Source organism: Tenrec ecaudatus, chromosome 10, assembly GCF_050624435.1.
Source record: "Tenrec ecaudatus isolate mTenEca1 chromosome 10, mTenEca1.hap1, whole genome shotgun sequence".
NCBI lineage: Eukaryota > Metazoa > Chordata > Mammalia > Afrosoricida > Tenrecidae > Tenrec > Tenrec ecaudatus.
In genome coordinates, this window is record NC_134539.1 from 111,666,857 (window position 1) to 111,719,832 (window position 52,976).

Genomic DNA, 52,976 nt, shown 5'->3' on the forward strand with positions numbered 1-52,976 from the left:
CGGGTGGTTTTCTATCTGCTCCCATAAAGATTTGCAGTCCTCAGAAACCCTGCATAGGATCACTATGCGCTGGAATTAACCAGGTAGCAGTGGGTCCTGGGGGCCGTGTGCTGTGTGAACTTCTACAGGCACTCCCAATGAATATACAGGTTACACATAAGCAGTGTGTTCACTCTGGAAACACAATTTCTGCATGACACCTCTTTCCAACCAGAGGGCTGCATCCTTGAGCTGCCCCGGTTTGTTCCAAAGGTGAGCATTTAGCGATGAAGCTCTATGCCTCCTCATCGCCGCGGAGGGTCAACAGGTAAGGAAGACAGGGGTGGAGGCACATCTCCAGGGTGGCCAGCGAGTAGCTTAGTGAAAGACTGGGGCAGATTCTAAAAAGCTGATAAGAATGGAAAGCCCTTGTAAGGAGCATCTATGTGTATGCACATGCAAGTACAAGTAGATCTTACATGGAAGCATATGTATATTCTGTGCTCTAGAAATTTCACATGGATGATGTCAGAGTTCTGTTTTTCTACAAGGTAAACCATTACTTCTGACTGTTTTGCAAGTCTGGGTCAGAGTACAAAGGATCCCCACAATTTGACAATATGTAGAAAAAGTCTTATTGATATGTTGACCCAGTAATACCAGTTCTGGAAACTTACCCTCAGCTGCAGAAGCCAGACAACTAGAGTTGATCCACTAAATTGGAAATCGTGTAGCATGGGGCATGGGGGTGGGGGGTGAGCACTGGCTTTGAAATAGTACTAATGTATAAGGTCTGTCAATCATTACACAGGTAGTTCCCAGCTTTTTCCTTTTATGAGGGGAGTTAGTGGAAGAGGCAGATTGTTGATTCAATCCCTGTTGCAAATTTTCCGCATTGGGCTTGTTAACCAGTATTCTTTAAAACAGTTGTTCCCCATAATATGTTAAGCGATCTATAGATTTCATAAACTTAAAATGCAAGATGAATCATACTTGCACCTCATTCAGTTTCCCTCAGGGCACTCATTACATTTGTAAAGGATATCCAAGCTCTGGAAGGACTACACTGAATTTGTTTCAACATTCAATTCATAGGCTGAATTTGCTTTGGGCTTACATCTTTCAGGTCATTTGCATGGCCTTGGTCTTTCTTAGTGGACATTTTTGGTCTAACTATAAAACATGACTGAAAAAATAACCACAACAAAGACTAAAGAAGACTGAAACAAATGGAAAGACATCCCATACTCAGGGTTCAGAAAACTTAATATTGTTTAGACGGCAATACACCCTGAATTGATCTATAGATTCCTTGCAATTCCTATAAAAATTTTATCTGCCTTTTTGCAGAAATTGATAAGCTGATTATAGCATGTATATGCTAGGGACACAGAAGAGGCAAGATAAACTTGTAAAAAAAGAACAATATTTCTATTTATATATGAGGATGGGGAAATAGATCTATGTGCACATATTTATAGGTTTAGTATTAAAGTAGCAGATGGACATTGGGCCTCCACTCAAGTACTCCCTGAATACAAGAACACTTTGTTCTATTAAACTGGCATTCCATGATGCTCACCGGACACAATCGCTGAAGACAAAGTGGGTGCATAAGAAAATGTAGCGAAGAAAGCTGATGGTGCCCTGCTATCAAAAGATATAGCACCTGGGGTTTTAAAGGCTTGAAGGTAAGCAAGTAGCCATCTAGCTCAGAAGCAACAAAGCCCACATGGAAGAAGCACACCAGCCTGTGTGACCACGAGATGTCAAAGGTATCAGGTATCAGGCATCAAATCATTGTGAATGAGGGGGAGTGCAGAGTGGGGACCCAAACCCCATCTATAGGCAACTGGATATCCCCTTCCAGAAGGGTCGCAGGGAGGAGACAAGCCAGTCAGGGTGCAGTGTAGCAATGATGAAACATACAACTTTCCTCTAGTTCCTAAATGCTTTCTCCTCCCCAACCCACTCCCAATATCATGATCCCAATTCTACCTTACAAATCTGACTAGCCCAGAGGATGTACACTGGTACAGATAGGAACTGGAAACACAGGGAATCCAGGACGGGTGATCCCTTCAGGACCAGTGGTGAGAGTGGCCATACCAGAAGGGTGGAGGGAGGGTGGGGTAGAAAGGGGGAACCTATTACAGAGATCTACATACAACCCCCTCCCTAGGGGACGGTCAACAGAAAAGTGGGTGAAGGGAGACGTCAGTCAGTGTAAGACGTGACAAAATAATAATTTATAAATTATCAAGGGTTCATGAACAGGGGAGAGGGAGTGGTGAGGGAGGGGGGGAATGAGGAGCTGGTGCCAGGGCCTTAAGTGGAGAGTAAATGCTTTGAGAATGATAAGGGCAATGAATGTACAAATGTTCTTTACACAATTTATGTATGTATGGATTGTAGTAAGAGTTGTATGAGCCCCCAATAAAATGATTTTTAAAAACATACAATATTTCAAAAGCTACAGTGATTGAAACATGTGGTAACAGTATAAAGACAGACATACAGATGAACAAAATAGAATTACTCATTGCCGCTGAGTCCATGCCAACCATAGCGACCTTGTAGAAGCAGAAATCAACCCTCCCACTGATGCTCATATGATTTCCAACGGGGGTGCCACGACCATTCAATAGAGAAAGTGTAATCTTATTTTAACAAACAGTGCTGGAACAATTGCATAGTTATATGCAAAAGAACTCATTTGAACCCCGACTTCTCACCATATATAAAAAAACTAACCAAGACTGGTAGCGACTCGAGGAACCCTGAGATGTTTGTCCTCACATGCCCTTTCAACTGGAACGCAAACCACTTCCAGTGGCCACCTCTCAGTCACAAGACAGAGTAACTCAAAATACATCCTTCTGCCCGTAAGTACTGTCCTCCTGTCCATCATCATCTAAGTGGGACCTTCCAGTCAGCATTGACCCCGGACCAAAGGTCAGAAGGCAGCTGAGTGCAGGGGTCGGGTAAGGAAGCAGGGTAAGGGAGACAGGCAGCCAAAAGTGAGAAAAATGAGTATCCTGAGAACCTTGCGAGGCGTGTAATTAAAGCCACGGAATGATATATACATATAGAAGTTTGTTAAATGAGAGTCTAATTGCTATGTAAATATTCTCCAAAGTCACAGTAAGACATATATACTAAAAATTAACTCAAAATAGATGTCAGGCCTAAACATAAGAGCTAAACCTAAATTCTTAGAAGATAACATAGGAGGAAATCTCTGTGACTTTCGATCAGGCAATCCTTTTCTACATCAGGCACCAGAAACACAAGCGGTGAAAGGGAAAACAGTTAAATTAAGCTCCTTAAAATGAGAGACTCTTGAGCTTCAAAGGACGCCATGACAATCCACGGAACAATGAACTGTGTGCATGTCACATCGTGTTTAGAACATGTAAAGCACTCTTACAACTCAACAATAAAAAGACAAATGACCCAATTAGAAAATGAGTGCAGGATTTAAATGGACATTTCTCCAGAGATGATATACAAATAATGAGTAAGCACAGGAAAGGATATTCCACCTCATTCGTCATCATTGTTGTGTGCCACTGAGTCTGTTCCAGCTCGCAGAGACCCCGTGTGCACCAGAGCCAAACACGACCTCCCCTGAGCCACCTCCCCATCATTCCTCCGCTTGCGCCCATCGATGCAGCAGCCCTTGTGCCAATCCATCCGGTCCAAGGTCTTCCTCTTCTCCGCTGCCCGACTTTACCAGACATGATGGCCTTGTGCAGGGATTGGTCTCCCCTAATACCATGTCCAAAATATGGGAGATGGAGTCTCACCATCCTTGTCTCTAAGAAGCATTCTGATGCACTTTTACCAAGACAGATTTGCTTATTCTTTTGACGGTCCACGGTTCTTTAATATTCTTCGCCAACACCAGAATTCAAAAGCAGCGATTCTTCTCCAGTCTTCCTTTTTCTCACTGTCCAACTCTCACACGCATAGGAGGCCATTGGACATACCGTGACTCGGAGCAGGTGGACCTGGGTCCTCCAAGTGTAGATTTTCAGCATTTTAAAGCAGTCTGTGCAATAGACTGACCCATCATTTGATCTCTTGACTGCTGCTTCCATGAGCATCGACTGTGGATCTAAGCAAGAGTACATCCTCGACAACTTCAATCGTTTTCTCCATTTATCATGATGTTACCACTGACCCAATTGTGGGGATTTTTGTTTTCTTTTACATCGAATGTAATCCTTCCTCCAGGCTGCAATCCTTGATGCTCATCAGCAAGTACTTCAAGTCCTCCTCACTTTCGGCAAACAGGGTGGGGTCACCTGCCTATTGAAGGCTGCTAATAAGCCCGTCTCCAGTCCTGATGCTGCATCCTTCTTTTATAAGCCAGATTCTCTCAAGAGTCGTCAGGGAAATGGAGAAAGCACAATGAGATTACTAACAGGTACAAGGTGTATTTTAAAGGTGATGAAAATGTTCTAAACCTGTTTGGGGGTGATGACTGCGTAACTGTGGGTCTACTTAGAGACTATGAATTGTATGGTGTGTGAAGTATAGTTCAACAAGGCTGTTAAAAAATGAAATGCCACTTTATACTCAGAGTTCCACTCACCAAAATCTTGTCATTGAGTCGATGCTGAATCATAGCATTGAATGCCTGACTCTCCGAGCATTACCGAGTAGAAGTGCTTCATAGGGTTTTCTTAGCTATAATCTTTATGGCAGCAGGCCATCAACCTTCCTTTCATGGAGCTTCTGGGTGCGAAGCTGTTTGCACCACCTGGAGTCTTTTTACACTCATTAATCCCCCCACGCACACACCCAAACATTGCTGAAGAGTGGGTTACAGCTCATAGTGACCCTATAGGTCAGAATCAAGCTGCTCTACAGAGTTTCCAAGGCTGTAAATATTTATAGAACCTAGACTGCCACATCTTTCTTCTTCAGAGTCATTGTGGGTTTGAACCGCCGACCTTTTAGGTTAGCACGTGACAGCTAAACCACAGCCCTATCAGGACTTCTCTTACACCCCCTAGGAAGGCTCAAAGAGAATATGTATATATATATATATATATATATATATATATATATATATATATATATATATACACACATATATATATACATATATACATATATACCCTAGTAAGTGTTAGTGAGGAAGTGGAGGAGTTGGAACCGTTGTATGTTGCTGCTGGGATTATGAAGTGGTACCACTGATTTGGAAAATAGTTTGGCAGTTCCTTAAGACATTATAGACCCCGGAGATGGGTGGAGGGTGAAGAAGGGGCCGGCCTTCCAGCGACAGCAACGCAAGATGGCAGCCATCATGGGCTCGGACAACTTATGAAAACCAGATATACAGCCTTAAAATAGAATGTGGACCTAAATATCCAGAAGCACCCCCCTTTGTAAGATTTGTAACAAAAATTAACATGAATGGAGCTAATAGTTCTAATAGAGTGGTGGACCCAAGAGCCCTGTCAGTGCCAGCAAAATGGCAGAATTCCTACAGCATCAAAGTTGTCCTGCAAGAGCTCCGGCCCCTAATGATGTCTAAAGAAAAGATGAAGCTCCCTCAGCCGCCCGAAGGACAGTGTGACAGCAATTAATCACCAAGAGAAACCACTGGCCTTCCCCTCCCCCATTCGATTGAAGCAGTCTTCATTTTCCATGGTAGTACATTTTTTAGATAACATCTTGTAGACCTCAACGTACTGGACAGGAAGCTGCCATTCAAGGGCCAGTTATCTTAAGACACTGTACATGATACTAATGTTTTGTCCATTTGAAATATATAAGTTGTGCTCTAAAAAAAAAAAAGACATTATAGAGCTACCATATGACCCAGTAATCCTGTGCATAGGTACAGGGGGCTTCAAAGAGGCTATGAAAAATGGAATTAAAGAAAGGATTCACCAAAACAATGGAATTAAAAGATCATGGCAATCTACAAATGTTTTGAAGCCCTTTCATATATACCTGATAGAAATGAAAACAGATGTCCACACAAACATGTACATGAATGCTCTTAACAGCCTTTTCCATAAGAGCCCAAATGTTCATGAACCGATGACTGAATAAACAAAATATGCCATATATACCTAATAGAATAGCATTTAGCCCTAAATACTAATACAAAATGGTTTAGTCTTGAAAACATTATGCTAAGTGAAAGAAATCCAGCACACGAGATCACTGTGGTGAAGTGCATTTCCTTATGTGACCTTTTGCCTTGGTTCTTTGAAAAAACCTCTTGCGAGAATTGCCCCTGTGCATTGAGCAATTGCTCTTGCTCTGATATTCTACTCTAGAGGGCCGGTTCCTTCCGTCTGGGTTGATTACTGTTTCCTGGTTGTGCTGTAAAAAAGTTGAGGTTTGATATTTTCATTGGGCCCTAGGTTGCCGCCTACTCTATACCTGGTTTGCGTCTTGCAGGGACTGGTCAATATACATTGCATGCATTGAGGGAGTGTTTGAGTAGAGGCCCAAGGTCCTTCCGCCACCTTAATACTTGACCTATAAATATAGACACATAGATCTATTTCCCCATCCTCCTATATATATTTGCATGTACATGTCTTTGTCTAGACCTCCATGAATGCCCTTTGACTCCTAGCTCTTTCCTCCATCTCCCTTGACTTTCCTCCTGCCCTACTACCATGCTTCATCGCCACCTGGGCTAGAGTATACCTCTTCTCTAAGCAACCTTACCCTTGATCATTTCCCACCAGGCCTGCCACTCCCCCTTCTCTACCATTTGGGGTCCCATGTTTTTCCCTTGTCCCTGGGTTTGTTAACACAACTTCCTTACCCCCCCTACCCCCCCACCCCAAGTCCCCCCAGAACTGTCGGTCCCGTTGTTTTTCCTCCAGATAGTTCATCCAGCCTGTCCTATTCAGACAGACCTGTGGAGTCACTAACATGCACGAAAACTAGACAGAGGAAAACAAAGCAACAGTATACAACCAGACAACAAAACAACAAAAACAAACCACTGACAAAGAACAGAACAAAACAGTTCACAAGAGAAAAGCTTGTAGTTAGTTCAGGGATCGTTTGCTGGCCCTTAGGAGCGTTTTCCAGTCCAGTCTGTTGGGGCACCACGCCCTGGCCCCAAAGTCCACTTTCAGCATTCCCTGGGGACCTTGCCACTCCATTCCCTTGCTGTTCCGCTGCACTCCCCCAGTGCTTTGCCTCGGTGTGGTGGGATCAGGTCAGGTGCAATTCCCACACTGTGTCTCCGGTGCTGTCCCCTGTATCGCCCTTAGTCACTGAGGGGCATCATGTCTCATAGTGTGGCCAGCCATGTTGTTCTCTCTGTGGACTGGCTGCTCTACTCAGGAACATCAATATCACGGCCTGGTGGGCCAGGCTGTGCTCCACTCTCTCCTCCTGCCCCTTCATCTGCTCCTGTGTGCTCTGGTCAAATATGTCCATCTCCCAGAGCTGCAGAGTCAATGTCGTCCTTTGGAACAAATTCTTTTTGGGGGAGGGGCAGGAATCCACTTAATTTATGGTGCTGGGGCCAGCCTCCCAGACCTCTCCACAGGTTCCCTCCTCCACGCCGGGATATTGCATTCACACCTTGCGACACTGGGTTGAAGTCTGGTCCCACTTTCCCTGTGGAGATATAAACAATACCCTCCCCTTGGGTGGATTAATGCCCCATGACCCCACTACCCTTTTCTTCCTTGTATTCATCCTTGGGCCTCTACTCAAACACTCCCTCAATGCATGAATACCTTCTTTTATTAAATTGGAACTCTATGATGCTCACTCTCCCGACACAACGGCTGGAGCCAAAGTGGGTGAACAAGTAAATGTGGTGAAGAAAGCTGATGGTGCCCGGCTATCAAAAGAGATAGTGACTGGGGTCTTAAAGGCTTGAAGATAAACAAGCGGCCATCTAGCTCAGAAGCAACAAAGTCCACATGGAAGAACACACCAGCCTGTGTGATCGAGTGGTCCCAAAGGGATCAGTTACCAGGCATCAAAGAACAAAAAATCATATCATTGACTGCACACCTCCATGATAGGATCGCTGAAGACAAATGGGTGCATAAGCAAATGTGGTGAAGAAAGCTGATGGTGCCCGGCTATCAAAAGAGATAGTGTCTGGGGTCTTAAAGGCTTGAAGGTGAACAAGCGGCCATCAAGCTCAGAAGCAAATAAGCCCACATGGAAGAAGCACACCGGCCAGTGCGATCACGAGGTGCCCAAGGGACCAGGTATAAGGCATCATAAAAAAAAAAGATATAAGTGTGTGTATGTATGTGTATATGTATGTGTATATATGTATATATATATCATATTAAATGAAGGGGGAAGTGCAGAGTGGAGACCCAAGGCCCAAGTGTCGACCAATGGAGATCCCCTCATAGAGGGGTTTAGGAGAGGAGATGGGTTAATTAGGGTGTGAGGTAGTACCGATGAAGAACACAGCTTTCCCCCAGATCCTGGATGCTTCCTCCCCCCAACTACCATGATCCGAATTCTACCTTGCAGGGCTGGATAGGACAGAGGCTGTACACTGGTGCATATGAGGGTTGGAGGTACAGGGAATCCAGGGTGGATGATACCTTCAGGACCAAGGGTGTGAGGGACGATGCTGGGAGAGTGGAGGGTGAGTGGGTTGGAAAGGGGGAACTGATTACAAGGATCCACATGTGACCTCTTCCCTGGGAGAGGGACAGCAGAGAAGGGGGGAAGGGAGACTCCGGATAGGGCAAGATATGACAAAATAACGATGTATAAATTACCAAGGGCACATGAGGGAGGGGGGAATGGGGAGGGAGGGGGAAAAAAAAAAGAGGACCTGATGCAAGGGGCTTAAGTGGAGAGCAAATGCCTTGAGAATGATTGGGGCAGGGAATGTATGGATGTGCTTTATACAATTGATGTATGTATATGTATGGATTGTGGTAAGAGTTGTATGAGTCCCTAATAAAATGTAAAAGAAGAAAAGAGAAAAAAATGATTAGGGCAAAGACTGTACAGATGTGCTTTATACAATTGATGTATGTATATGTATGAACTGTGAAAAGAATTGTATGAGCCCCAATAAATTGTTAAAATAAATAAATAAAATATATATACATTGCAAACAAAGTGACTACTATGCAAATGAACTACCCATGACCTAATGAGAGGGGCTTGGTCTGTCTGTGGCCCTGGGAAAGGCGATGCCCTGAAATTGATGAGGAGTTGGTTTATATGAGGTTAAGCCCAAAAGTATTTCTACAAAACCACAGACAGCTTTATTAAACAAAAATCTTTTTAAAATGGAAGCTATTGATTTTCAGCAGATCCTCTATCTAGGTTATACACTTCTGTAGGCAATGTTTCCAGCTCTGTATTCCTTTCCCAAAGGATGCTGGATTTTATATCCACACCGTGCCAAAAGAGCAGTGTGAACTCTCTTGAAGAACTCAGATTATATTCTTTCTAAATGTCTTTGAGTCCAGGGAACAAAATAAAGTCTGAAGGGGCAAAATGAGGGCTGTGTTAGTTACATAATCGGGTGTCAATCTGAGACTATTAAGCGTGAAGGGGTGGAGTTTAATTTGTCAATCCGGTCTCAGCTTGATGACCTCATCCGGAGGTGCTATGGAGATAAAAAGCAGACTGGAGGCTAGATACACACAGTTTCCTTGCAAGACATTCCTGTTGGCAAGCCACATGGAGCTAACTAAGCTGATGGAGCCAGAGCCCTGGAGCTGGAGGAGCCATGTGGAGACCCAGCCAGTGCTGAGATGCTTCCACTGCCACTGGATCCACAAGACTTTCCACCCACTGGCCTGGGATCTTCCATTGCATGTGTTGTGTGAGGAATTTATGGACTGGTACCAGATATATGGGCTAATATCACATTTATGGACTTGATCTGGACTGGGCTAGGATGTTTTCTTAATATACAATTACTCTTTGATATAAAATTCTTTTTACACATATATGAGTGTCAATGAATTTGTTTCTCTAGTCTACCTGGACTAACACAAGGCCTGTAGGTGGATGAGATAAAGCTTCCCAATGAAATTTTCATAGGTCAGCCCTTGTTGCCCTCAAAGAAGCAAATGCACTGTCCTGAGGGTGGGGGTGGGGGGTGGGGATTCTTGAAACTTCTCTGCCTTTTTCCTCAAAAATGCAGCTTTCAATTTTTCTTCCCGATAAGCGTCCCATGGTCCTGCTGTATTCTTCCAGAACCCTTATCTAGATTCCCTCTTTAGAATCCCAAAACGCAGTCATCAAAATCTGGGCTGACTTCGCTGCCGTGAATTTAACTGGCTCAGCAGATCCCCACGGCAACCACTGTTTCAGATCACACCTCGCTCTCTGTATTGTATTGATAAATCCAAGCCTCATCCCTGGTTATCATTCATTCCACAAAATTGTCTTCATTCGCTTTCATCTTGCTTCAAAGATCAGCTCTTTGAGCGATCTTCTTGATCTTTTTATAATAGTGATTTCATATAATATCGGTCCTTTTGTGATTGAGTCATTGCACTCATACTTCGCAAAGGGGAGGGGCAGAGAAAGGCGGGAGACCCCTGACAAGCTGTCTGGACCGTGTCTGTACCGATGGGCTCAGACACAGCACATAGGATTGCGGTGCATGGGATTTCACAATGATTTCACTCAGCATGAGGTCCTCCAGGCTCACCCATGGAGCCAGGTGTTATGATGACCCCTCACTCTCCTTTACCAGTGGGTACGCGTCCGTTGTGTGTATTCACCAAAGTTTATTTATCTGCTGTTCCTCTTTTACTTCTTTAGCATCGACCTCAAGTAGAGGGCCTGCTGGGTCAGACATGTATTTCTGGCCCCAGCTTTTGGAGGAAGCGCCAGACCACTTTGCACCATGGCAGCCTCATTTTATAGGCTTACCCATGGTGAATGCAGGGTCTCCACACACCCTTGCCAGCACCTCTTGTCTTCTGTTTTAACTTTGCTATTCATGCTTGGGTGAAGTGGTATCTCCTTGTTGTTTACATTTGCATATCTTGAATGGCTAATGACCACAGACATTCCTTTATACACTTGTTGGCCCCCTACATGTCTTCTTTGGTGAACCGCCTGTCCATACCCTCTACCTATTTTTAATTGGAAGGTGCACGTATTGGGAGGGTAAGAGCTGGCATCAGAATTGTTCAAAAGTACGGGAATCAGCTCTGGGCTGGTCTGGAGTCTCATGATTCTGCCCGTAGTCAGACAGGCACCCAGCCTTTCACAACAGCAGAGTGTGGGACTTCAGTGACATCACTGTCCAGCAAATGGGCTGGTGATTCCCAGGGATGGAAGGCAAAAGAGGATGGAAGGTGACTACCAATGGACACAATGTTTCCTCCTGGGATTATGGGATATTCTACCATTATATAGTTGTGATGGTGATGTAACTAGGATGATACTATAAGTCACCTAACTGTGTAGTTTGCTTATTTACTGATTTATCTTTAATTGTATAATTTACAAGGGTGGACTTCATTTTGGAGAATTATATCTCAATACACTTGTTAGTGATTTTTTTTTAAAATCATGAGCATGATGAGATAAATACCCCAGACCAGAGTAGCACTGTACGTGTAAACCCCAGGAGGAACGGGACTCGCTTGTAAATGCAGTGAGACTACAAATATGTTCATGGCCAAGCATCTGAAAATTGGACTATTTGGTGCAAGTAGTTCAAAAAATTATACTGCAAATAGTAAAAGGTGTGATAAATCCATGTTATGGAGTGATTTTGACCCATCTCGACCCCTAGGACAGAGGAGAACCGGGCCAGAGGGTTTCCAAGGCTGCCTCTTACAGACACCGACTGCCACAGCTTTCTCTCCACGGGCTGGCTGGTGGCTTGGACCCACACGCCTTTCGGTTAGCAGCCAAGCACTTAATCACCAGGGCTCTTTATAAGAAGGATAATCCGTGTCTGAAAGTCGGGCTTTCCTGCGCTAGCTATGTGTTCACCCCTCACCTTCAGTACATGTGTGTTATGAAAATTGCTTTACACATGAGAATAAAGCTTTCTATGCGTTCGTGGCATTTTGAAACAAAACACAGTGGCCTCTGTAATAGAAGAATCATAGCTTCCCGGAGTACGAGCCCAAAGAACAGTTTCCAGTTGACGAATTCGCTTTCTAAAGGTAGCGAAAATACCAACGCGAGCGGAGCGTCATTCAAATTGCTCTTCTTCGGCAGAACAGGTTTCGAAGCCACTCACTCTACTGCCCAAAATATAGACATCCAATCACAAAGCGAATGGCACATGGCATGCTCGAAGAGAAGGCCAACCACAGCACTGGGCTGCTGCAAACTTCAACAGCAAACAACGTAGAAGAGCAATTCCTCTCCCACGTTCCTGCCAGCAGACGTTTCCCTTGACAGATGAGAGAAGGGGCTGGCGTGTGCAGTGTAAGTCATTTTCAGGGGCGGGAGGCAAAGGGAGTGGGAAAGAACCTTGGCACCTGGGTGGTACATGTGTGCTACATACATGAGGGGAAAGTGACCTGTCGTTGCAGACTCGTGTTACAGGAGAAGAGAATTTTCATCCGCAACCATTCGTCTGTGAGAGCAATACATGCTGGGGTTGGTTCTGGGGTCCTATCTTTAGCAAAGAAAGGCGTTACTCTAGAAATCGAAGATATCACACCGGAGCACCGAGGTCCCCAGTGCCTCAGACCCAGAGACCATACAGCCACCACGTGCATCTCGACCTTGACTCGAGGTGGAAGGAGATGGTGAAGACGGCAAACATGGCAAGGGAGTGGATGTCTTTTCAGTGTGCCGGAAGGAAAAAGAAGCAGGGAGTCTGAGACTGTGTTTCTAAACCCAGGAAGCGATGCGTGGGGTTTCTTTGGGACACTCGGAACGCCTGTAAGGACATACTTTTGTTTGTCAGGAAGCATATCTCGGCTCTGTGCTCACGGATAGAGCAACAAAAATTTTAAAAGTTGAGACAAAGACTAAGTTAGCCGAATGTCCTAAGCAGATAGGATTCTATGTTCATCATCTGTTGCTGCCTAGGGAATTACCCTAAACGTTTAACAGCTGAAAGTTAGAAAGCACCTTCGTTACCTCGGTTTCTGTGGGTCAAGAAGGTGGGCACAGGTAAGCTGGGTGGGCACCTCTGGCTTTAGGTCTCTCATGGGGTTGTAATCAAGTCAATGAATGGCTGGGGCTGTGTGGCTGGGGGAAGGTCCTCTTCCAAGGTCACTCATGGGGCTCTTGGGGGGCATCCGTCTTACCTAGTTGTTGGCCAAAGAAGTCCATTCCAGACCACGTGGGGCTCTTCTAGGGCATCTCCCCACGGGGCAGCTGGCTTCCCCCAGAGCAAGCCAGCAAGAGCATGGAAGAGGGTGGGCAAGGCGGAAGCCACAATCATTTTTGTTTTTCTTTCCCCCAAACCATTTTTATTGGGAGCTAATATGTGGCATGTGAGGGACTTCTGGGGGCCTCTCCCATGGTCTCTACATGTCAGGCAAACAGTCATGGCCAACTGGACATGGGGGAGGACCTAGGATGGGCTGATCAGCCTGTGGGGCAAACCGGAGGGAAAAGGAAGCTCCAGGCTGGGGTTGGGGCAGGGGGAGGGGCAGGGGTAGGGGCAGGGGCAGGGCAGAGGCTGGTCCTGGGGGTGGAGATGGGGAATGTGCTTTCAGTAAGCAGCATCAGCTGGAGGCGGTTCAGCCCCAGCCCCAGGCATCTGCCCTGGGTCCAAAGACCTGACAGGTCACGTGACACCTGCAGGTCAAAGCTCTCACCAGATCTGCAGAGCCAGCAGGTACCTTTAAGAACCAGAAGTAGGGGTGGCCAGGGAGGAGGAAGTGCAGATAAAAGACAACAGTAGCCGTCTTCTGGAAGCAAGCAGGGATTAAGACCAAAAAAAAAAAAAAAATCTGCATACAGTGCCAACGTGGACAGTGTTTGCTTTGTGTGTGTACCGCCAGCCGGAGGCCCCTGGGGAACAAAGGGCACGTCTGTGTCTGCTCCGGCCTCAGCTCGGGGCTGTCGTTGACTTTCCCTAGTGAAATTCACACCGGCTCCGCTCCACCTTTTCACAGCCTGCCAAGGAAACAGCCCGCCTCGGGGCACACACAGGGCACCTTTCTGGGCTCTTTGGAACCGATGGTAATAGTGGCCAACCTGGGGTACTCCCCAGTTGTCGGGCCCCCAACAACTCCTGTTGTAAAATTCAAGACCGGAATTGCAGTAAGAACAGGAATTCTTGTCGGGGAACAGAGATTTTTTTTTTCTCATAAAAAATCTGGACGATGGACATTTTGTTTTGGTAAATGTCTGAACTACAATTAACTTTAATTTGACAAACTAGCTAAGGCTCGCTCGTCTGTTTTCCCTTGGTTTGTAGAGATGCCGGACTCATCATCAGAACAAAACATCATATCATTGTGAATGAGGGGGAGTGCAGAGTGGGGACCCAAAGCCCATTTGTAGGCACTGGACATCCTCTATGGAAGGGTCGTGGAGAGGAGACGAGCCAGTCAGGGTGCAGTGTAGCAATGATGAAGCATACATCTTTCCTCTAGTTCCTAAATGCTTCCTCCTCCCCCACTATTGTTAGGTTTCTCTCTCCGGCCTAAATTTCATCCTCAGTTCTTGGCTCCGAGCGAGAAAGATTTCACGCCGAAGCCGGGCTTGTGATCCAAGTGAATTTAATGAAAGTTCAAAGAAGCATCAGGTTTTACGCGGCACCCATAGGATTCCTTTGACCATGCGGCCTGGCAGAGACTGCTCGGGGACACGCAAGGATCTCTCCCCTCCCACGAAGATGACCAGACCACCCAAGCAAGACAAGACCAAGAGCCCCTCTCCCTTCAGGTCCCTGCCTTTTCAAGGGTTCCTGGGGGAGGTGTGGTGAACGACCCCAGGTCGATCCCATTGGCTGGATTGCAATCACCCGGCCCAGTTGGGCTGCTCCAGGTGTAACGCCCATCCAAGCCCACAGGCGGGAAAATCCAGCTTTTGTCTTTTGCTGGCTCTCCTGGGCATGCGTAAATGGACTTCCCAATTCCCTAGGCTAAGCTACCTAACATTATCACAATTCCAATTCTACTGTACAAATCTGGCTAGACCAGAGGATGTACACTGGTACAGAGAGGAACTGGAAACACAGGGAATCCAGGGCGGATGATCCCTTCAGGACCAGTGATGAGAGTGGTGATACAGGGAGGGTATAGAGAGGTTGGGGTGGAAAGGGAGAACCGATTACAAAGATCTACATGTGACCTTCTCCCTGGGGGACGGACAACAGAAAAGTGGGTGAAGGGAGATGTCGGACAGGGCAAGATATGAAAAAATAATAATTTATAAATTATCAAGGGTTCATGAGGGAGGGGGGAGCAGGGAAGGGAGGGGGAAAATGAGGACCTGATGCCAGGGGCTTAAGTGAAGAGCAAATGTTTTGAGAATGATGATGGCAACAAATGTACAAATGTGCTTTATACAATTGATGTATGTATAGATTGCTATAAGAGTTGTATGAGCCCCTAATAAAACGATTTTTTTAAAAAACACACCTAAAAAGAAAATACCGCAACCTTTTAAAATAAAACTCTATGGAATTCCAAAACAGAGAGAGAGAGAGATGCCCGTCTCAAGAAGTCCTCTAACTCAAAAAACAGTTCCCAGTACCTATGATTTAAAAACTTATTTCACCAAATCAGGCAGAGGGATATGTGTTCTCGAAGTGGCCTGGGAGTGGCCTGTGTGGGCAGCTTGGTCCACATGGAGTGGAAGGACATGTCTTAGAGCTGAGCACACCCACGTGAAAATCAATATTATCTGTAGTTACGGAGTAAGAAATAAAGGTGGATGTGCATTACTTACTGTTGCAAAGATAAAATCAATACCAAAACTCACTGCCATCGAGTCAATTCTGACTCATGGAGACCCTACAGGACAGGGTAGAACTGTCCCTGTGGGTTTCCAAGACTCTTTACAGGAGTAGAAAGCCTCGTTTTTCTCCTACAGAGCAGCTGGTGGTTTTGAACTGCAGACCCTGCAGTTAGCAGCCCAATGAGTAACCAAGACACCACCAGGGCTCTTTTGTTACAATGATGAAGAACCAAACATGTTGCTAAAACAAGAAATAAACATGTACCTTTTTTACTTAAGAGTTACAAAAGTGGTCAGCAGAGGGATTGGAACTAGTGATAAAGCCTTAATGAGGAGCAGTCTCAGAGGTGACAAGGAAGTGACGCTAGCTCACTTGAAGTTCACCTATCAACGGAGGTCAATAGATGAATTAGGAAATGATGGGCATGTGTAATGTAAATGAACTTCCTTCCTCTCTGTCTCCCATGTAATTTGTTTGCTTGCTTGCGTGTGTGTGTGTGTGTGTGTGTGTGTGTGTGAGAGAGAGAGAGAGAGAGAGAGAGAGAGAGAGAGAGAGAGAGAATCCCATGTAATATTCTTTAGCTCAAGGATTTCAGGCTGAGAAATGACATTGATTGAGTCTGGCTGGTGACTTGACATATGAGCTGGACTGATCTCAGGGCTTTTCTTTGCCTGTTTCTGCCCACCTGGCACAAAGATGCTCAGATCAAATTGCTTCATGTGATTGGGGAACTGGCCGAACTTGTGAGCAGTAGGAAGGGGGTGGGACTTCTTGGAAAAACACTGGTAAAATCCTGACTCTTGGTTGGTACTGTGAGGTTGCTGGCATTGTTTTCTCCTAGCTTTTATTAATGTTTATTGCCACAGATAAGCTAATGCTGCTGCCTGACTGTTATTGTCTCGGAAGGTTTCACAACCAGGCACTAAATCCCTAAGGACCTAAGGGCCTCCTGATGTAGGGACAAGAACAATTGTGAATTCAAGAGACAGAGTGAATAGGAGAGAGCCATCCCTTTCCGGGATCAGGCTGGCATTGGTAGAAAAAACACTGAAGAGGTCAGCTGGACAGAGCAAAGAGGACACTGAGCTGGCTAGAGAGGAAGTGTGCATGTGTGGCCGCTGTAGGTTTGTGCTCATGACTATACAGGGGGAAGTGCTTCTAGGTTCTGCAGTGCGTGTGGGGGGGGGGGAGGGGGGGAAGGGCAGGTAGGTGGGTAAGGTGATGCCTGACAAAAGTTGAGCAACCAGATGTGGAAGGAGCCCTGATGTGTAGCGATCGCCAATTTCAGCGGTGTAAATGCTCCCACTGGGTTAAGCTGTCAATTGCAGAGCTGGGCAGAGATGTGCCGCAGCGGGTGCTCAGTGGTGCCAGCCCTTTGCTGGCTCCAGGTGTCCAGCATGGCCACCTTTCAAAAACCTTCCTGCTTCTTACCTTCGTCCACTTCAGCTGTGCGTAAATGCTCTAGCTTTTATCTCGGGACCCACGTACGCCTCCCCAACCGAATTGTTCATTGATTACTTTCATCTGTGTAAAGTTCGCGTCTCTTCACAACTCTTGGGAATTCGGGAAGAGTAGGTTTTATCCCCCACCTCCCAAGTCCACACAATGGCTGGCGAGAACACTTGTTTGTTCCGAAAGCAGCCAGCAGGATGCTGCGGGCCTGTCACCTTGTCCCCAAAGGGTTGACACACTCCTGCTGGCCCAGGAAAGCTCCAAGTGGACAAGGGGGGCACCCTCTTTGGAAGTGAGGTGGCTGGCTGATTCTCTGGATGAGTCTTCCTGTCTCGGCCCACAGGAAATCCTTGCTCATTAGTTTCCAGGGCTACTTCCCTTTGAAATTACCCCCACCTTTGGCCTTTTCTCGGAAATCCGCCCGCCTAGAGCCAGAAAGGGCCTAATCCAGGTCCTAGAGGGCCTGAAGTTGATAGAATTTGGAAAGACTCTTTGAAGGAAAAAAATACGAGATGAGTAATATAAAGCTGCTAGGCTGGGCAAAAGACAGGGCTTTCTACTCCCTTAAACAGTTACATTCTCGGAAAATCACCGGGGCCGTTCTGCCCTGTCCTGTGGGGTCGCTATGCACTGGCGTTGACTGGATAGAGGGGAAGGGTTTGTTGTTTTGTGTTGGTTTGTTTTTAGGGGTCTGGGCCAGGGGTCCCTGGGGGGTGCTCACAGTTAAGTGCCCGAAAAACAGCTGAAGGCTGTCTGCTTCGGATCCTCCTCGATGGCAGTTGGCGCCCACTGGCCAGTGGCCTTTACCTGTGCAGCAGCGAGGCCGTGAAGCCGGAGCTTCAGTGAAGCCGCCCTGGAGCCAGACGACACGCAGAAGGAAGCTGGACGTTTGCCTGGCCACTGTGGGTGGTGGAATATGGAATATCCTGTGTTTTGTTTTTGCTTTTTTTTTTCCCCTTTGGAAGGAGAAAGTGCCAGAATCCCACTCCCTCTCGAAAACGCGCCTGTCGGGAGGCCGTCTTCTGAAGAAGCCATTTCATTTCTCTCGTTCCTGCTGTGTCGCAAGTGTACCCCGGCTGCCTGGTACAGAACAGAGACCAGTTCAGCTCGTAACAGGCAGAGACCTGCCCGTGGTGCCAGGACACAGCTTCTCAGAGCCCCAGGGACGGCTAACTGGAGAGTCACCGTGGAGGAGAAGGGACCTCTAGTGGTCAATTGCCAAGGTCACATCCCTGCCACCTCTTCATCCTTCTCTGGAGGTACCCTGGCTGGCAGTGCCGTTCTGTTCTGTCAGTTCCAAGAGATGGAAGAAGCTGTGCTTTTTTATTTTTTAAAGCACAATTTCTAGCTAGCTCTCCAACTGGAGGCAGGGTGCTTTGGGAAGCGGGCACCAAGTTTAGAAGCACTCACACCGCCCTCCAGGTTACTCTCTTTGGTTTTAAAACTCTTCCTCACCCCGAGGAGCTGCTAGGCCTTTGTGCCTCATCTGTCAGGGGGTGATGATCCAGCAGTTTCCAGGTGAGTGCGAGGACTGAACGTACCAAAGGCTTAACACATGCTAGACCAGTGACCCCCCACCATAAAATTATTTTCATTGCTACTTCATCACTGTCATGTTGCTACTGTGATGAATCTGGCGACCCCTGTGAAAGGGTGGTTCGACCCCAAAGGGGTCGTGACCCACAGGCTGAGAACCAATTGGACTAGATGCTTAATAAAAGTTAATGTTCTTATCCCCTCCCTTCAAGTTAAGAACTCATGGAGGGCAAAGAAGGAAGGAGAACATAGAATCAGAGGATCAGAAGGACCGCCCTCCCCCCCAAAAAAAATCTGTCTTGGAAGAACCAGAGCCAGAATGTTCCTTAGAGGCAAGGATGTGAAGACTTCTCACATACTCTGGACACGAGACCGGTCCCTGGAGAAAGATAGCTTGCTTGGTAAAGTAGAGGAGAGCGAACGCAGTGGCTGCCACGATGGACCCAAAGAGAGGAACAATTGTGAGGATGCGCAGACGGGGCAGTGTCTCCTTCTGTTTTAAGACGGCTCACTAGGAGTCAGACCGACCAGTTGGCACCTCACCACAACAATCCACTATGTGTGCAATAGATTCTGGCCGGCGACACGGAGGGACTGTGAAGGCTCTTTTCATGTATTCCTACACACAGCCGTCCATCCATCTCTCAGGACGGTGGGGCCAGAGAATGAAAAGATACAGAGGAGGCTGAAATGGAACTCCAGCCAAGAGCAACGGATGCTCTGCATTTGGGATTAGGACTCCTTAAAAAAAATCACTGTCAGCAAGTCGATGCAGGCTCGTGTCGACCCTACAGGACAGGGCAGAACTGCCCCTGTGGGTTTCCAAGACTATCCGAGGGAGTAGAGAGCCCATCTGTCTCCCGCGGAGCAGCTGGTGATTTTGAACTGGGGACCTGGCAGATCGCAGCCCATCCAGTGACCACTAGGCCCCTAGGGCTCCTGGGGACTCCTTTGAGAGTCAGTGGAAAAGTCAGAGCGTATGTCCTCAGAATAAACACACACACACACTCACACCTACACACTCACACCTGACACACACACTCACACCCACACCCACACACTCACACCTACACACTCCTTTTGCCTACAATGTCAAGGCATTTACTGGCGTTCTAGACAAGTCCTGGTGGCACAGCTATTAAAGCAATGGGCCAGTAACCCTAGAGTCTGCAGGTCTACCACAGACACTTCACGGAAGAATGACGTGACGGTCTGCTTCTGTCAGGAGCTGGAAACAAAAACCTATTGTGAATTAGGTGGGGTTTTACATTTCAGGTCATTGTTGTTGTATCTCAAACTTGAAAAATGTATCAAACTTCCCAATACTTAGCCTGTCCCTGTGCTCCCCCACCCCCATCTTCTTCCTCTTGCAGAACATTATTTTTTCCTTCAACCACAGTCATTGGCTGAACTGCTGAGCTTGTCTGATCGAGTTTGGTCACCTTGGAGGTGAAGGCGGCAGCTCCAGAACCGTGGGGGGTGGGGGTGGGGACAGTGCTGCAGACAGCTCTGCCTCCCTTGGGCCTCATAGCATTCTTGTTTCCCTCGCCTGTCCTTCATCCCCCTCAAGAAGCAGAGCCAGTCTCCCATAGGCAGCCTGGTGCACCCACCCCCTTCAGGGGGGCGGTCCCGACCTGCAACTCTCATTGCTCTCACTGCGGATGACACCTACCCACCCATCCTCCTGCCTTCAGCTAAGTCTTTTCTTTTGCCTTTTGATCCAGTTTATTTTTTAATTTTATTGTTTTCAACAGGGTAATTGGCAAGTAATTTACATACCGTATAATTCAATAGTTCAATTAGTCAATCCTATCAAGGAGAATTGTAGAATCACCCCCTCATCAACTTTAGAGCATTCCCCACGCCCATGGTTAAATCACCTTTAAGATGAATTATGAAATCTCAATCTGTTTTGGTGCTAACTTTTCTTAAAAAAAAAATTGTGCTTTGGACGAAAGTTAACAGGGTGAAGCTGTTTGTCATTTAATTCCCGGCATCCACGTTTTGTTTCCCGGCACTGGTTGCGATCCCCCGATGTGAGAGCTCTCTTCTCCCTTCTTCTCTGGGTTCTGTTTCCATCCTGCCTTCTGTCCTGTCCCCTCCTGCCTTCTGAACGTCACTTTGGGGCCCCTGCCGCTTTGGGTCTCCTGTGGCTGGTTGATTGTCCTGAGCAATACCTGCACACTGGTGTTAGTTTCATTGATAGACCTATCTCTGGCTTGACTGAACGCTGACCCCCAGGGGGTATGTATGTATGTATGTATGTATGTGTGTATGTATGTATGGATTGTGATAAGAGTTGTATGAGCTCCTAATAAAACGATTTTTTAAAAAAAGAAAATGCCTGAGCTCCTTACAGTTGAAGAAGTGCCTAGAGACACCCCTGGACATTCTTACACTTGCTTACATCAGAAAAGCACAGCTGCAATTTCCTGAACTTCCTTCTCGGTGACCTTTCTGGAAGCACCTGGACCTGAGGTCTGTGTAGCAGGTTGGTATTGGCTCTCGGAATTTTCAGACTCAAGACAGCCTCTCCTTTTTCCCTCTGGGCCTGAACTACTTGTGGAAACCGTGGGAGCATTGAGCTCTGTTAATACTCTTGGTAGCCAAACAACGTAGGTTTAATCGCTAACTACTTGGTTCAGCTACGTAGGGCCAAAAGTGAATCCCCTCCTCTATCAGACCTGGAAGAAGCCCTGGTGGTAGAGTGGATTAAACGTTGAGCTGCTAACCACAAGGTTGGTGGTTCAAACTCACCAGCCACTTCTTAGGGGGGAAGATGAGGCAGTTTTTTCTCACGCAATCTCAGAAGCCCTCTGGAACAGTTCTACTCCGCTATTGGGTTGCCATAAGTTGGAATCCACTCCTGGGAAAGAGGACTGTTCGGGGACTTAGATGACCATAGGCAAGACACGTCACTTCTTACACTCTCCAGAAGGGGCGCCATGACACCATCTTTCTTACCCGTGTGGTTCCTGGGCATCGTTCACTTCTCCCCTGTTACAGTCCAAAGCTCCTGATGTCACGAACTTGGTTTTCATTAACTCTGTGTCCACCAGGGGACCCATTTGCTGTTGGAGAGTTCAGGGAGACCCATTCTTCTCGTAGTCATTGCAAAAAGAGAGAAGTATGCATCTCTGGGAGTACAAGAGTGTGTTGATCATCAATTCATGGTGCGACATGTCACGTTTGGGGTGCCTTCAGGACACCCAAGAATCCTAGAGGGTAGACGAAAAGACACTGAGAGCTTAGGTGACACATATGGTTTATAGTTGGAAGCAAGAAAATAGGGTTGCAGAAGGAGAGGCCCCGTTACTATAGAATCTATTTCCATGGCAATTCCATCCCATGGATGTCAGAGTAGAACGGCACTCCGGGCTGATTTTTCAGGGCTTTCTTAAAAAATGCCTCTCTGTGGCCTCAAACTTCCAACCTTTCAGTTAGCCGCTGAGCATGCTAACTCTTTGACTCCTAGTCATTATAGATTTAGATAATTATTACAGATGGCAATAGAGTGTCTCAAAAAACCACTATCTTCTAATTCACGCAAAGCCGCATATTGACTTGCTGTGGGCTGGCATCTTCCATACGTCAAGTACTTAGCACACAGTGAGGAGTGCTGGTGGTTGCAGTGTAAAGCTAAACGAATGGTCAGAGGTTCGAACCCACGTTTGACTCCATGAGAGAAAAGTTCTGGTGATCTGCGCCGGTAAAGATTACAGCCCAAAGAACACTATGGGAAGGTTCTAGATCAAAAGGGCTCACTCTAAGTCGGCACAGACTTGATGGCATGCAATAAGACCATCATTCAAAGTCGTGTTGGATGATATTGGGAAGGAATGACTAATTATTCTACGGTATGAAAATGGTACTGTGGCCATATAGAGGATGTCCTCATTCTTAGGCAAGGCCTAAGGATTATAGGGTTTTTGTTTTTAAATACGTAAAGTGTCATGGTGATTGCAACCGTCCTTCAAATAATTTAGCCCAAATAAATAAGCATGCATGTGTGCACATGCGCAGATGAAGCAAATAGACTGCCTGCTAGTAGCTGCAGAACCTAGATTGTATGTAGAGGTGTATTACGCTGTCTGAACTTTCCTAAACATTTGAACATTCTCATAACCCAAAAGTCAGGAAAACGCTCATTTCTAGATATTTATGGGGTCTTATTGGACTGCCAGAAGCATAACACAGTGACCAGGAGCTAAGTTCTTTCTAGAACAATCCTAGCAAAGCTGTGTTTACGTACTAGACCTTGCCCAGCACACCAGGAGCCCTGGGGGCACGGTCAAGTGCACGGAGAAAGGTGTAGGGTCTGCTTCCGTAAAGATTTACAGCCGTGGCTTCCCTGTGGGACACTTCTACTCAGTCCTATGCGTCAGAGTTGCCTCCGTGGCAGTGGGTTTTGGTTTGCCCAGCAAACATGAATAATAATAACCTACTGCCATTGAGCTGATTCCGACTCTTAGTGATCCTCTACAGGGTTTCTGAGACTAAATCTTCACAGGAGCAGATAATCTCATCTTTCTCCCTCAGAAGTCTTATGGGTGGATTTGAACTGCTGACCTTGTGGTCAATTCCTAGCACAACACAGCACCACCAGGACAACTTCCTACTAGTAGCCACCACTTTGTAAGAGTTGACATGCTTTCTTTCATTGAATCCCCTTGGTGACGCTATAGAGACAAAACTATGATGACACCGCCCCCTCCCCCCGCCCCCCCCCCCTGTGCTGCTGAAGAGCAGGAGGTTCACAGAGGTTAAATAACTCTTTTCAAAGTCACACTGAGTAAGAGGCAGGTCTCACATGTGCTTAACCAGGGTGCTAAACCCTAAGGAAAGCCATACACAGTCATTTATTTTCTTCTTGTTCAAAGCCAAGCCACAGTCCTTCCCAATTAAAACGCCCAGCTTCACATCCTTATACGTCCTGTTCACCCATTAAAAAGTGCTGTCCCCAGTTGCCAATTATTTTGAAAGGACAGCTCAAGGGTTCTTCAACCAGGGGCAGCCTCAAAAGAAGAACATGCCTCCTGGCCAAGCCCGAGTTGGCACAGCTGCCGCACCAGTGGCGATATGTTTCCGGCGTCATCAAGCTGGTGTGGAAGACACTCCGCGAGTCATGAATGGGTTGAAAGTCAAGCCTCTACTTGCCCCACTCCAATGCCCAGGCTATCAGATTATCAAAGCGCAGTCACCTAACCTGAGGATGACAATGTTCAGTGAGATGTGTTGCACACTGTTTTGCACAAGGTCAGGGTTGCTTGGAGCAATTACATCCTTGTTAGTAATATCTGGCCCCACCTCGTAATTTCAGGACACATAAAAACGTAGACCTTAAGAAGATGTCTTTCCTAATTACTGTCTCCTCTAAGAATCCATAAAGGGAAACAGACTTTGGACCCAATCTATCTTATGCACTTGACCTTGCTGCCATAAAGTGTTTAAATCAAGTATTATAAAAGAGGGTAACAGAGAAGGGATTCTCGGTTCTCGGGCAGAGAAGCAATTGGCCAAAGAAGTCAGCTTTCAGAGCTCAGCAGGTAAGTGATTCTGTCTCCTACAGAAAGGAAAGAGCCATGAAAGATAAAGATGAATCAGGGGAGGGAAACTGATTTTGAAAAAATTGCTGTCTGGGTGGGTGGGAGGTAAGGAAAAACAACAGTTTTTGTCCTTACTAGGTTGGAATGAGATCTGTCAAGAGACCTACCAGTCTCAATTTTTATTGTGAAGCTATAATGTATAATCTACACCTATTATCGAGTCACTGAGTCAGAATGGGCTGAAGGGTGGTGGGGTTGGTATTTGGGATGTTTAGTGTACGATGCTATTGACAACCAAATTCTGAAAGCCTCCGTGTTACAACACCACGATAGTAATCTTTGGGCACATATTTTAAGTGACAAAACAATGAATAATCAGTACTGATTGCACATCGTTGAAAGGGTGAGCCTGTGGAGAATGCAACGAGCTCTTGTCAGAACAGGCCTGAGACAGGAGGAGTCAACAAGGCCAAAGAAGCCATAGCTGGGCCGCAACTCTTGAATGTTAGTGTTTGGGTTAAAAGGACCCAACTCTCGTTGACTACAGTCTGTGGATCAGTCAGGGGTTGGAAAAGATCAACAACAGCTTCTCAAAGAAAGACAGCAGAGTAAGAGCATAGTCGTGGGAGGTCCTGAGTTTGAATCCTAATCCCGATAGTTACAGTCTTGGGGACCTTGGGCAGATTATGTAATCTCCCCAAGCCTTTGGAAGCTATGTCGATAGAGATTTTGTGACGCTTACTTGAGATGAAATAAACATCTTAAAGTATTTAGCACAATGCCCGGCACCAGAAAGCATTCTATCATGAGGGTAGGGGGATGGTGGGGAAGAAAGGGGGAGCCCATCACGAGGTTGGCTATATAGCAGCCCCCCTGGGGTAGGAATAACAGAAATATGGGTGAAGAGAGACAACTGACAGTGTAAGACATGAACTAACAACAATATATAACTGGTCAAGGTTTCACAAAAGTGGGAGGGCCGGGGAGGGAGGGGAAAAAACGAGGAGCTGATAGCAAGGGCTCAAGTAGAAAGAAAATGTTTTGGAAATGTTGATGGCATCATAGGTGCAAGTGTGCTTAATTGTATGATGGATTGTTATAAGATTTATAAGATCCCTCGATAAAATGATGAATTAAAAAGAGGAAGCATTCTAGATGTGCTTCTTTATATTCATAATAGTCATCTTGAAAAGAAACGACGGGTGGATGCTTTCTCCCATGGAGGTGGAGAACAGCTTCAGAAGCAGAGGCACACAAGGAGCGGAAAGGAGGGGGGCATTTATTAGCCATTCTGTGTGGCCGGACAGTGCCAAGGAAAAGGGATGGTCTGAGGAGGATGCAGTGGAGGAATAGAAGAAAGCAAAGAGATGACTATCGTTTAAGACTAGAGACCAACTTGAGATGGAATCTTTTCTCAAGCACGTCCTTTGAATCTTCTGGATTTAGAATAACCTTACAAACTCTCTGCGATCAGACAGCTCCGTGACAAAGGTGACCCAGAGGTACCTTCGGAACAAGAATGGCTATGTTCAAGAAGGAGGAACATGTTTTCAAACTGATTTTGTTAGCAATGGTTCAACACTGCTTGATATGATTGAGCGATGGAATGGTGTGAGGTCTGGATTAGTTCCTAACAAAATGGTTTGAGGAGGTGGATAAAGAATTGCTTTGTTCAACAGGGATCAAATGAGAATGAAGCGAGTCTTACTTCTATTTCTGTTAAAATGATCTTTGGTCAATTTTTCTAGGGAAGACAGGCTTTCCTGTCTCCGGGGTTACTCTATTTCTGCTCCTTTTCTTTTCATCTGAAATAAATGTCCTTAGAACCCAAAGTACTTTGGACTCAGTAGGCAGAACAGGGTTATTTAATCTAAAACTAGGAGCAGTACCGTCATAGCTGGGTTAACTCATCTGGGACTTGATTGAAAATGCCTAATAGACCGAGGAAAGGTTCATCAACTCAGTATGGACCAAAGTACAGAACTGACCGCGCTCTCTCCCCTTCCCCCCACAGAGTCAACCGGATTTCAGTAAAGATGGCACGAAAGAGCAGAGCCCTAACGGAAATGTGCAAGCTTCTCTTATTGACTTTCTTTCTTCCGTGTGAGATAACGAGTAAGTGGATGTTCTTTCTGGCAATTTTTTTTGCAAAGACAATTTTCAGATTTAAAAGAGAGAGAGAGAGAGAGAGATCACCGGGACACTGGGCACATTGTGGACTCCAAATTGGATTGCCTGCACAATCGATAAGCTGCAAAAACTGTATGAAAAGTAATTGGGGGCTTTGGGTTCCCATTCTCACCAGAAGCACAGTCAGAGGTTTCCTACATTTGAAGGCACTTAATTACTCTCTTAGCCCCAACGAGCCTTCTGTCACTGAACCATAGCACTTACACAAAAAGCCTCCGGTGTTTTTCTTCCAGCCCCATCATGGAAGTGGCCCCCTCTTTTACACATAATCATTATATAAAATAGCATAGGCAATACATAAAAGAAAAGTATATGCCATCATCCAGTGATATTCAACATTTTGATAGGTCTTCTTCCAGACGTGTTTCGATACTTGAGTCGATGTAACTTGAACGTGGACTTGACGGCACCCAGCAAGAACAACAGCAATCCTACTCTCTTAGCTAGTAGCTTGTACTTTTACAAAGAAAGGCGTACGTGTTTATTAGCAAATGTTATCCGGTGTCTGCGTGGGGGGCGGGGGGTCTACATGTCATGAAACCTAAAGTTCTTTTTTACCTTTGTTACTTGCCAGGAAAGTAAAATGGAAAGTTAAGCACATTACTAGGTAGTGAATGCATTTCTGAAAAATAAAAAAATGAAGGTTACCAGGGGTGGGAGGGAGGAAGGGTAAATCACTAACCAGAGAGTAGACATATATTAACTTGGGTGAAGGGAAACCCAATCTACAAAAAGGCAATCTCAATATGACCAAGGTAAGAGAAGATGCTCAGAAATGCACACGAGTCAAAAACAACAAAGCTAGATGATATTACATGCACACGTCTGCAGTATTAGTAACAACAAACAATATCTATGAGCAGATACTGAGGTAGACATGCAAGCTGAACAGGTATGGGATGGTGAATGGGACTACACCCATGAGTACATATAGGTTTGACAGAGGGTATTTCTACACATGCAATTATATGTGCTGCAAATAAAAATATCCATGTACACAGAGTACAGCATGCAGGGACAAAGTTCTAGAAGCTTCGTAACCCTAACTAAACACCTGGAGGGAATGAGTCATTGGTCTTTGGGACTTAGGACCACAGCCTTGGGGACCATCTAGGTCAGGTGGCATCGCATCGTTCACAAAGACAATGCCCCACATCCAACTTTGGTGACTAGTCATTAGGGGCTCGACGCTTGTGATCAGCCATCTAAGAAGCAATGATCGGTTCCTCCTTATCTGGAACAAAGGAAAGTGAAGAAAATCAAAGGCTGAAGGAGATAAATAGTCCCCAAAGCCTAATAGGCCAGTCAACCACCACCTCCACTACCCTGAGACCAGAAGAACGAGATGGCACCACTACCAACTGCCCTGGTCAGGATCACAATAGAAGGTGAGGAGGGGGAAAATGTAGAACAACATTCAAACTTATAGAAAAAGACCAGACTTACTGGTGTGATAGAAGCTGGTGGACCCCTAAGACTGTAAAGTGGCCTTTGGACACTGTATAAGCCTGGACTTGAACTCACCTTAGGAGTCAACTCTCAGCCAAACAATTGGCAGACCTGTTAAAGGAGCAGCGACAACAGGGAGGAATGAACTCCTTAGTACAGTGACAGACACCCAAAGGCAGTATCTGCCCGACACTAGACTCAGAAGGCAGGACAGGGCATAGTCAGTCTGGGTAGACTAGAGAAAAAAATTCACAGAGACTCATATGTGTATAAGAAAGACCTTTATAGACCCAAGTCATTGAGTATTGAGAAAACATCCCAGCCCAGTCCAGATAAGTCCAATATTAGCCCATAAGTCCAATACCAGTCTTTAAACTCCTCTTCAGACACACGAAACACATGCAATGACACCGAATGCAGGAAGATCACAGGCCAGTGGGTTGGAAGTCTTCTGGATCCAGGACCGTTGTAAGCATCTCAGCACTGGCGGGGGTCTCTATGTGGCTCCAGAGACCTGGCTGCATCAGAGTAGGTTCATGTGACTTCTCCAGCTCCCAGGGTTTAGTACCATGTGTCTTGTCAGTAGAGCATCTTCAAGGGAGTGAGTGGAGAGAGAGAAGAGTGTCTCCCGCCTCCAAGGAGGAAAATACAGGAGTTCCCAGAATTCTCAGGAGAAGGTCACACCCACATAGAGGCCTCATGGGTTATAGCTTGATTGGCAGGCCAGACTCCACCTTTTCATTCATAATCCTCTCAAATTGACACCCGATTTTGTAACCACCACAGGGCAGGAGAGATGGATGAACGGAAACATGGGAACCAGGGAGGAAGTGGGAAGAGTGCTGTGACGTTGAGGGGATTACCAGCAATGCCATGAGACAAAATGCACATAAATTTGCCAAAAGAAAAACTAATTCGCTCCGTATACATCAACTCAAAAAGTGGTCCACTGGAAATCAGAGATGAAAATAAATGGCCACATATGCTGACTACCCATAGCAACGTTCCCCCCCCCACCCTCCACCGCAAACCACAGCCACGTTAATACTTAAAAAAAACCAACTTTCCAAGACTTTTAAAAACAACATTAAAACATGGGAAAGTCAAGATCTATTTTGGACATGACGCCACCATGGAATCAAAACGTGTTGTTCTCATGTGCACACGTAATCTTATTACATGTGTAGTGATTATTAGAGATGTCATTTGTAGTCTACCTTTTCAGTTATAGCTTGGATATTTCTCCATCTTGCTACGATTTTTCCTTTTTATTTCCCTGACCCAAAATCAATTCAATTCCAACTCATAGTGACCCTCGAGGACAGGGTGGGACTGCGCCCGTGGGATTCTGAGACCGTGCATCTGTACAGGAGCAGGAAGCCTGCTCTTTCTCCCGTGGCACAACCGGTGGCCTCCGACTGCGCACTTTGTGGCTGATCAACAGCCCAACCAGGAACCGCCTGTGCCACCAGGGCACCTCTTTCCCTGACACACCATCTTAATTTTCTCTGGAGCCTGGTCAAAGATGTCTTCACTCTCTTCCCTCTTTTTGAAAATCAATCCCATTCAATATGTTCAGGGGAAAGATGAGGTTTTCTGCTCTCATAAAGAGTTACCGTCTTGGAAACCCACAGGGGCATTTCTACCCTGTCGTATGAGTTGCTTTGAGTCACAATCGACTCCATGGCAGCGGGGGTTGTTTATATTGTTATGATTCAATATATAAGGGCTGGAGGGGGCGGGTGCAAAAGAGCCCTGGCGACATAGTGGTTACTCATTGGGTTACTTAACTAGAAGATCAGCATTTCCAACCCAGCAGCCACTCCTCAGGAGGAAGATGAGGTTTTCTGCTCCCATCAAGATCTACAGCTCAGGAACCCTATGGAGCGGTTCAATTCTATCCTACAGGGTCTACGAGTCAAAATTGACCCTTGGCACTAGATTTAGGGGCTGCAAATGGTCTGAACTCAAGTACTAACCTACTGGTTGATAACTTGAACTACACCTGGTGGTACCATGAAACAGCAATGGGTTTTGATTTGGGTATACACACACACACACACACACACACACAAATGGATTGTTCTCAATAGCAGTTTTCTAACCTTCCACCAGCGGTCACTGGGTTGATTCCCATTCAAAGGCATCCCGTGGAACGGAGCAGCGTTGTCACATAGGATTTCCGGTGCTGTGTATCTTTCCAGAAGCCGACTGCCACATCTCTCTCCCTCCTCTTCTAACCCAAGGCTCTCAACACCCATTGCTCATTAGAATCATGTCAGGTGCTTTTTCAAAAAGAACCCCAACATCAGAGTGTGTGACAAGGAGAACCAGGCCATCAGCATTTAAAAATATATATTTTGTGTTCGCTTCGGCAGCACATAGACTAAAATTGGAATGATACAGAGAAGATTAGCATGGCCCCTGAACAAGAATATATTTATATATTCCAGAATCCAATGTGCCACAAAGTTTGGTAGCCACTATTTTAACCTTTCTTATTTTCAGTTAATAGTGATCACAGACCTTGTCCCTTGTGAAATCACATGGAGGAGTATGACTTTTTTCAATTATTGCCACGTAGTTCATTGCACTGATGTACCAATGTATTCAGCCAAGCCGCTGGTGACAGACATTGAGGTCGCTTCCTCTGTACATCTTAATAGTTTCTTCCTGTGTTCCCTCCCAGGCTCTGTTCTAACCGTGAACGGCAAGACCGGGAGCTATGTCCTGAACACGCAGCGTAACATGCAGGAGTCCCTGATATGTGCCGTTCAGAACCACACCAGCGAGGAAGAACTTCTCTGGTACCGAGAAGAGGGAAGAGTGGATTTGAAACCTGGAAACAAAATCAACTCCAGCTCCGTCTGTGTCTCTCCCATCAGTGAAAACGACAACGGCGTCACCTTTACCTGCAAGCTGCAGAGGGACCAGTCGATGTCCGTGTCCGTGGTGCTGAATGTTATCTGTGAGTGAGGGGAGGGAACTGCTGGTCCACCTGTACCATGTTAAGTGGTGGGAAGCCTAGGTCCATTTATTGGTGCCCACTTCCTACACCCACCATAGAACCGGGGCGGGGGGGATGTGTGCATTTCCTCACACCCTCCCAGGCTCTGAGTATTCTCTAAGAATCTCCCAATCTGACCTGAAATTTCATTGGTGTTTTTCGAAGGAAGAGTGAGGGCGTTCACCTTTTAAGAAATACATGAGCTGGTCACGTCTCTCTTCTATGAAATGCCTGCTCATGCCCTTTACCCAGTGTGGTCATGATTTATACATGAGAGGAAGGAGGCCATTTCCATCTGAGTGATCAATAGCTCCTCCGATCATTGTGGATGTGGTTTATAATCATGTTTGCCCATTTGAGGTTTTAAGTATTTATTCATTTAAAATGATCGATCTTTTCTTTTGTGGCGTTTAAAGACACCTTCAGTTGGAATCTTTTAAAACAAACAGACAAGGGAACCTCTGCACGGAGCTTGTGTGCAGACAAGAGAAACACATTGGGGAATTCTAACGGTGAGGAGTTGTAGGAATAATTTCAAATGTAAGCATCGATTCCTAGGAGACAGCGGTGAAATAGATCCCAGATTTCTACAGTCTCCAAGCTCCATCTCTGACACCGGCCACTCTCTCTCCCCTCAGCACGCTTCCCTCCCATCTGGTAGCACCACAGTTGCATGGTTTATTGAGGTACAGGGTACTTACTACCTGGAATCAGGCTCAGGGACCCCAACTCAGGATCTAGAGCAGGAAGCAAGTAGGCAAACCCTCCCTGGTGTGGGGAACAGCTCTCTCAGCTCCTCCTGGCTGTGCAGACCTCCTCTCGTACCCCAAGGGCAGGCTCCTCTTGTCCTTGTCTGTCTGTCTGTCCCGGCTCTGCCACTAGGCCCCTGCTGGGCTTCTCACTGTTTTTAGTGTTACAGTTCTCCGCGATGGCTTCCAGCATCTCCTCTCTCTCTGCTTCTTGCTCTCTTCCTTCTGTTTTGTCCTGCTTCTCTTTTTGTTTGAAACAAACAAACAAGCAAACCACCGTCTCTTGAGCCTGGCTGTGCGTACACGCCCTCACGGCCATATGCTGATTCAGACGTATAACCTCCCTAAGTGGCTAGACCCATTGTGACCCTGTGCACAACAGAAGGAAACACCGCCCGGCCCTGCACTCTCCTCACCACTGGGCCTGTGCCTGAGCCCATGGCTGCAGCCCCTGGGTCCGTCCATCTCCTCGAGGGCCTCCTCTTTCTTTACCAAGCACGATGTCCTTCTCCAGGGACTCGTCTCTCCTGACAACAGGCCCCTATAGGACAGGGTAGAAGTTCCCCCTGTGGGTTTCTGAGTGTTTTCGGAGTAGAAAGCCTCATCTTTCGCCTGTAGAGGACAAAGTTGTGGTTTTGAACTGCTAACTTCATGAGTTAGTGGCCAAGGTGTACCTCGCTACCCCACCAAGGCTCCTCACTACACCGCCCAAGTTCTTTGCATTGAGGGAGATCTGGCAGGCAACCTCACTATAATTTTTAAATGTTTGGTTCTTCAGCCTAAATCCACTTTGAAAATCATCTTTCTAACACTCTCCTAAGTATCATTGTTGCCGAGCACACTTATATCTAAATAACCATTGGTCAGGATTCACAGCGATAATAAAACTAAACCAAACCCACTGTGTGGATCCTCTAGGACAGAGCAGAACTGCCCCTTTACAGTTCCAAGAATATGAATTTTTGCGGGGGGAGACAGCCTTATTCGCCTGCTGACCAGCTGGTGGGTTTGAATCACTGCCCTTGAACGTGGCTGCCGAATGCCTAACTCACACCATCGCCAGGAATCCTCATAGAGATAATAATTAACACTATCTCATCATCGATAACCACACGAGCTCATTAAAGTGATAAGAAGACCGTGTACAACCCGAAGGGAGTGTTCGTACTATAAAGCGGCAGGTCAAGAGTTAAATGGCAGGCCGATAACGTGCGCCGTGCAGGGAGAGCTGTTGGGGGGAGTGTCAGGACACAGGCTCTTTCATGCACAACAGCGGAAAGTCTAGATCGGAGTCATCTCTCCCGTAATGCCTCACCGAATGGAATGTCCATCTGATGGAGCATTTGTGCTTTGACCTCGAAGAAGCACATGCATGTGTGCATATAAAGAAAATAGAGAGGGTGTTTACACAGCCTTGTTGAGCATTTTACATAGAAAAACAACCTAATGCCCAGCTACAGAAAATGATTTCAGAGTCATCTAGTCCAGAGCGAATAAACCCGTTTTCTGAGACTCAGGATGGGTACGTCACTCACCCCCACGCAAGAACTGGAAAGCGTGTCTATAAACCACAGCCTGGTCATCTCATGCCCCCTTAAAGCCACACCCTATATTTCCTTGGCATATAGTATATCTGTATACATTTTAATATCTTGGCGATTTCCCCCAAACTCCTAGAGCGGGCGTCTCCAGGGTGGAGTAAAGGAGGCTTTAACTTTCGCTGTCTCTGAAATGTGTTCCATTTAAAAAATAGAATGTGCAAGTATCATTTATCTCCTTAAAGTGAACTCTAAATGGTTAACTAAGAAGGAAAACCTTAGAAAGCCTGATTTGGAAACCGTGTTCTCTATTTCAGAAGCTTCATACCTGTCTGAATGCCATAGAACATTCTGGTTAGATATGGATCTGAAATTCAAGCTCGTCCCAAAGAGCAACAAAATGTCATTCTTCTGAGAGCGTTATTAATAGCGCAGCCTACTCAGGGTCTAATTATTCAGTGTGCAGATGATACGAGCTAGTTTTTTCCTCCCTGTCCGCCTCTTTCTCTTGCCTACTGCCTACTCTTCACCAACTTGATTCCACTTCTGCTCCTTTGCCAGGAAATGCAAGGGAAATGCAGAGGAGGGGGGAGACGGCTCAGCCCCTGCTTTCCCTGCCTGTTGGGCAGCCTGGGGGGCGGGGAGAGGAGAGGGGTGAGGGTTGGAACCATCAGGTGAAGAGAATGTATTTGGCTCACTGTGGGACTGCCAGTGACCGTGGAGTCAATTCTGCCTCCTGACCACTCCATGCGGGCCAGGGCAGACCTCTGCGGCATAACACTTTAGATGTTTTTCAAAGGAGAACACCAGGCCTTTCTTCCCAGGTGCTTCCTGGTGGTCTTGAGCCATCAACCCTTTGGCTAGCAGCCAAGTGCACTCACCGCGTGGACCACCCAGAGACCACCGTCTGAGGGTCTACAACTGTCCTTATCACAGAGGGGGTAAAGGGCCACTTCCATGAGGGGATGGAAGGTGTTCGGAAGTTCCTACTTACCTGCCACCGAGGCCAGAGAGAGTCGCCTCGATTGGAACACTTTGTGTGAGAAGGATGTGATTTCTGTAGAGTTTTTGAGGAACGCAAATACACATGAACCAACATGTCGCGAAGGCAAATGTGGTTCGAATGCAAGAAGAGAGGGCCAGAGTAGCCCTGAAAATGACAAGATCTGTGGGCAGTGTTTTAGGGGGATGATCTCATCAACTCTGAGGCAATGGGCGAGGTAGGTAGGTAACATCAGCCTACCTTACGGAGGAGCAGACTGAGGCCTTAGCAGCTAAGGAGCTTTCTCAAGGACACCAGTGCGTAACGGGGACACAAGTGGAGCTTAGGGCGGTATCTACATGCTTCATATGACACTGTCTTATCCAACACTAGCACAGATCGATGCATTAACTTTCAGAGACAAAAGACCCGTTTGCATTTCTTAAACATGGACAACTTGATGCAGACCGGAGTCTGTTTTATGGTTGGCTTTCTCGACCACATGCAAAGTTCTATCGGGTTTGAAACTGGACCTGTATTATCTCCCAGCTGTGTCTCCATGTGCTCACCTGAAGTGTGGGTACTCAATCATGGCTGTCACTGCATGGCTGACTGCATGTGACCGACGGAAGTAAGAGCCTGCCCACTGACGGTGGCCTGTTGGTGAGGCGCTAATTAAACCTACGTGTTTGCCTCTTGCAGTTTCTCCTCTCCTGAGTGGAGACGACGTCCAAACAGCAGAAGAAGGCAGTGATGTGCAGCTGGTTTGCAATGTGAAATCCAACCCCCAGGCTCAGATGAGGTGGCACAAAGACAGCAGCGTCCTCGAGTTAGAGAAGAACCGCCACCAAGTCCACCAGACGAGCGAGTCCTTGCGACTGTCCATCTCCAAAGTCAAGAAATCCGACAACGGAACCTACAGCTGCGTGGCAATTTCACCTCTGGAGAAAAACGAGACCATGAAGGACTTTCTGCTGATTGTGAAAGGTAACTCAGACTCAAACTCCCGGCGACGCTACGGGACAGGGGAGAGCTGGTTCTGGGGGTTTCCGAGACTATAGCTCCGGATGGGACTGGAAAATCCCGCCTTTCTTACAAGGCTAACTACTGCGTGTGTCTGCGTCCAGACACACAACAGATACGCAACAAATCGAGTTGGGATAACAAATGATAATGACAGATATAATTCAGAATTCGGAGTTTCTTTAGAAAATGATCCTCCTCCAGGGGACTTTCCAACCAGGAATGTTTGGAATGTTGCCCGTTCCACTGGATTTTGTTGTTTGTTTGTTTGTTTTTTTTGCACAAGGAACTTTCTCTAGAACCCAAACCCCAAACCAAACTCACCGCTATTGAGTCAATGCTGACCCCTAGTGACCCCCTAGGCCAGGGTAGAACTACGCTCTTGAGTTTCTGAGGCTGTAGCTGGTTAAGGGAGTAGAAAGCCCCATCTTTCTCCCGCAGAGCTGCTGGTGGTTTCGAATGGCCGACCTTTCAGCCAGAAGCCCAATGCGAACCCAGTGGTAGAAAAAATTCAGGTTGTTTCTTGCCAGTACCAGCTGCCAAAGAGTTCCGGCTCATGGCGAACCCACGTGTATCAGAGTGGAAGTGTGCTTCGTAGGGTTGGTCGTGGCTGATTTGTCAGTGATTTGTCAATTGGTCATGGCTGATTTGTCATGGCTGATTTGTCACCAAGCCTTTCTCCGGAGGCATCTCTGGGGCCTTGAAGCTCCAACCTCTCCATTAGTGGCAAGTGTATCAACCATTTGCCGCACCCAGGGACCCCTCAGGGAGCATTTAGGGAGGAGCGCTTCCTTGGATGCTCCTGGGTCCCTTGGTTTGTGGAAACGGAACTTTTGAGTTCATAACCTAACAACAACAATAGAAATCAGCAACACCCCGAGAAGAAAGATGCTGGCTAGGTAGGAAGACGGAGCTTTAAAATTGTTCCTGGCTCTGAACTTCTAACCTTCAGGCGGATCAGAACAGAGAGAGGGGAAGGCTGGTAAAACCAAACCAAAAACGCCTCTTCCTCTTGGCTGCGCGCTTCTTGTACCCAGTCTAGCACCTCTGCAGTAGCAGGGGAATGAATGAAGCAAAGTGTCTTTACCTGCTCCGAGCTCATGCAAAGAGCAGAAGGTCAGATGCCTGGGAGAGGAGACACAGAAAACGCCCAGCCTCACATCTGATGTGGGGGCCAGAGTGCTCAGCGCAGCCAAACAAGTTGAGACTCCTGCCTCTGATGAGAACGTTATTCACTTTGCCCTTTGCCTGCCTGGGCCCACTCATTGCCATTCTTGCCAGTCTTTAGGAAGCCAGCTGAACCCCGGCCGGAAGTGTCCCACAGATGTGGCCATCAAATTCACTGCCCTGCAGTCAATTCAGACTCATGGTGACCCCACTGAGCAGGAGAGAACGGCTCCAGAAGGTTTCGGAGACTGTGACTCTTTATGGGAGCTGACAGCCTCATCTTTCTCCCTCACCGAGACTGGTGGGTTTGAAGGGCTGACCTTTCCATTAGCAACCCAATCCCTGACTCACAGCACCACCAGGGCTCCCTATAGGGCCATAGGACTTCTTATTGACTTCCCCATAGGGGTCTGGTCACAACAACAGAGTGACTGGTGGGGAGTGGCCAGCTGAATGCCCATCATGGTGGCTCCTGGTGATTCCGTCATTTGTCGGAACAACAGTGGCGGTATGCCCAGGGCAACTTGCTTTGCACACTCCAACCACAAATGACCTAAGTACCTGTGGAAGACACACCCTGGCTCTCGCTTGTGGTTAATCAGCTCCCCCGAGACCATAAAAACCAGGCTGGTGCAGACTGGGGCCCTGACACTCTGGCTAGCTGCAAGACCACACACAGAGACACAGATCGTGAAATGCTATCGTCCTTCCTGGTTCGGAGGAATCCTAATTGCTCCATGTCCCGTGGAGAACACACATCTTGTGTGGCAAGCAGGATGCCAGCCTGGCACACTGGCTTCCAGGTGGGCAGGATCCTGTTTTGGGTGGAGTTCTTCCAAACCAACTTGTTTTTCGGATTTCTTCCTGCTTTACTTCCCCGGCTGCCGGCTGTCTTTGCAGCACACGTGGTCTCCAGCTGGAGCACTGCCTAAAGGCTTGCCCGTGTAGTGGGGAGCTTTCTCAGGGAGGCTCTGCAAAGTTGGAAATGACATCACCCATCTTTCCTTGAGCACAGAGTTCGACCATATGTTGGAATTCTTTTGCCATAATGTGTATGTAGGAAAAATATCACCTCTGATGACACATGGGTGCAAAACAAGGGAGAGGTGCCTTACACTTAGCTGCAGTAAGCGATGCTTACAAAAGTCACTTTCAGGAGAAAATCGGGTCCCACGGGGAGCCTGTGGGGCAGGCCGTTATGTCAGCTTGCTTTTAGTGAGTGCCACGTGGACCTTCATTTTATTCAGCTCAGTGAAAGTAGTTTAAACTTTGATTGAACTGTGATATGTTTTCCTTAGTGTCCGACATTTGTGTCCCTGGGTGAGTCCGGGTAGACTAGAGAAACAAATTCATAGACACACATATGTGTATAAGAAAGAGGTTTATAGACAAGAGCAGTTGAATATGGAGGAAACATCCCACCTAAGTCCAGATCAAGTCCATAAGTCCGATATTAGCCCATATGTTCGATACCAATCTAAGAAGTTCTCTTCAGACTAACGGAACACATGCAATGATGCCAAATGCAGGAGGATTACAGGCCATTGGGATCCAATGATGTTGGAAGCATCTCAGCGCTGGCAGGGGTCTCCATGTGGCTTCTCCAGCACCCAGGGCTGCATCAGGGTAGGTCCATGTCTTACAGGGAGTCGGCCTTGTCAGTAGAGAGTCTCCAAGGGAGTGAGCCAAGGGTGAGTCTCCCGCCTCCAAGGAGGAAAATCCAGGAGTCCCCAGAATTCTCAGGGGAAGGCCATGCTCACACAGAGGTCTCATTGGCTATGACCCGATTGACAGACTAGACTCCACCCTTTACTCTTAATCCTCAAATTGACACCAGATGATGTCACTGACACAGTCCCCTTTGTTTTGACATACAAGCGAACGATGTCCCCAGTAAAGTGAAGCTTCTTTGGGGTGTCCGAAGGCTGGTGATTCAGGAATTACCAGAAGAAGGTGTTCAAGAATTCATGGAAGAAAAGCACCTTGTTGAAAATCTCAAACAGAAGAAAAGTTTCTGGTGGGAAAAGGAGAACGGTTTAAACTAGGGAAATACACCAAGTCAAAGTCATACCTTGGGGGTTCCTATGAGCCAAACTCCCCTCCCCCCAAACCCAAAAATCCTAAAAACAAACTCACTGCCATCCAATCAACTCTGACTCAGAGCAACCCGACAGGACAGGGGGGAAGTGCCCCATGGCGTTTCCACCGCTGTACATCTTATACAGAGCCGACTGTGACATCTTTCTCCCGCAGAGTAGCTGTTGCCCTTGACCTTTCAGTTAGCAGACACACACACACACACACACACACACACACACCACAGCCACCTAATTGATTCCAACTCATAGTGACACTATTAAGACAGAATGTAGCTGTTCTATTGGGTTCCGAGACTGTAAAAGCAAACATCTCCACCTTCTGCTGAGCAGCCGGTAGGTTTGAACCATCAACCTGCGGTTAGCAGGCCCGTGCTCAGCCCACTGTCCCACCAGGGCCCCTTTCTTCATCTGCAGGGGCTTATAAAGGCAAAATTCACAAACCTAACGGACAGATGGGAGGATAGCACCCTGGGTCTTTACAAAAGAATTCTTATTGGTAACTAGAAATAACATGTTGAGGAAAATTGTAGGAAGAGGTGTTGGCTCCTTATAAGTCCTGACTATTCAGCAAAGAATACAATCTTTATAGGACATCTTGATCAAGCAGGCAGACACCTTGATCTTCATAGTCCACCTCCGCTACCCACAGGCCCATGTTTTGAAATCTGACAAAAGGGAGGTAACTGCTGGAAAATGATCAAGTTGATGAAATAGGGGATCAAGCCTTCATTTCCGCTGGAAGCCTTCGTTGGGTGACGTGCCTTCATCTCGGAGTGCTCCTTGTCAAGAGGCACCCCAGGTTTCACGCAGAGATTCTCAGAGGCTTGACGCAAACGATGACCGCCTGAGAATAGTTATTTAGGACTTACCCAAAAGGGGCAAGAACAAAAGATGCGTAATCCTCTTGACTCTCTCAAAATTATTCTGTCTAGGTCCTAGACTCTTGGAGATCGACAATAAAAGGGGAACATATAATAGGGACAGAATAAGGATTTCGTGTATCACGCAATTATGGCGGGGATAAGTCCTATTTCACATTCTTGGAGTTGATAGGGGGTGGGCTTTGAAATGAGATTTCTCTAAGGCCAGCTATCTTTCTCCCTCTTTATCTTTTCCCTTGATAGCTCTCTCAGGGGAGGTGTCCTGGTGGTGCAGCACTTGACTGCTAACCATTAAGGCCTATAGTTCAAGCCCATCAGCTTTCCATGGGAGAAAGAGGTAGCAGTCTGGGCTGCCAAGACTTATAACCTGGGAAAGTCGATGGGGGCGGCTCTACTGCTTCTTACGGGGTTGCTGTAAGTCAGGTTCAACTCGAAGGCAATGGATTCTGGGATCCATCGCATGACCTGTTTCCTGTCTAACACATATCTCAACCTGTCATTTGTGTTGCTTCCTGTTGTCCTGGACTAGCCTATGCGCTTCAAGAAGACACGATCCATGTCTGTCCTATTCAGGGCTTACCAGATGAAGGTGTTAAAGAATTCATGGAAGAAAAACAATGCCTGACACGCAGTAGTCTCTCAAAAAATATCTGTGGACACCACCTCAATCTGCAAACTCAATTGCTCGATCAATAGCGCACTATTATATTCCTTTAAACGAACAACATTCTGATTCCAGGACCTCAGCCCCAACGAGTGTAGAAAACTTCACCCCAGTCCTGGCTGAAGCCCCTTGTCTTCCCCAGGAGGCACCAGAATCCAGCAACTAAGAAGCATCATCCCGTGTCCTTGACCTTATGTGCCCTTCCCTTTTCCGAGTCACAGTATGTCAACGCAAACACAAGTAAGGAAGCACATGAAGTGCTTCTGAATTCAAACTCCATCTTTATTAAAACTGCGATGGGAGAGTTAACTCAGTCACCACACGAGTTAGAAGTCAGACCGTTTGCTCCCTACTCATCACCCAAATACACCCCTGAGATATAATGTGGTAAATGTGGTGGTGTAGTGGCCACGTGTCGGGCTGCCAACCCCAAAGTCAGCAGTTCGAAACCACTGGCCACTCCGAGGGAGGCAGACAAGGCTTACTACTCTGGTAACAGTGACAGTTTGGGGAAAGCCAGTTCCACCTGCCCCAGAGGGTCTCTGTGAGTCGGATTGGACTTGATGACTGAGTTTGGGGAAGTGTACTTTTTACTATAAACAGTTTTTTCATTTCTCAGGAACATTAATTTTATTTATTTTTGTTTTAATAAATCATTGTATTGGGGCTCTTACAGCTCTTAGATCAGATCCATCTATCAATGCTGTAAACCTTTTGAAAGAATTTATATGAATTTTACACATCTTGGATTTTGTTGTCAGTTATTAGTTTAATTCTTGAGAGAGAGCATTAATTTTTATCAGTTGAGTTCTAGTCCACACAAAGTTGGCGAAAAACAAAATAAACAAAAAAACCACCCCCAACTCATTGTCCTAGAGTCAATTCCAGCTCCCAGTGACCCCAAAGAGCAGACTAGAGCTGCCGCTGTGGGTCTCTGAGACTGGAAGTCTTCAGGACAGTACAAAGCTTCATCCTTGTCCTCAGGAGTGGCTGGTGTTTGGAACTGCTGACCTCGAGGCTAGCAAAATTACTCAATGAGTAACCCACCAAGCCACCAGACCCCCTTCAAGGTTGACTAGAGATAGTTATTTAATTAAACATTTATCCCATTTGATCTGGCCATTTTCTTTTCACATTTTGGAGCCAATAGAAATGTTTTCTGGATCTTGGGCATTTTCATAGGCCTTTGGTAAGTGTAAGCATGGGCATTGTGCCCACCATGCCTGAAGGCTAAGACAGTGCTGAGCTTACTTGGTGTCCAGAAAATGGAATAGATTTTCATTTCCAGACCGGCATGGCTGTTGCTGGTCTCTTCCTAGGCTGTTACCAGGAGTACTCTCTGGTCTCCCCTGTCATTCAGGGAGTCATGGAGATCTTTGCTAATAATGTTGGGAAGACTGCTGCTTCCCCCAAGGTACCATGCAGCCACGTCCTAGAATGTTTCATGTCACCTGCTGGGGTACAGGTGCAAAGCTCCCCACTGCTGGTGGCACCCCCAGGACTCTCTACTTTCTGGGATCAGTGGATTCTCCACCCCTCTTCTTCTTGCCTCCAAAGCCCTTCTGGGACACCCCCCTGTGTCTCGGGGGTGGGGTGGGGTGGGTTTTGCAAAAGTCAAAAAGGAACATACATCAGCCCTTCTGCTTTCTGCATGACAGAAATCATGGCTAAAGAAAGAACAGGATGGCCTAGCTGTGTACTTGAAAGAACTATTCATATTTTAAGAAAATAACCTGCCACAAATGATTTCAAAACGTCCCACTGCCATTCGCAATTCTGTAAAACTGGACAAGGAACCGCTGAAGCCTCGTCCGTCACGTGGGGGTGATAATGCCTGCCTTTGGGAGTCAATCAGAGAATTTAATGATGGGGAAGGTCGGTTTCAAGTGCGGGACATACAAAGCAAAACCCAACTCACTTTGTGGGCTCAATGCCGGTTCAGAGTGACCCTAGAAGACGGGGTGGAACTGCTCCTGTGAGTTTCTGAGTTTCTGAGACTGTAACTCTTCACAGGAGTAGAAAGCCCTGCCTTTCTCCCTCGGAGCTGGCTGGCGATTTTAAACTGTTGATCTTGTGGATCGCAGCCCAACTCGTAACCACTATGCCACCAGGGCTCCTTTGGGACATTCAGGGAGCACATACATTAGAAATATGTAAGTGTCCGCTCTCATTCGCGGTGTTTGCATTTCCAACAGATAAAGAGCAGACCATTCCAATCGAGCCCATCATTGCTGCTTGTGTCGTCGTCTTTCTGACGCTCTGCTTCGGACTGGTTGCCAGAAGACACCGAATAATGAAGGTATCTAAATATTCTGAGCTACAAGATAGAAAGTCACCCAGTGACTCTGTTAAATGGGCTAAAGCAAGGTAGGAAACTGGCTATGTAAGCGGCGAGTTAGGAACCATCCCTGGGCCAGGTGGAATCTAGCCTCTCACCGCGGGCTCTAGAACTGAGTTAAGGGACTGGAATCTGAGTACAGCGTTGCAGAGAATCCCAGCGCCCGTGCACAAGCCCTCGAATGGAAATAACTGTGATGTTAGGATTAGGGGGTTCGGGATGGATCTTTCTCCCCCTTGAATTTTGCTTTACTGTTACTATGGTAACTGCGCACCATAACTTGAGCTTGGGAAGAACATCTGCTCTGGCTTCAGCTATCTGCGTTGAAAAGATGGCACGTGCCTTGGGCACAGCTGTGGTGAACTGCGGTTTGAATGACTAAATGGTTAACCCCGTTGGTTTTCACGTTTCAGAGTATGTGCATAGACATAGGCTCGTGCCATGAATTTGATTCTGCCAATCAATGTAACGCCAAAGAAGGACGACAATGGCAGCAATGCTCTTAGTCAAAGTCCATGCACCGCAGGCGGAATGAACAGTCCAACAAGGGGCATTTTCCGTGAAACATGTGCTGGCTGGGTGGTCTTCTGAGGATCAATATCTCCCCCAAAGAAATGCTCTCACATAGAGGAACCGTATAGAGTGTACAAATTATGGAGACCAAAGTCTATTCGTGGTTATGAGAGATGAGAGGCAGGGGACAGAGAGAGCTCAGGCTCCGGGCTAAGGGTGATTGGCAGACTTGGCAACAAGGAGTGGTGAGGACTGCATGGCACACCGACCGTCACGAACGCCACCACAGTGTACTTATGCAGATATTGACATGGCAACTCCATGTGCTTTATGCATGTATAAGCCCCACGATCTTTTCTCAAAAAGAAAGAAACAGAAGGCTCAACCGCCCAAGAATCCTGGCGGCATCCGGATCTAAGAAACACTTGGTGTTAGTCTGGATACTTTAGAGAAACACATCGACAGAAACTCGTGTATAAGAGAGTGTTTTATATAAAGGGTAAGTTCCCATCAAGAAAACATCCCAACCCAGTGCAACCCAAGCCCACAAGTCCAACATTAACCCATATGCCCAACATCAATCCACAAAGTCCTCCTCCATCTCACAAAACACACACTATGACGTGGACTGCAGGAGGGAAAGACGAACCAGTTAACGAATGTGTAGGCATCTCAGCACTGGCAGGGGTCTCCACAAGGCTGCTCCAGCACCCAGGGCTGCATCAGGGTAGGTCTATGTGGCTTCTCCTCAGGAATGTCTCACAGGAAGTGAGCCTTGCCAGCTGAAGCAGGGAACTGGCTAAGGCAGCTGCACCCTGGTCTGACTATCAGAAAGCAAGAGACCCGAGAACTAGAAAGGCGAGGCTCACCGAGTCATTTATCCCTCCGCCCTTCAATTATCCCCACCTGTGTTTATCGGCCAGGTTGGCACAATAACCTAACTACCTCACACATGCTCTGAGTTCAAGGGAGTCTTTCATGTAGCCAACTGAGGTATTTGGGCCAGCGGCGAGGTGCGTGCATTTCCACAGCACCTGCCAAATGAGCTGCCTGGATACAGTCAAAATGTTTACCCGTGGATGTGGGACAAACAGGTCAACGTGTTGCCCCTTTGTGTTTGCTTTCAGCTCTGCAGGAAGACGCCAGCCCCTCGGAGTGGAACCGCTCTGTAAGTTCCCTGAGCTGTGCTAAGGGATTTTCCATGTGTGGACGGAGAGCAGGGACACATCATAAAGCCCAGCCCGGGCAAACTCCTCCTGAGCTGGGCGGTGCCGGAAGGTTAGGGGTTTCTGAGGAGAGTGGAGGGAGGAGAAGAACCTGCCATGCCTTTGGAAGAAAGGAGAGGCTGTGTTGGAACGTTGCCTAGAACGGAAACACCTTTGGTCTATTTGGGAGGATGCTTATGCAACTGCGTTCCGCTGGCACACCGTGTCAGCGACTGCAAGGACTTGCTCTGGCGGAAGACGTCCGTCCTCCTCCCCAGCCAGAGCAGTGGTCTCAGCTGGCCCGTCCTCCTCCCCAGCCAGAGCAGTGGTCTCAGCCTCCAGTGCCACACTGCCGTCTCTTTGGAGCTTTCTCTTGTCTGTTGGCTGCAGCCTCTGCCCAGTAGACAATGGGTAACAAAAGCATCAAGACAGAGAGTGGGAAGTTTGGTTTGAAATGTTTTTATTGCTTTGATTTGCCCTGTCACCTACTTTTTGGTCCCTTTCAGATGAGAGAGCTGAGCTGCCCTCTACTGCAGGAAGAGTTTGGCCCCAGGACCTCCTGGATTTATGTTGTTCTGTCTGTATTTATTGCTAGTATTGAAGCCACTCCCGTCAGGTTGTTAGAGGTGATGAGAAATGTTTGACAGTCACTTAAGAGTATGTGTTATGACTAATTTGATCTGCTTGTGGAATATTTTTATGGAGAGAGCTATTGTGGGGAATCAGAAGGAAGATGTTTTTGAGTTGGGTTTGGGGGTTTGTTTGTTTGTTTGTTGTCCCTGAAGGTTCTATTACTTGTGATTCCATACAAATAGATTGCTAGTCTTCTACCATTGAGTGTGGGCTTTGCTTCAACCGAGATGCAGAGACATCCTGGCTTCACAAATCAGTGCAAGACCGAAAACCAACCAAACAACAACAACAAACAAGCAAGCAACAACACAATTAAAACGGGGTCCCAGGAAGTAGAGATGATCCTAGAATGGTCAACTTTTTAAATTGCCAAGGCAACCCGTAAAAATCAACTGTCATCTACCTTCACTGTCATTTCCCAAAATAAACACTTTAAGACTGGTACCGCTATCACAGTAATTCTACTAGGGGCGACTTTAACAAACAAAAGTATTTTCTCACAGTTGAGGAGGCTGGGTGTCTGAATTCAGGGCGCAGCTGCTAGGGCAGGGATGGAGAACCTTTTTTTCTGCCAACGGCCATTTGGATCTTTATAACATCATTCGAGGGCCACACAAAATTATCAGCTTAAACATTAGCCTGCTACCTTTGGTCCAACGTTTAATGAGCTCACCCCTAATGTGCTGTCTGGAACGGATGCTCTCTGGTGAGACCTGTGCTGTTGACTGGCATTGAGGATTCCTTCACTCTGCTCTATGGGAAGGTTTTCTCTCTAGAGTGAGGTCTTTGTTTCTCTGAGCTTCTGCTCTTGGCATTCCTCCTGTGGCTTGGCTTCTCTCTCCCCCTGTCACTGCTCTGCTCCCTTGCTTAATCTTCTATAACCCAACAGAGCCGGCCTCATGATACACTACCAACCCTGCCTGATTCCCATAATGAAAACAATTTATTCTCGAATGGAATTACAACCACGAGCCTAGAGGTTAGGATTTACGATATATTTGGGGAGAACCGAATTCAATCCAGAGCAGACGACAGGAAGAAGGAGCGCTGTCATCTGAAAATATAAGGCATTCCTTTAACCTGAATAAACGTAATATTATGAAATGCTGCCTATGTGCCTATTTTCTCATCTCGCCATGGCTGACACCGTCAAGGATTTGGAGGGTGTGTGTGTGTGTGTATGTGCACGTGTGTGTGCGTGTGTATGTGTGTGTAGGAGCACAAGGAGAGCAGGTGAGGAGAGCTCGCCTGCACGCTGCTTTCCAAGTCTCTTTTGCCTTGTTGTGCATAGTCATTTGCATAGATCTGCCTCTATCTGTAGAGACCCTAGTGGCATAGTGGGTTATGCACTGGGCTGCTAACTCCAAGGTCAGCAGTTTGAACCCATCAGCCCCTCCAAAGGAGAAAGATGAGGCTTTCTGCTTCCATAAAGATTGGGAGTCTAAGAGACCCAAAAGGGGCAGTTCCACTCTATCCAGTAGGGTTGCTACGATTCGGAACCAACTCAATGACAGTGAATTTGGTTTTTGAGTTTGGGATCTATATTTATATTCATTTTGCACCAACCTAGTCTCACCTATATTTAAACTTTAAATTGTAACTCTCATAATTTTTTATTGAATTTTCTTATCTCCATTCTCTGTAATTTTTACCCCACATGAGACTCTACTTCTCTTTCACACACAACTGGGATGGACATTAGGGAGTGAGGCTTCCTAGGTCAGAGCCACCTGGGATGTCTTTGCTGTGATACCCTTTCACTTAAAAACAAAAAACCCTCTAATAATGTATTTAAGGTGACCAGATGTCCTGCTTTTGGCGGAACAGTCCCGATTTTTAATAATTTTTCCTGCGTCCTGCGGCATTTTTAAAAAGTCCCGATTTTTGGAAAGAATGCACGACAAGCTAGGGTATACGGTTTTCGGCTACCATGTGGCTATTTCGCCAGGATATGAGTTTTATCAATGGTGTCCCGCTTTACCAATGTTAAAATCTGGTCACCTAAACGCTAAACATGCCACAAAGAGAGGGGGAGAGAGAGAGGTAATTACATAATCTGTTGCCAATTTGAGACTGAAGAGTGAAGGGGTGGAGTTCAGCCTGTCAATCAGGTCGCAGCTTTATGACCTCATTTGAGGTGCTAAGGGGATAAGTAGTTTGCTGGAGATGGGACACACACTCACTTCCTGAGAGACATTCCTGACAGGAAGCCACATGGAGCTACGCTAGAGCCCTGGAGCTGAAGGAGCCACATGGAGACCCCTGCCAGCACTGAGATACCTCCACTGCCACTGGATCCACAAGACTTTCCACCCACTGACCTGTGATCTTCCTACATTCTACATCATTGCATGTGTTTCATGAGTCCGAAGAGGAATTTATCGATTGGTATCAGACATATGGGCTAAGATTGGACTTATGGACTTGATCTGGACTGGGCTGGGATGTTTTCTCAATACTCAATTGCTCTTGTATATTAAGCTCTATCTTATACACATGAGTGTCTTGAATTTGTTTCTCTAATCTACCCAGACTAACACACACATACAGAAAGAGAGAGAGAGAGAGAGAGAGAGAGAGAGAGAGAGAGAGAGAGAGAGAGAGAGAGAGAGAGAGAGAGAGAGGAGATCTGCTGTTAGACAGATGGTAAAAGGCACTTTATTGACATAGAAGCATAAAAGAAGAAATGAGCAGAATGTATGAAATCTCCACAGACTTGTTTCTAAGCAGCACAAACACGAGCTTCCTGTGAGGCTTCTCCTTGCTTCCTTGGCAACTTCAGTAGGGAATGAACAGAGAGAGAAAGCGTGAAAGACCATGTGTTACAGATTTCTCTGACTTCTGGGAGATTCCAGAAGGTTTTTGTGAGCGAGCCTTCAGATCATGCTCCTCACTGGGATTTGTCGAATTAAAATTTAGAGACTTTGTGAAATGCTATTAAAAATATGGCAGGAGCATCGCGGGACTCAGAAAGCTTAGACAATTAGTAGAAGCCTGTCAAGAAAATAGCAGATGTCAGGCAACGGTTGGAGACAGGAAAGGAAGCAGAGGCACCCACAGAGTCAAGTGGGCATGGAATCAGGGGACCCAAGTTCCAAACTCAGGCACGACCTTCACCTTCTCATGAGCCCCTGCAAAGTCAAGAGGATGGATTGTTGTTGCTCGGGGTGCTGTGAGTCAGCTCCAATGGACCGTGATCCCAGGTAAGAACAAATACCGCCTGATGTTCTGCCTCCCTCGCAATGGTGGCTGTGTTTGAGCCCATTGTTGCAGCCCCTCCGTCAACCCATCTCCTCCAGGGCCTGCTCTTTTCACTGGCCCTCCACTTCACCAAGCACAAGATGCTTTTCTTATTTCCTTTTAATTTTTAAAAACCATTTTATTGGGGGCTCATACAAGTCTTATCACAATCCGTCCATTGGGTCAAGCACATTTGTCCATTCGTTGCCATCATCATTCTCAAATCACTTGCTTTCTGCTTGAGCCCTTGGTCTCAGCTGCTCCTGACAACATGTGCAGTGTGAGAAGGGAAGTCCTGCCCTCCTTGCTTCCAAGGATCACCTGGCTGTCCTCCTTCGAAGGCAGAGGTGTTTGTCCTTCTGGCAGCCCATGGTCCTTCCAATATTCTTTGCCAACACCATCCCTAAAACGCACCAGTTCTTCCGGTCTTCCTTATTCATTGACCAATCTTACACGCAGAGAAGGCCATTGAAAGTGCCACAGTGGAGGTAAGTATCCCGGCGATCCCTGAAGCCCTTATTGTCACTTACGCCGCGATTGCCGTTTGGACTTCTTCCTTCAAGACCATCAGTTCTTGCTCAGTTGCTCACTCTCTCTTTTTTACTTTTTTAAAATGCTATCCCTGAAAATGGTGGGACATGGGCCAGTTCTTTTTGGTCGAGGGCTCTGTCTATTCATTCCTTCCATCTTCCTGCATTGCTCCACACTTTGTCCCTGGACTCCTTCAACCCTACACTGAAGGCTGGAGGGGTTTTACCAGTCCTTTCGGCTTGAGAGATGCTGAGCATGTGCTTCTGTTTTGACTTTCCAGCTCCACGTCTTTGCCCACTGCATCATGATCCCCTACTGTGTCTTCTCCAGAGGCCCCTGCGGAGTGTTTGTTGAGCTCTTTGACGTCATCATTTCTTCCCTTTGCCTTAGTTGCTCTATGTTTAAGGCACTACTCAAAATGAAAAGAAACAGCTGCATACACGCATTCAGAATTGGAACATGGAACGTATGTATGGGAGGATTGGAAAATTTCAAACTGGAATGGAATGCAGAAAGAGGATGGATTGAGGGATCCTTGAAGGTCAGAGTAGTTTTAAAATGCTAAAATTCCTAAACAATTCTGTGTGGTTAGTTCACTATGTTCGAGTGAGTTGGCACGAAACACTAAAGATCGAATACCTTTGCCCCGCCCAGTAGAATCATGAATCAGCATTGTCCTCGCACCTACAACAACTCTTGAGAAATGACAGATCATCAGGCAAGAGTTCCTTCACCCTTAAAAATGCAGCGCCCTTGTACATTAGCACAGACAAGGAAAAGTAGCTAATTTTGAGGAGCACAGCAATATCGTAGTTGGTCATTGTATTTCATTTTGCCTTGATTTTGAAAAGGAAAGGGGGGCTTATATTAAATGTGATGTCAGGTATTAGTTTTAAAACCAAAAGTTAGCTTTGGAAGGACAGAAGATTGCAGGCCTTAAAAGTGGAATCCTGCACCCTTCCCCTAAATGTCTTCCCTGCCTCTTATCAACCCTCTGAAATCCCATCGTTTCTTCTCTGAAATCCCATCATTTCTTCTCTGAAATCCCATCGTTTCTTCTCTGAAATCCCATCGTTTCTTCTCTGAAATCCCATCGTTTCTTCTCTGAAATCCCATCGTTTCTTCTCTGAAATCCCATCGTTTCTTCTCTGAAATCCCATCGTTTCTTCTCTGAAATCCCATCATTTCTTCTACTGGTTTTGATCCTTTGCTGTAAGCGCCAGTGGAGAAGCGGCAGGTAAACCTAGTGGTACCTTTCTTAACTTTTCCACCAAGGAGGACGCCTTTTATTAGGATTATTATATGTCCAGAAAACTCCATTAAGTAATACTAATTTTCTTTCCCATATCTAACACATTTATCAATCCTGGATGCTTGCTAGTCTGCACTTCTTTTATGACAATGCAATAACTCAGTAGACACTGGCTGCTGCCCTGTTGACTCTGACTCACGGTGGCTTGTGCCCAACAGGGCGGAATACTGCCTGGTCCTGAGTCATCGTCATGGGGCAGCATGCCTGAACCCATCACTGGGACTCTTGTGCCAGTTCACATCACCAAAGGTCTCCCTTGCCTTTACTGACCCCCTATGCCACCAGCACGATGTCTTCCTCTAGTGACCGATTCCTCCTGGCGTTATACCCAAAGCAAGCGAACCCAACAGTATGGTGTTGCAATCTATTAAGGTTTCCTTGGCTGGGTTTCAGAAATAGATCACCAAGCCTTTCTTCCTAGTCTATCTTAGTCTGAAACTGGTCCACCACAGATAACCTAACCCTACTGGCATCTGAAGCACTAGTGACATAGCTTCCAGCATCTCTGACACATGCCAACCACACACCTGAAAGACGGACCGTGCCCGGTTGACATAATTCCAGCTTCAAGCAAAGAAATGTGGTGCCTGAGTGGTGCAAACGGTTCACTCTCAACTTCCAACCTAAAGGTTGATGGTTCAAATTCACTCTGTGGTCCTGTAGAAACGAGGCCTGGCAATCGCAGGTGAACGTGGGTCGGGTCACGCTGAGTCTGAAACCACTCGATGGCCACAGGTTAGTCTAGACAGCCTTTTAGATTTTAAGGATATAATCCTTGCCATTCGGCTGTTTGAATCATTGAACAGAGTTTACAGACTCCTTTCCCCACTACCTTTAACCCTGTCCGTCGTTATCTTCACCCTTGTCATCATCATCCTCTTGACGACCTTCCTGAACCTACTGGCCAGGGGTCATAAACTCAAGTGCAAAGAAAGGAGTGAAGCAAGCCCACCAAAAGGAGCAGTTGGAGCTGCAACAAATAAAGAGCCCAGCTCCATCCATGCGAGGACTTGATGGTCATCACCGGGCACAGAGGTGATTCTTTCAGAAATGCCAGAAATCTAGTGTGGATGTGGTTTAATGTGGAATTCTAATTTTTTAATGCTTTTTCCCCAGATACTGATATAGGGGGTTTATTTTGCTGGGCTTTGTTTTGATTCTGCATGTCTAGGATAAAGAACCCACTCGGACTAATGCCCGTCATTCTTGATGTACTAGGTCCTGACCCAGTGCTGCGAGGAGCTGTGGTTTCTCCTGGGGACATTTGCGAGACAGCTGTCATTCTCTCTCACAGTCTCCTCCCCTGCAAAGCTCAGGCAGGACCAGGAAAGGAACGAAGCCAGAGGGCAACTCACGATAAGACGCAGAGGACTCGACCTGCATGATTTGATGCTAGAAACGACCCTCGGGGGGTAGACCTGCTTACCTCAGTTTACCCCAGCTTTGAAGACAGAGCCTAAGCACTTCCCTGGTACTGAGCCACTAAGCCAAGATCCACACCCAGGCTGAAGTCTGGGGTCCAGGGTCTGGAGCTGGGAGGGGATACCCCAAAAGAAGTAAATGTTGGATGGGAAACGTACTCATTAGCTCTCCAATTAATGTGCCAATAGTGGCACCTGCCTGGATTCTACACCTGCCCCCCCCCCCATGTAGCTTTATCTTCACAAGGAAAGGAAACCCAGAATCATCTTAGTTGGAGGCTCTTGTGAAAATATTGTAACACTCCTTGAGATCATCTGAAATATCCTGGCATGTTGCAGACTAGTGCTGAGTATTGCTGCCCTAACTATTTGTTTGTGCTCCCGTTTGCATGGACTACTTACCCTCATTTTATAGATGCAGAAAGTGAGGATTAGAGAAACAAAGTCACTTGCTAAAAATCACACAACCAGGGGCTTGAAGAAAAAGACAAGAAGAAAGAAAAAAAATCAGCCAACCAGCAGGAAGTAATTTGCTACAAATCCTACAAATAGTGGGAGGTCCTTTGCTTAAAATCACACCACAGGTAAGAAGCAATTGTGTGACTTTCAGCAAGTTGCTTTGTGTCTCCAATCCTCTTTTTCTGCATCAGGAAAGTGAGCGCAGCCACGCCTTCCTTTTAGGATCCATGTGAGGGAAGACGTGATCCACGCAAGCCCTTGGCAAAGGGTGAGACTCCATGCTGATTATCAATAGGACAAGCCAGTATTTCGAGCAGCAATCTGAGCTGCAGCCCAGCAACACGCCAGAATATTTCAAATATGTTCAGAGAGTGTTGTAACCTTTTCAAAAGATCCTTCCCCAAAACCCAAGAAAAGAAGATGACTTGTATTCCCTTTCCTCATGAAGATAATGCTCTCCTTCGGTAGAGGGGAGCAGAGTTGAGGTGGCGCCTGGCACAATCATTAAAGAGCTAACGTGTATGTTCGCCACCCAGTCTGCACCTCTGCTGTGATATCCCTTCCCTTCCCCAGACCCTGGGCTTTGGATCGGCCCACTTGTGGATCCAAATTAGGTCACTCTGCACAAGTTACGTAGGCAGTCTCAACCCAAGTGTCTTCCTCTTAAAACTTGGGACAATCTGGAGGCAAAAGGGGCCCTACTGGTCCAGTGGTGAAAGCCCTTGTCCACTAAGTTAGAAGTCAGTAGATCAGTAGTTCAAACCCACTAGCCACTCAGTGGGAGAAAGAAATGATCATCAGCTTCCAAAAGGATTTCTAGCCTTAGAAATCTGACAGGGCCGCTCTGCTCTGTCCTGTGGGCCGCTCATGAGTCGGAACTGCTGATGGCTGTGGGTTTTGTTCTGTTTTGTTTCCAGCAGGAAGGAGGGTCGGAATGCAAATGCAGGGCAGGACAGTCAGATTTCACAATTGATGAACATACTCTCCATGAACATACCACGCTGTCCTGGGACTGGGGTGTGTGTGAGAGAGTTGTGTATAAGTGCCCTTGAATCTATTGTGCAAGCACAGTAAAAGTACTTGGATCCCACGGACAGCATCGGACTGAATCAGGAGCTTGGGGTTTATGGCAGAGATGGCTCTCGTTTCCCGAGTTTCCTCTGTGTTTCACTTTCCGCAGCCTCCTTGCCGTGAGGCAGGCCATGAGAGTGATTCCGGGCAGGA

General features: G+C 46.7%; 1 protein-coding gene and 2 pseudogenes across 1 annotated transcript; all 3 read left to right on the plus strand.

Moving 5' to 3' along the window:
* The first annotated feature begins 266 nt into the window (after positions 1-266).
* On the plus strand, positions 267-5,579 carry LOC142458658 (ubiquitin-conjugating enzyme E2 variant 1 pseudogene; annotated as a pseudogene).
* Positions 5,580-26,387: 20,808 nt separating this feature from the next.
* TMIGD1 (transmembrane and immunoglobulin domain containing 1) lies at positions 26,388-44,123 on the plus strand. Its single transcript, XM_075559610.1, has 5 exons — positions 26,388-26,466; positions 30,680-30,958; positions 34,969-35,253; positions 42,296-42,399; positions 44,079-44,123. Exons 1-5 carry the CDS (start codon positions 26,388-26,390, stop codon positions 44,121-44,123), a joined length of 792 nt encoding a protein of 263 aa, XP_075415725.1.
* LOC142460431 (U6 spliceosomal RNA) lies at positions 30,353-30,466 on the plus strand (annotated as a pseudogene).
* Positions 44,124-52,976: the final 8,853 nt, after the last annotated feature.

What these genes read in the sequence shown, in the direction of transcription:
- TMIGD1 (XM_075559610.1), top strand. Translation starts at nt 26,388, where the DNA reads ATGGCACGAAAGAGCAGAGCCCTAACGGAAATGTGCAAGCTTCTCTTA. An exon ending in TCTTCCGTGTGAGATAACGA is followed by an intron (nt 26,467 to 30,679) that starts GTAAGTGGATGT and finishes GTTCCCTCCCAG; the next exon opens with GCTCTGTTCTAACCGTGAAC. An exon ending in GAAGACACCGAATAATGAAG is followed by an intron (nt 42,400 to 44,078) that starts GTATCTAAATAT and finishes GTTTGCTTTCAG; the next exon opens with CTCTGCAGGAAGACGCCAGC.